Here is a 55,596-nt window from a genome sequence, read left to right on the forward strand (position 1 = left end):
ACCTTCTCCCCAGCCCCTCCCATTTATCGCTCCACCCTGGAGGCTCCCTGCCTTCATTCTTGACGACGGGCTTTTGCCCGAAACGTCGATTTTCCTGCTCCATAGATGCTGCCTGACCTGCTGTGCTTTTCCAGCACCACTCTGATCTAGACTCTGATTTCCAGCATCTGCAGTCCTCACTTTTGCCTACAGGTCTCAAGCCTGGCAGTGCAGAGAAAGTAGGCTCTATGTCGAAAGCCCATTGTACAGACAGACTGCAGGCTACAGAAGGACTAACATTTATCTTTATTTCTTTATCGTCCTAATTTATATACCATGAAGAGCTGTAATGAGGAACTTTTAGGTTTCCTCTATATTTCTCTATTTTTGTACTTAATCTACTTCAGTAGCTAGGTAGTTTGTACCCAAGATGGCACCTTGTGTGGTGAAATTGTAACAGTTCACCGTACTCCTGTACTTTGTATGAGCGTGCACGTGACAATAAATCTAATTCCAATGCTTTAGTGCATCCCTCAGTGTGTAGTCTTGAACCTTGGAATGTGCGTCTGCAGCACTTGGTTGAGGTCAACTCTTCGCATTAGAAGACCAAATTTTGGGCAGACCAAAGAGCGTCATTCACTGAGTTGATGGTCCTCCAGTTGATCCTTGGTGCGCACGCCAGGGAACAGCCCGTACAGTACTGAGTCTTGCTCCTAAATTCTCAATGCCTGCCTCTATTTGGCTGGTTAGGTCTCCTCTAACATCTGAAGTCTCTCTCCTCTCTTTTCAAGCAAAAAATTTGCATGAAGGTTTACAAGATTCTTACACAATGAGAACATTTAATCAGAAACTTTTAATTTTGAATTCAATTAATTTTACTTTTCAACAATCGGTTGGTGTCAGAAAAGAAACAGGTTATATAAACACTGTGTTCAAAGGAACATCCTCAGCCAATCTGAACAACGCACGTATTACAAGAGCATATCCCGTGAGTCTCAATTAGCAATACATTGGAGAATCATACACTCTGGTTAAAAGTGTGGGATTAAAAAATAAATCAGATATCCCGTGGTGGTTTCAGTCACAGAACTGTTCGACCTTTCTTTTGCGATAACCCCGGTAGGGAAATCAGAGATCCAGGGAGCAGTCTGCAGAACTGTTTTTCCTAGACTTGGACTAGCCTATGTATGCCATGAGTAATGACTCTATTTTGACGTTCAATAATAAATTATGCTCTTTTCCAGTCAGGCTTCCTGAGGTATTACATTGGCAACGAAAATAAAGTTTCAGACAGCCTTGCCTTTCAATGAACCTGGTAAGACCATGACAGCAGAATATTGGAAATCCAGTTGTTTGGGAAACTGGACCATTATGGTCAGGGTGTGGAGGATTAGCCCCAGTACATCAAAAGAATTAAATACCTTTTTCAGACAAAAACAAACGTCATTCTCCTGACCACTTGTGGAGGCCTGACTTTCAGTGTCAAAGTGTTTAGCCCACTCAGCAACCCTGCAGGCAAAATCCTTTGATGAACTAAAACAGAAAATACTGGAGAAACTCAGGTCAGACAGCATCTGTGGGAAGAAAACAGAGTTGACGTTTTGGGTCCGGTGAATGTAATCAGAACTCTCAGCAGGTGAAGCATTACAGGAGTTGAAAAGTCAACTCTGCTTATTCCCCACAGATGCTGCCAGACCTGTTGAGTTTCTCCAACAAAATACCATTTTTGTTTCAGACCTTCAGCATTGGCAGTTCTTTGCTTCCTTTGACGAGGTGATTGATATGGTTGTGGAATGCTACAACACCAAATCATCTGTTAAATTGCAAGGCTGCAGGTTTAACATGGTAAATAGATTGCCCCGGGAACCGTTTACTGAATTCTCAAAAAGACTGCCGAAAATGTTGGAACAGTGAGACGACAGATTAGCTCTTTGGGAAATGTTATGGTTTGTGGAATGAACAACATTGCTACCCAAAGGAAGCTACTGACCAAACCAGGTCAGGACTCCAAGAAAGGCATAGACTGGCCCTTTCCCATGAAAACGTGGGCTCAGGAGATTCAGGGGTCCATAGACTGTACCATTGTCAGCCTTGGACTACTGCCAGACCATTGAGTCAAGTCCCTAGTGGATAGTACTCATGGCTCCCATTGGTTGCCAAGGAAGAGTGATTGGAGTCAGAGGCCCACAAGGTTCCAGAAGTGGGCGGGAAGTTTCACAGAATACAATGAACAGTAAAAGCTATACTTCACTTGCAATCATAGGGTACCATAGCACGCATTACACATACCGCTCCGGGCTGAAGCATGTTGTCACCTCTAGACAGGGCCTTGCAAATTGAATTAGCTGGTGGAAGAGGAATTGATACTGCTAAATTATATTGCTGCTCACAAACCGGCCCCAAGAAAGATAAAATTCCAGGTAAATGGCCATCCCTAGCCATGGAGGTAGGCACAGGTACCACTGTACCTATTTTTGGGGAGCAAATCATTAGGAAACTGGTGGGGCATCTTGCCTTAAGTTTGCGAAACACATGGCTACATTGGCCACATGGTTGTCCATTTGGATATATTTAAGAGGCATCGATGAAATGCTTTTGCTGCAAAACCATCACGTTTACAATCTTGATAGCAAGCTACCACAGCTGCAGAAATCTCAAACAAAGGCACAAAATGCTGGAAATACTCACGTCAGGTATTATCTATGGAAGGGGGACTGGCACAAACTCGACAAAACAACTGATAAGTCTGGTGCTGTACAACAAGTTGTCCAGGTATTTTTGTTTTAATTGAGTAAAATTTGAAAAAAAATCACGTATGGCACATTCTGAAAATATCTTTGGACTGCTTGCAGTTTTTAGGCAGCCACTTTTGAGATTGTATACCCATATTTCTCTATTCATAGATACTATCAGTCCTGCATTTACAGTCATATAGCACTGGCCCAAATAGTCCGTGCTGAACATAATCCCAAACTAAACTAGATCCATCTCCCTCCAAATACTTATCCAAATGTCTTTTAAACATTGTAACTGTACCCGCATCCACCACTTCCTCTGGAAGTTCATTCCACTGATGAACTATCCTGTGTGTAAAAACATTTGCCTCCAAGTCTTAAAAACGTGCCCCCCTCGTCTTGATTCCCCCATCCTAGGGATAGGACAACTATCAGAAACTCTATTTCTCAATATTTTCTGCCTTTGCATTAAAACTGCACACGGTCTTTTTATTTATTCATGGATGTGGGCAGCGCTGGTTAGGGCAGAGTTTATTTGCCATCCCCATTTGTCAAGGAGGCAGTTACAATTTAACTGCATTGCCACAGGGTGGAGTCTCACACAGGCCAGACAGAGTGAGGACATCAGAGTTTTCTCCCCAAAGGACAAGAGTTTTCACAACAGTCGACAGTGATGACATCACTGCCATTAGACTAGCTTCTCGTTCCAGATTTTTATGAAATTAAAATTTTAACCATTGCCACGGTGGAATTAGAATCCACATCCTATCAGTTTGAACCCATGTCAACCATCAAAATTGGATGAATTATTGCAGAGGCCTAAGTCAGACAATGCTGGATATTCCCCATTCACCATCCTTGACAAAATTAAAAAAATCGCACAACACTAGGTTATAGTCCAACAGGTTTGACCATCCTCGACGTTATAGCTAGCCAACAGGGAAAGGCAAATATTAAGTCAAAACAGAGCAGTTAAATCTTAGCTAGCGGAGGTGATTATGAAGCTAAGGCTGAAAAATAGAGCTAGGATGTAAATCAGAATAACGTGACCAAATGATGGAATAGGCATACCAGGCTGAATGGAATCCTCCTGTCACAGGCAGACAGGAGTATTCCATTTGACTGGGTTCCATTCTGGAGTCTGTTTGCAAGTTGATTTGTTGTCAAGTTGGAACATAATGCAGGACAACAGAAAGAAGCCATTTGTAAGTTAGGAAAATGTTCATATGAAGGGTGTTTAGCGAAGTGTAACAATCTGCAGAACGTGCTCTTGTTGAACACAGCTCAGGCAACATCCGAGGAGCAGGAATCCTGATGCAGGACTTATGCCTGAAACGTTGAACTTTCCTGCTCCTCAGATGCTGCCTGACCTGCTGTGCTTTTCCAGCACCACACTCTTGACTTCAGCATCTGCAGACCTTGTTGTTGAAGAAGGTCCAGTTTATGTTCCAGGTGGAGAAGAGTTCCGGACGAGAGCAAGAGAAAGAGAAACACAAAAACAAAAACAGATGTGGTATAATTTAAGAAATTTTTTTTATTTTTAATTATTAACCAAGATTCTGAATAGACCCAAAGATGCTGTAAAACTCACATAATTGCACTGGGTTCATTTCAGAGCCTGGGGAGACTCAGTGGAAATATGCCCACTTACCCAGAATCAACAGATTAATCAAGTATTTTGTACAAGTGCAGGTACTTGAGGAGGCATCAACATACATTGATCATGGGCAGAGATGCATGCTCCATCATCCCTGGATACAACAGTGAAAGAAAAGCAACACCGACTCTGGGGGCACCTCATCTCATCTTTAAAAAATAGCTTATATTATTAGCAACAAAAGGGATTGGACATTTTGGCGACGTACTAGGTGCCAGGAATTAATTACAATGAAAAGGAGTCTTCCCTGCATAACAGCAAACTCAATACAAAGTAGAGATCAGCTTTGCAGCATTAAGCAGTCAGTCAGCAGAAAAACTTAGTAAGGGGCAGTTTGAATTCCTGTTGGTCTTAATAGCCAGGGAATTTAACAATAATGACAGCAAACAATCTGCTGCTTTGGTCTTACCTGTAGGAAAAATGGTTAGGGCAATTTACGTTGACATTAAATTGGAGAAGTCGGTGAGTTTTAGCAAGACACAGTGAGTAAAGATGCAGTATCAAAGAAAATTAGAAAGGGAGCTAGAGAGACAGGGACAGACAAATAAGTAAGAGAGCATTGGGGAGGTAGAGTGAGACAGAGAGACATAAAGGAATGGGGTTGGAGGGATAGACGGGGAGGGATACAGAGAGAAAGCGAGACTGTAGGTAGAAAGAGATCGATGGGGAAAGGAGAGGGAGACAAAGCAAGAGGGAGAATTTGGGGGATGGGTGTGGGGGGGGTTGGTTGGAGAGGACAGAAGAAAGAGAAAAAAACAGCAGCAGGAAAAACATTTTAACCTGGCTTCTTAAGCAGGTTTAACACTAACATCAGGTGCTGTCACCACCTATGCCTTTACTTCTGGAGCTGGGGTAAAAAAGGGAATTATTGGATCAGGATCAATTGGAATTCTAAGGAGTTATCAGTCCCCTTCTTCCATTACTAAAATTATCACCACTAGTGCAGAATTTATGTATTTTTCTTTTAATCTGCACCTGTTTGCAGACAGGGAGATTGCTGTTTACAGGTCACACCACAGTTCTGCATCTTATCTTAATGTTTTGATGAACCTCTACCCCCATTCATTCAGCAGAAATAGATCCTGTTAAAAAAAAATCACTGGTGGAGCAAAAAGGCCATTTAAATTGGAATTACTTACTGGTGAATTAGGAGAGAACAGAGACAAATTGTTTTCTAATGCCAGGAATGAGAGGATGGAGCCGGTGTTGCCTTTTGCCTGGAGTAAATACTGGGCCAGGTTGCTCACCAGGAAGGGGGGGGGGGGGGGGGCGGGGAACACATAACTCTACTCAGAATCTGCTGGGCACAGTGTCATACCTGATGCACTCCCCACACTGGGAGGGCCAACCTCACTGCTCATTAATTCTTACATGGTATAACAGTCATTTTAAAAGCAGTATTATCAGAAATCATCAATTGCCACACTGAGGACAATCAATCCCTCCCCCAAACACCTTCCTCCCCAATCCCGGCAACAATCATCATTGTTCTAGTACAAAATCTTTGTTCTTCTCCCCGAATCCTATTCAGTCATTCACAATTATCGTGATTTCTGATCATACAACCACTGCGTGATATAGAAATCTCAATATATTAGTGTCCCATGTCACCATCACATCCCCTCCTATTCATTTCAGTGGTGCGGACTGGACGTATTCACCATGCTTACAGCTTAACATGTCCCTCTTTCTCACCTACAGGAACAAGTGTCTGGTGTCACTCAAGCCCAAACATTCAAGATAAATAAATCATTAACAGCTGGTAAACAACAGACGGTTTCTCCTTTCCTCGCTCTGTTGGCCAATGCTGGTGACCCTTATTCATATGCATGATCAATGCCACGTTACATCATTTCTGGCTGAGTATTACAGTACTCAGAGAAATACGCATTCCTGTTTTCACTCAGTGTGCGCTTCTGTGCACTGACTGCTGAGACAGAATCAGGTACAATGTCTGACAGTTCTGCGCCCTAGCGCTGGCACACTGAAGTCGTTTTGAAGACCTTCTGCCATTCTAGCCCAGACTGGGAATCGGACCTTCCTAACCAAATACAGCTCAGCTGCGAACAATGCAGTTCCTTGACCTGTCTAAGGCTTCGAAACAAGCTTTTAATATGTTACTGATGTTAATTTATACATAAGACCCAAACCTAACAGTGGATTCACCAAATAAATGAGTGTCTCTTCCAAAAGATAAACTTCCTCACTTAAAACTAATGGCAGCGTTGTTCACTTAAAGGGGCAAGGTCAGTTTTCCCCAAATGGTGTCATGTCGTAAAACTCTACATTAGTGTCATTTCCAGATCAGATCTTGAAAGACATCAACCTTCTAGAATTTACAAGAGATTACGAATTGCATTACCCAACTACAGATAGTGTAAATAAATAGGGACCTTGTAATAAGGAGACCGCTCGAGTGTACTCCGTTTACACAGTATGTCTGGATCTGCTGCACAATTTCTAATTGTGTTGACTGACATTTCGGAAACCAGATTCTCATTTCTGTTCCTGTGAAATAGGGACATGTTTCCGCAGAAGTGGCAGTGTTTACCATCACAATTACAGACTCATTCTCATCAGATGCAGCACCTACCTCTGATTTTGAATCATCATTCTATTTCAGGCATGAGTCCCTGAGGGGGTCAGCTTTGAGAACTGGCTGGAATAGTAATTAATTCTGGTTTTACATGAGTATGCTCCTGCTGGAACTTGAACAATGGGACCTTGGACACCTGAAACCAGTATGAATCGCTTCACTTGTCTGTGTGGGGGGGGGGGGGGGAAAGAGAGTGAGTGATCAAACGAGAGTGCGCAAGTGAGAGCGAGAGCGTGACTGAGTGAGAAACAGCGCATGAGTGAGAGAGTGCGAATGAGAGCAAGTGAGTGCAACAGCGAGCAAGTGCGAGAGAGAGAACACGAGTGCGCGAGTGAGTGAGAATTCAGCACTCTAGACAATTCCTGTGACATTTCCCTTAAAACAAAAACAAAAACCCACTGAAATGAAAAGGTATCAACATCTGGACTCCAACTACTCAATGACATGTTGCCAGGACATGAACACGACAAAGTATCGAAACCTTTCCCCTCCCCCAACAACCCACAACTATTAAATCCGGCCTATTTAGGCATGGGATAGCTTCAATAGACATCTCTAAGACAGCCAAAGTGTACAAGAGTTGCCACAACAAACAGACACTGCAAAATAAAAACAATTATTATTACAACAAACTCCTGACTGGAGAAAACATCAGGAAACAAAAAAAATGAAGAAGCCCAGCAACACCATTTCACGCTCATTTCTAAACATAGTGTTACACTAGAAATCAGATCCTCAGCATTTGGAAGTTACAGAATCAATTTATACATATCCTGCTGTAACTTGCATGCAGTTAAGTCTTGATGCACTGCCCTGAAACATTTATTGCACTTCTTAAAAGATCATCTGGAATCTGACATACAGCCCTTCAGACTGATGCCATCGTCCCGTTTAATTTGGATTAATCGTGGAGAGACACCCTCACCCACTCTTCCAACCTTCTTTCCCACAAAACAGGTTTATTTTACATATATAATCTTTTATGAAATGAGGAGGTGTTTGCACATTTTAAGCTCTCCCCTTCTCTCCCATCCTTTCTCAGTCCTTTACCACTGTGATCTTTCAAGCACTGGTTACAGTTAGGGATGTGGGGTAGACATAAATCTTTGCATACCTTTGGCTTGCACATTACAATCGCAGTCAGTCTTTGAGGCAGTTTGTACATTACTTTCTCTCCTTCAATTTCACAAAAGACTGATCCGCACCCTCCAGTGCTCAGAACTGAAAATGAGGCCAATGTTTATCCAAGTGTGATAACCCAGTGGATAGCGATAAGTTGCGTTGCTGCTTCTTAGGTTTCTTACTTTTGTCTCAAAAGCAGAATGACCAGATCTGGGATCACCTCGGTCGGCAGGCTGTTAACTACTGCCTCAGAATGCTTCACTGGCTTTTGCTAGACAGTCAGAGGAAACGACCAGCACAGGAAACTGCAGTAAATATCAAACTTCAGGAGGCAGATGACCCAGTTTTCAAATGTTCGTCCCATTCCCAGGATAAGGCGTCAGAAAAGGATGGTCCTTTCCCCCCACATAACCTCAGTTGTGGCTCAGCTGGGTAAAATGTACATACGCAACAAATACTTACAGAATATGCTGTCATTACTTTCTCAAAGCTGAAAACTCAAAAAACTTACATTTCTGAATAATGGGTAGCAGAAACACACACAAACAAATACTCTATCAAGTTCAGGTCATAACATAAATCACAAGAGAAAAAAAGCCCGATTTACTTAATGCTGATTGGAATCCAGATGACATGTTCTTTATATACAATGTAGCGTTTTAAAAAAAGCGTTCCAGCAAAGTTCACATCATTTTTTTTCCTGTCACTTTTACAGATACAAAACCTTGCCCTATGTAAGGGAGGGTTTGTAACACAGTGAGCCAAAACAGCGAGGTAGAATTGGGAATAACTATCCCACTGCCCCACAGTACCTAACAGAATCTGTCTGCATGCCTTTCCATAATATTTCCATTGCTGACAGGGCAACAAAGTACATTTTGACCGCTGTATCATTTAAACTTAAGAACTTCTGCTTTTCTGTGAGTTACTGACTCAAAGAAAATTTCTGAAAAGTGTTGGAATTGCAATTAGTTCTAAATGTACCCCCTCCCCTTGCAAAATCAATTCTGAGGTAATACAATGGAGTATCCCTTACATAGGGAGCGCTGGATAAGATCGCCTAACTTTATTATCAAGAAACCTCAAATGATCTTCTTACATCCCCCATTCATCCTGTGCAATAGGGGGAGCAACCAAGACCATGTATTGCTTCAGTTCAGTTACCCTGTCTTAGTGAGACAATCTTCCCAGGCTTCACAGTGAAAATTTTGTGTTGGAGGGAGATGGGTGAAGTGTGATTTTACAAAGTATGATTTCATGTCCTAGGGACAACCTCAAACAACATTAAAGGAAGTAGTCCCTTCTTATTTTCTCCCTCAGATCTATCCAAGAAGAGAAAATGTCTTTTCTTTTCTGGTTAGTGATCATGTTCATGGCATTTAGTTAGGTAGTGTGTAAGTAGGTTGGTGGTGGTGGGGAGACAGAGAGAGAGAGCGACAGAGAAAGAGAGAGAGAGAGCGAGAGAGAGAGAGAGAGAGAGAGCGAGAGATAGAGCGACAGAGAGAGAGCGCGAATCAGATAGTGTGTGTGCGTGCGAGAGTGTGTGTGAGTATGATAGTGTGTGCGCATGTGAGTGAGAGAGTGAGTGAGAGAGAGAGAGAGAGAGAACATGCATGAGTGAGTGATTGAGAGAGACAAAGCCAGACACAGAAAATAAAATTAAGTTTTGTGGGAATTTAACACAAATTGCTGAATACAGGTTCAAAATTCTGCACAGATCCTGACCAGTGGAAATTGCCACTGTTTGACTACTATCCTCCGGAAACAAGAAACTGTGGTAGGATAATGCAGAAGTACAACATTGTTCTAGTTTCCCGGCCGACTGCTTTATCCTCCATTTTGAAGAATTTGCACATAGCAAAACAGAAAGCTCTGACATTGGAAATTTGAAATAAAAACATGCTGGAAATGAAACAGCTGGTCTGTCAGCATCTGTAATGGTTGGTGATGTGATTGAAATGAAAATTCATAACCTGCTTGTTCTATTTAGGAATATGGTCTGGCATACAGGAATTCTTTCCCCAGCATTTTCTGTTTTATTTAACACCATGTCAAGTTAATTGATTCCGAATCAATTACCCACATAATCAGGTAGAAGGAAAAGGGTAGGTTCACCTCCACCCTGTTCCAATAGCAGTATGCAGGAAGGAAGGAGGCTATTATAGTGCTGGGTTCTGAACAGTCACCAGTTCAGAAGTGACAGGCTTTGAACCTTTGATTAAAGAAGGGTATGTCTGGAAATTGGTATATAGCAAAGTGCATAAACAGCCATGAAGAGCAAAGTAACCCATTTATTGGCAGCAACTTTCAGTCTCAAGTGCTGCCAACTCTGTGGGTTATTTCTGTTGAAAAGGACGGAGATTTTGATTTGTCTGCTGCACCGCAGATCAAACTGTGAAAAGCAGAAATGTTTTGGCCACTGGAAAAGATTTTGCAAATTGCTAAACATCACTGTGCAGGTCTGGCAGTTTAATGGGAATAATTATTAAAGATGCATCCAAAGCTTTTAATCATCCCCCCCCCCCCCACCAAAGATTCATAAGTGCAATACAGAAACCGCTAGGTGATCAATCTACTTTTACCAAATGGTTGGGGACAATGACTTATGTCAATGACCAGATTAACTAACATTCAGCAAGTTCAATTAGTGTTAACGTCTAGTTGTCGATGTCAGTAATCACGACATGTGATTAAGTAGTTCTCGAGTGACTTCCGACGCTTTTCCCAATCGGCATAACCGTCCTGCTAACTCAAAAGTTGCATTAAAATTGGAGCATTCAAACTGCAACTCCTCAGGCAAATTCCACACTGCCAATTTTAAAAACATTAACCAGACATCAATAAACATCAACGCTAAAAATAAATAGCATCTAATCCAAAATAAGAAAAATCTCACTGGTAAACTAGAACACAAACAGTACCAGAGCTGAAAATGATCTTTTGAGTCCTTCTGATTTTCTCCTCAGTGCAAATCCTTTCACTATCAGGAGAAACGAAGGATCACAAGGAGGACCAACAATCAGGATTAAGCAGACAGGGGCTGGTTTCTTGAATAATGGACCTGCCCCTTGCTAGCAAAAAACATGAAGGGAGTGAAGGGAAATCCTACTTGTAGTTTACAGTAAATGAGAACTAGCGTTAATCCTAGCCCTGGCATGATGCACGCACTGCCAAGGCAAACGTCCATTGCCTGAGTCACACTGTTAACAGTTTCTTCCAGACTCGATGGTCCCGGACACATCTCGTGTTCCGATGGTCTCCATTTCCATAAGCGAGACACCACTCACCCGCATCAGGCAGGGTCCGGCAGCAATCTAACTTCCTGGGTGGTGCTTTCTTTGGTTTGTATCCCAACCAAACTGGGTCAGAGAAACCCCTTCGCTGGAGGCAAGGTGGAATGGCATGAAGAGCAAGGTGAATTGACAATGGATAGTCCAATGGCCACTGCTCGGAGGAACAGAGAGCGAGAGCAATGAGGAGAAGGCAAGAGAGAAAATACATCTTTTGTTGGTGTTGAAGAGGGTGGGGAATCTTCAAGGACAGTCTCAACACATTCAGCAAGACCTGAAACTCACTGTGGAATAATACAAGTGAATATTTGAGTTAATACTAAGACATCAATAGGTGAGGGTCAAAAGACAGCAAGTGACAAGTAACCACAAGCAAAATATTTGGAAGTGAAGTACGGCCTTACTTGCTCACTTTCACGATGTTTCACGACATGTCTCTTGACTCGCCTCCAGCAATAACTCCTCCAGCTCCTTTTCAGTTTTGGGGGATGTAAACTCTTAAAAACAAACAAAAACCATTCATAGATAGGGTAAGGATCAGAACAGTACAAGGTAGAAAAAGAAAATTTTAAAAACACTGGGAATCTTAAGGATCTTACAGATTTACTTTTTTAAATAAGGAAAATCGTGTTCTTTGCCAAAAGTGCTGTTTCATCCTGTGAAATGTCTGACTTCACCAGGAAACCTTTTTAATGCTGAACCAGACTGCCTATATTTCATAATTGTAGGTGGATGTCAGATGCTATCTTGGGAAAGTGTGGGTGTAGGATGGTCAGAATCAGCAGAGCCAAGACACAGTCAGGCCTTTTACAGTATCTCCATGAGGTATTTGGCAGAGATCATTAACTTAGCCAAGACCTTCAGGCCTTGTAGGACAATATTGCTCAGTACAGGTGGTTGCTGATATCGCTAAGGGAGCATGGGAGAAATAGAAGCAAAGACTTTGCAACTTCAGTCAATTGTACATGATGAACTGTTGCTAGGCAAATTAGGGCTCTGTCCAATTAACTGCACGTGAAGCCATCAACTATTAATTGCATCTGCCTAAACTTAAATTATAAAGTTATATTATTTATAAATTATAAAAAAGGATATTTAAAAATTATTGGAAAGGCGGACCGGTTATCCAATAGTTATTGCTGTTTTTAATTGAGTAGTGCAGTTATTACAAGGATGTTGCCAGGGTAGGAGGATTTGAGCTATAGGTAGAGGCTGAATAGACTGGGGCTGGTTTCGCAGGAGCATTGGGAGGTTGAGGGGTTATAAAATCATGAAGGTCACAGATTGGGGAACAGACCTGACTATTCACCCAGAGTAGGGGGCATAAGTTTAAAGAAAGAGGGGAAAGATTTAGAAGGAACCTAAGGGACAACATTTTCATGCAGAGGGCGGTGCGTGTGTGGAATGAACTGTTAGAGAAAGTGGTGGATGCCAGTACAAATACAACATTCAAAAAGGTTTCTGAATGGGTACATGAATACGAAGGGTTTAAAGAGACATGGGCCAAATGCTGGCAAATGGGACTAGATTAACTTAGGTTATTTGGTTGGCATGGATGAAGGGTCTATTTCTGTGCTGTACATCTCTATGACTTTATTTGAAGGGTGAAAGAGAGATAACAATAAGGACGGAACAGTGGCTCTGTGGTTAGAACTGTTGCCTCACAGCACCAGGGTCCCAGGTTCGATTCTAGCCTCGGGTGACTGTCTGTGTGGAGTTTGCACATTCTCCCTGTGTCTGCGTGGGTTTCTTCCAGATGCTCCTCCCACAGTCCAAAGATGTGCAGGTCAGGTGAATTGGCCATGCTAAATTGCCCATGGTGCTAGGTCTCATTCGTCAGAGGGAAATGGTGAGTTGCTCTTCCGAAGGTCGGTGTGGACTGGTTGGGCTAAAGGGCCTGTTTCCACACTGTAGGGAATCTAATCATAACTTTTAAGGTCCGCGAAAATTGAGTTAGAGATTAGAATACTATGCAAAGACTTCTGTTGGTTTCAGTATCGCAATGGGGTGGATTTGCGTAAAAGGGGATTTATTTGCAGCTTCGGAGAGCGAGGTGGAGCATAATTTATTGAAGCATTGCTACAATGGAGGATCATTAGCACTGATTTATCAGGAGTCAGATTTCACCTATCAGGACACACACTCACCATGCTCAATGCTGCAGCTCATTGCTTTACCATCCTTGCCTGTGGTCAGCACTGTCGTCTCAGGCAACCTTTGTACAAGCTCTGCTTTCAGTCCATTTGGTAAGGCAGCCCCATGTATCATGTGATCGCAGTCTTTGGCACAAACTTTCTCAAAGTCGTGCCCAGGGTTATCTGCCCCTCTGTCCAGGCCTGACAGGCTCTCAGTCTGGGAACTACCATCCAGGGCAGGATCTAGGACAGTCGAAGTTGACAGTGGGTCTGATGCTGAACAAGGTAAAGGCTTTGATGGGGATTCTGCCTCTTTAGTGGAGATAGCATACGCTCTGCTTTGCAGCGGTTCATTCTGCCATTGCATGTCTTGGTTGTTGTGGTTTTCTGGTGGGCTCTCCACCCTGGTTACAAAAAAGACTTTGCGTCCCCTGCCTGGACTGGACACCAAGCGCTCGTTGTTTCTTGGTGTGATGTCGATTGGTGACCTGATGAATACTGGACTCTCAGGCCCTGGAGATTTTAATTCAGTGGCAATCAGCGTTGGCTGATCACCAACAGCGGCCAGGCTGCTTCTGTCACCCACATCACCTTCTGTGACTGACTCCTTTCCACAACGTGTTTCCAAAGGATCCTGCTTCTGAAGCTGCTGCTTCTCCGAGCTGGACATTCCAGCCACGCTCAATTGTTCCTGGCTCTGTTCCGATTCAACCTGCACTGCAGGCTGCAGGTTGCGTCCTGCTCTGTGGAGTGCAACCTGCACTGCAGGCTGCAGGTTACACTCCACAGAGCAGGACGCAACAATCGACTCATTGGTGCCAACCAGCTCTTCAGCATTCCTGGTTACTGTCTCTTGGACAACTTCATTTTCCGAACCCTCTGGCATTTCCTGGGTCTTCAGGCAGACCTGGCTCTTTTGGGGCTCCTTATTGTCGCACACTGTCACAGTAATCTCCGGCATCGACGCAGACTGCTGCATCTTCTGCTCTTTCTCCTCCTTCTCCTTTGCCAGGATGAAATTCCTCTTGCAGCCATTTTGAATCTCTGAGAGGAGAGCCTTCTGAGTTTCAATGAAGCTCTTTACCTGAGGAGAAAGTAGGGTGGCGGGTTATATAGGATCAACTTTCATTTATATAGCAATGCTAACACAATAAAGTGCCTTAAGTTGCTTCAGACAAGAGTCAACAAAACTTGACACTGAACTACGAGGAGATATTAGGCAAGGCAGAGACAGCGAGAGTGAGGGAGAGAGGGAGGGAGACAGCGAGAGTGAGGGAGAGAGGGAGGGAGGGAGACAGCGAGAGTGAGGGAGAGAGGGAGGGAGGGAGACAGCGAGAGTGAGGGAGGGAGACAGCGAGAGACAGCGAGAGTGAGGGAGGGAGGGAGGGAGAGAGACAGCGAGAGACAGCGAGAGTGAGGGAGGGAGGGAGAGAGACAGCGAGAGTGAGGGAGAGAGCGAGCGGGAGGGAGAGAGCGAGCGAGAGGGAGGGAGAGAGCGAGCGAGCGAGAGGGAGGGAGAGAGCGAGCGAGCGAGAGGGAGGGAGAGAGCGAGCGAGCGAGCGAGAGGGAGAGAGCGAGCGAGCGAGCGAGAGGGAGAGAGCGAGCGAGAGGGAGGGAGAGAGCGAGCGGGAGCGGGAGCGGGAGCGGGAGCGGGAGCGGGAGCGGGAGCGGGAGCGGGAGGGGGAGGGGGAGGGGGAGGGGGAGGGGGAGGGGGAGGGGGAGGGGGAGGGGGAGGGGGAGGGGGAGAGGGAGAGAGGGAGAGAGGGAGAGAGGGAGAGAGGGAGAGAGGGAGAGAGGGAGAGAGGGAGAGAGGGAGAGAGGGAGAGAGGGAGAGAGGGAGAGAGGGAGAGAGGGAGAGAGGGAGAGAGGGAGAGAGGGAGAGAGGGAGAGAGGGAGAGAGGGAGAGAGGGAGAGAGGGAGAGAGGGAGAGAGGGAGAGAGGGAGGGAGAGAGGGAGAGAGGGAGAGAGGGAGAGAGGGAGAGAGGGAGAGAGAGAGGGAGAGAGGGAGAGAGGGAGAGAGGGAGAGAGGGAGAGAGGGAGAGAGGGAGAGAGGGAGAGAGGGAGAGAGGGAGAGAGGGAGAGAGGGAGAGAGGGAGAGAGAGAGAGGGAGAGAGGGAGGGAGGGAGGGAGGGAGGGAGGGAGGGAGGGAGGGAGGGAGGGAGGGAGGGAGAGAGGGAGGGGGAGGGGGAGGGGGAGGGGGAGGGTGAGGGGGAGGGTGAGGGGGAAGGTGAGGGGGAAGGTGAGGGGGAAGGTGAGGGGGAGGGTGAGGGGGAGGGTGAGGGTGAGGGTGAGGGTGAGGGTGAGGGGGAGGGTGAGGGGGAGGGCGAGGGGGAGGGCGAGGGGGAGGGCGAGGGCGAGGGCGAGGGCGAGGGCGAGGGCGAGGGCGAGGGCGAGGGCGAGGGCGAGGGCGAGGGCGAGGGCGAGGGGGAGGGCGAGGGGGAGGGGGAGGGGGAGGGGGAGGGGGAGGGGGAGGGGGAGGGCGAGGGCGAGGGCGAGGGCGAGGGCGAGGGCGAGGGCGAGGGCGAGGGCGAGGGCGAGGGCGAGGGCGAGGGGGAGGGGGAGGGCGAGGGGGAGGGCGAGGGGGAGGGCGAGGGGGAGGGCGAGGGGGAGGGGGAGGGCGAGGGGGAGGGCGAGGGGGAGGGTGAGGGGGAGGGTGAGGGGGAGGGTGAGGGGGAGGGTGAGAGGGAGGGTGAGAGGGAGGGTGAGAGGGAGGGTGAGAGGGAGGGTGAGAGGGAGGGTGAGAGGGAGGGTGAGAGGGAGGGTGAGAGGGAGGGTGAGAGGGAGGGTGAGAGGGAGGGTGAGAGGGAGAGAGATGGTGTGTTTTCTAGGGAGAGATTGTCAGAGTTTAGGGCTCAGGCAGCTGGCCTCTCGTGGTGGAGCAACTGAAATCAGGGTGCACAAGAGGCCAGGATCAGAGGAATGCACAAATCGTTAAGGGTTGTAGGGCAGAGTGAGAATAGAAACAGGGAGGGACCATGGAATCATTTAAACACAAGAACGAGAATTTTAAAATCACAACACTGAAAAACTGGATTTGGTGAATTCTAATTCACAGGCACTTTAGGCAGACAGGATAGTGTGTCCCTCTCACAAGAGGCTGAGTCAACTGTTGGGGGTGATAACATTCCATCATATCAAGCTTCAAAACAGTAAAGAGCCAGAATTAGTTCTTGTGAAATAGCAATCACTTTTAGTAGAATTTAAAAAATCAGAAGTGTGAATAATTTTACTAAAACAGCATGGAAAGGCTTTAAATAAAATCACAGCTTAATTAAGAAGAATGGCTTGCATGTAAATACCCTTTCAGAGGGATAGAAAGGTTAGGCCTTAAACCAGAATTGTATATGTAATTTTACATTATATATGTAAACTTTAAAGAGCAGAAAGAGACAACCTTTACCATCAAGCCTGCTCCAATCCATGGTGGATTGGGCATTTCTATTAGATTTTACCTTTCTACTCACTGCATCCTGCACTGATCACTAGGCAGCTCAGATGAGGAGCAGCAAAGTGAAGATAACTTGTTTGTGTGTTTGTATTTAAGAATTCTTTAAAATGGAAAAGGAGAGAAGGGGAGTGGATACCCAGAAAATAAGTTAAGACTAAGATTTTCTATTTTTATATTTGTTCATGGATATGAGCATTGCTGTCTAAATGTGAACATTTACTGGCCATCCCTAAACATCCTTTAAGAAAATGGACTGCTGCAGTCTGTGTGGTGTAGATAGGAAGGAAGGTGCAGGATTTTGACTCAATGGCAGTGAAGAAATGGCAGCATAATTCCAAGTCAGGGATAATGTGTGGCTGGGAGAAGAATTTGTAGGTGGAGTGTTCTAGAAGATAAGGGTTGCAGGTTTGGAAGGTGCTGTCAAAACGCCTGAGTGCAACTTGTGGGTGGTAAACATCATTACCACTGCGTGAATGTGGTGAAGGGAGTGAATGTTGAAGGTGGATGAGATGTCAATCAAGCTGGCTGCTTTGTCTTGGATGGTGCTGAGCTTCTCAAATGTTGTTGGAGTTGCACTCATCCAGGCATCTGTAGAGTTTTCTATCTCATTCCTGACATATGCTTTGTAGATGGTGGGCAGGCACTAGGAGACAGGAAATAAATTACTTGCTGTGGAATTTCTAGCTTCTAACCTGCTCTTGTAGCTACTAATGCAAAGAGTATTCCATTTCAAAACAAGGAAGAAAGTGATTACTAACTGTTTCTTTCTTGGGTTCCCTGTCCAGGTCAAGCCTTAGGAGGGAATGGTTCACTTTAAGGGCTAGTGAGAGAGCCATAAGTCCACCAGTCTTGATCTCATTTTCACGCAGATCCAGGCGGAGCAGGCGGGGACTGTCAGCAATGAATTCTGCCACGGCCACGGCGCCTGGTGAGAACAAAAAAAAACACAACAATATAACTCCATTTACCATTCACCACAACTAACAGAGTTAAAAACAGTTCATGTTCACAACTGTAAATAATGTACCAGAAACCTGATGATTAAATCTTTGGTATGGAAAGTAGCCAAGCAACTAACTTGGGAAGGATAGTTATTGTTGTGCTATAAAGGTCCCGCTTACATGTTGGATAAATTCCAAGGTATATAGTGGGCCAGGGATTAAACAATTTAAACAAGCTTACAAAATTTTATGGAAAACATGCAATTTTATTCATCCCTTTCCTACTCTTGAAGGTACTAACAATTGCATAAATTAGTTCTGAGTGTATTGATCGACCTTATTTAAATGTGCACCTGGGACGGGATGTAATAGCGGTGTCGTCACTATAGTAGCAATCCAAAGGGTCTCTCAGATGCTCTGGAGATGTGGGCTCAAATCCTGCGACTGTGACTTGAATTCAATTAATAAAATTTGGAATCTAAAAGCTAGTCTCAGCAATAGTGATCATCTACGGTAATACTATTATCGATTGTCATGAAATCCATTTAGTGCACCGATGGAAATCTGCCATCCTTACCCAGTCTGCCGTATGCAAGAGTTCACAGACACTGCAATGCAGTTGACACTTAACTACTCTCGGAAATGGCTTAGCAAACTACTCAGTTCAATGACTTTTACAGATGGACAACACAGGCTGACAACTCCAGCATCACTCACATCCCACATCATAAAAAGTCAAGACATGTTCATGTAGCATACCTAGAGGGCACCTCACTTTAATTCTACCCTCATCTTGTATGGGTACAACTCGAGCAGAATTCACTGCAGAGAAAACAGAAATACTCTTTTCTGACTTTCCTCCCATCCTTCAAATGATCTGATGTCAGTATGCACCATCTCTTATACATGTACATGAATAACAAACACCAAACAACATGCTGGAAGGGACACAATACCCTGGAATTACTCATTCAAGAAAAATCACTGTTTTTCAGTGAAGCAGAAAGAACTGGCAAGATGATACATGATGATCATCACCTTCGGTGAATTACAAAACATTGACAACTCTTTCCTTTCTGCAAAGGAACAGTCTGCTCCTGAGGTTCTGAATCTGTAGTAGTTCTTGTGGACCGTGAGTGTCACTCAGCTATTTGACTGTGGAGCATATCACATTTGAGTCCAGTCCTATCTCTTGTGGGACATTTTCCAGCACTGGCTCTGGTTCAGAGGGAGCTTTAGGGTTGGGTCACAGGATAACAATCACATGTGGGCAAGCTGAGTCTCACCCCCACAACCACCCCACTGATAACACAGGCATCATGAGACAATGGTAGCCTACCCGGCTAACCTGTGATGGAGTTCAGCTAATGTAGCCAGGGTTGAAAAGAAAAATCCTCCTGTTTGAACAGTTCTTTTGGATATCAGTTAGTTTTGAGACAATTTATTAACAAGGGACTTCAGTTGAATAAATCTAAACACAGAAGCTCAGAAAACTAGTCTGAAAGCTACAGGATGCGGCAAGATGCACACTTGGATGTGAGTCATGTGTTTGGCTCTTACCTTCACAGGTGAGTTTTGTAGATGCCAATCCCAAGCGCAGAACCGATCGATTTGCAATCAATCCATCTTTGAGTTTGTGCACACCTTCATTGCCAATAGCATTATGGCCAAGATTTAACGTCTCCAGACTCAATGTGTAGGGCTAAAGGGGGGGGGGGGGGGGGGGGGGAGAAAAAGAGCAAGGATGGGTGAAAGAGAAGGGATATTTATCTTTCAATGTAATCTGCATCAGTCTGTTGATTTTGCACTGAAAACATTTGCAGCTGCTTCCCTTTGTACGAGCAGAGCAGCAGAAACCACTGGGTCTCAAACCACTACTTCAACAAAAAATTTAACATGGACAGGAGTCAAACTAAATTGGCACATATAGTTGAGGAAATTTCTTCAACTTCTGAGTGAATCAATTGGGAATTCTGCAGCTTATGGTGAGACTTACAGAATTATGCATTAACAATGGTTCAATTGTATAGGAGGGAGAAGAGAAGGTGATGATGTAGTAGGAATATCATTAATAATCCAGAGCTCCCAAGCCAATGTTCTGAGGGTCTATTTCAAATCCCACCTTTGCAGCTGGAAGAATTTAATTTCAATTAAAGCCTTTTAGAGAATGAAATCTGCTATCCTTATCCAGTCTGTCATGCATGGGACTCCATAACTGCAACTGCCTCTCAATTGCCCTCTGAAGTGGCCTAGCAACTCAGTCGACTAAAGAGCAATTAGAGATGGACCACCAAAGGTGACACCCACATCCCATGAAATAAATTTTTAAAAATTGAATTTTTCTTCTGTCAGTTTAATTGGCTTTATTCAATAACTTAACTCATCCACATGTGCCCAACTTGTGAGATTGATAACCCCTTCATATCTTATTGTGCCTACCTTGGTGTTTGAACCTTTGGGTGTATAGTTTGAAAAAAAATAGAAAGAAAGTATTTTTCTAGCACATTTCACAACAACTAGATAGCACGAGAGGTCTGCAGTTAATGAAGTCATTTTGAGGTGTAGTCGTAGGAAATGCAGCAGCTTGTTACTGCATAGCACTGTGGTAATGACCATATAGTCTGTTTTAGGAATGATTGAGGGATAAATGTTGGTCAGGACACGAGGAGAACTCCTTTGTTGATCTATGCCACGAGATTTTTTAACATCAACTGAGAGGCGCTTACACCCTACCCAACAGTTGGCAATTCTGAAAATGCTGCCCTCCCTCAGTATACAGTGCAACATAAAGATAGATTTGTGCACTTGTGTTTAGTTTGGGACTTGAACCCACAACTTTCTGGATTTGGAGGCAAGTGCTTGTTTCAAATTATTTTAAGTGATGTGGATTATAAAAAATGGCTTATGAACGTCAGAAATAAAATTGAGTTAAAATGAAGGCACAGAAAGAAACAGGTAGCAATCAAAATTTTAAAGTGCCTTGTAGCTCTGCTCATTATGGGTCAGAGTAAACATTGGGGCTACACAGTGTGACTGCAACCAATTAGTTCAGCATTATCTAGAACGTTTACACAGACAATTCCATTTTAACTGATTACATAGGAATCTTCAATGTTAAATATTGACACAAGACATCAGAACAAATCTTATGATAACAGGAAGTTATGTCTGTGGACAGGAAATGTCCAGATTATGTACAGTAAAGTTTAAAAAAATCACTAAAAGCACAACTCATAGCAAATGCATATCCAGTTCCCAAAACAGCATGATTCAAAAGGAAATCACGGTCACTCACTCACCAGTGCAGCTGCCATGTAGGTCATCCCATTGTGGGTCAGCTGATTGTTCCACAAGACCAGGGTCACTAAACCTTGTCTTTGTTCCTTCAATCCATCAGAGATGTATGCCAAGCCTGTGAATAAAGCAAATAACACCCTGGCAAACTTCTGAAAACCCATTCATGGTCAAATTTCTCCTTATATTTCTTGAAGGCACTAGCTATCATTGGGGCCTGGGCTGGATATCTCACTCTGGCACCTTGCTCATATGATCACGTTATTGGTGTGCACAGGCAATGGGCTTGTGGGAGAAGCCATCACATCACAGCTGGGCCTGCCTTCTCCCAGCATCTAGATATCAGAAGTAATTAAGCAGAAATCAGAATCTGTGGTCAAATCTTCTCCATTCCTCCTTCCAGGCTATGAACAACAAAGACCAAGCTGGCCTTCTTGTTGTTATCTTACCTGAGATCAACTGACTCAGAGATTGGGATTGGACGAATTCACTGGCTAGTCCGAATGGCTCAATGCTCTAACTGGGACTGCAAAGATCTTTCAGAGGCAAGTTTTATTCATGGCAGCAAAAATCTTCATCATGGGTAAGACTAGGAAACAGGTCCTGAATCCAGCATAGCCAGATCAGAGATTGAAGGTCACACAATTGGCACCAATATGGCCTGCTTTGGCTGTCCAGCCAATTGAGTTAACCAGCCCCTGAAAGGAGTCAAAATGCTGAGTCAGCAGACACTTTTACATGTATGCAGTAGTCTGGAGCTATGGACAGCAATGTGAGAGATTCCAATTTCTTTCCACAACAGGGTTGACCAGAAATGTCTCCCACTGTTAATGCCCATTATTAGTATGTGGTAGAAGGATTTGCGGGTTGATACTTAACCTGAGTGTCTGCATTATAATGACTCCTTCCTCGGTCATTAAGTCCTGAGCAGGACTTGAGCTAGAGCTCTGGCTGAGAGGCAATGACTATCACTGTGCCAAAAGTTCTCCTGAAGGACCTCTAACCACTGGTAATGAAGCATTGGATGAATGCAATCTTACTCAATTGTTAAAGAGTTGATTCATACACTATAAAGAGATAGTCAACAACTAAGTAGCCTACGGGTGCGGTCAGATTAACAGTAACTTAGAAACAAAGGGGGTTTTCTTCAAACCAAAGCTGTATTTACAGTCCAAACTCAGTCTGAAGCTGAAATCAGGATTTAACCAAATTACAGGATAGCTGGACTATTGCTAGTGCAAATCTAATACAAAAATCCAACTCAACGGATATAACACGATGTAGGAGCAAATTACTACAGATGCTGGAAACTGTACTGAAAACAAAAAATGCTGAAGATCACAGCGGGTCAGGCAGCATATAACACTGGCATCATTTTGTGAGGAGCCAACTGCCCTACACGGTTGGAGAATTAAAATAACTAGGATTATATTCCTTACAATTTAGAATAATGTAAGATGAGCTAACTGCAACAAAGATTTTAAATGGGCTTGACAAAGTAGACACTGAGAAAAGTGCTTTTCCCCTGGGTGGGTCTTCTACAACATGGGGTCAGAGGTGCAGTACAGTGGGTCAGCCCATTTAACACTGAGGAGAGGAGAGACTTCTTCACTCAGAATATTGTGAATGTTTGGAATGCACTACCCCAAAGAGCTCTCGACATTTAATTGTTGTATACGAGGCACAAAGATTGACAGACTTTTGGGTTTCAAAGGAATCATGGGACAAGAGGATTGTGCGATGAAGGCATTGAGATAAATGATCAGCTAAGATCGGACAGAATGGCAGAATAGGCTCAAAGAGCTATTGGGCCTATTCCTACTCCTATGTGAGGAAGCAGTGGTGTAGTGGTAATGTCACAGGACTACTAATCGAGAATCCCAAACTAATACTGTGGGGAGATGGGTTCAAATCCCTTTGGGGCAGATTGTGCAATTTTGAATTCAATAAAAATTTGCAATCGAAAGTTAGCCTAGTGCTGACAATGTAACCACTATCGACTGTAGTAAAATCTCATCTGGTACACCAACACCTTTTAGGGAAGGAAATAGTCTGCCCTTACCTGGTTTTAGGCTGACAATGATTCATACCCACAACAATGTGGTTAACTCTTAGCTGCCCTCTGAAATGGCCCGAGCAAGCTACTCAGAACAAGGGGCAATTAGGGCTGGGTAGTAAGTGCCCACATCCCATAGGTGAGTGAAACTTTTAAGTTTTCATGTTTGGCCAAGTCTTACTGGGGATATACAATAAATGTCAGGATGGGTGGCAACATTCAGCATCCTAAAATAAATCTGAACAATTTTATAAAAATATTCCCATTGAATCGAGTGATGTCCTGTCCATTCAATTCAATTAGCCAGAGGGAAAACAACAAACCATGGCAAAAAATTAAGTGCTCTGCACCAATGTGGTCAGCCCATATAACTCCAGTGCAGCTGCCCTACTTCCCAATCACCTACCTGCATTACAAAATTGTAACCTAATTATTTAGGTGTATGAGGACAGAGTAACAAGGAGATCCATAATATCACAAAGTCAGTCTTGGAGAGATGAGCTCAGGAGAGGGAAGCATAGTGTATACCTGAGTCTAGAATATGGTTGTTGCGCAAGTCCATTAGCTGGATGGTGCAGTTGAACTTTAGGAGGTTTCCCAGCTGTGCTGAATCCTGCAAACCATTCAATTTGTTATCAGCCAAAAACAGCTCTCGCAGCGTCATGTTCATCTTCAACGCAGTTGCTGCCAGGTAGAACAACAGGCATACAGTAAGGTTTGGAATGCAGGTACCACAATGGCCCACAAAGTTAGCATCACTCGATATTACAAACCAGCTACATAGCCGACTGTGTTAACAAACCCCCAAAAAAGGGTAAAGTTGCTTACCAGACCAAAAGACTTCTCTCTGAACAGAGAGGGACAACTGGTGAGAGTCATCATGCATCAGGCGAGAGGAGAGGTTGAGAAAGAGAATCTCCCACATTAGCTAAGGTTAGCACGAAGGACACTCCTTCTCAATCTCCCCCCTCAACCAAGGTACAGTGATTCACAGGTTAAACCACTTCCAGCCGCCCCTTTCTCTCTAATGAGAAAACAATCCTATGATCCAGTACCTTTACCACAATGGCACATTGTCTTATGAGAGACATATCTACCACAATTCAACATTTGCCTTTGATTTTTCAGAAATTTGAACTGTTATGTTATGAGAACATTAGCTTTGCTTCCCATGGAACAAAAGTGGCCTGATATTATCAAAGGTTATGAAGGGAAGTCATCATGCTGCTTGGAGGACTGTAGGAATAGTGTATTATGGAATGGAGGAGATAATTAAAAATTGGCAGTGAAAAGAGGACAAAGGAAAAATAAACACTGGAAGTTCCCAAATGTAATGACTACTGATTATTAGCAAAAGCCAATATGGCATGAAGGTCAAGTGATGATAGACTATGCTCAGCTATGATAAACCTCACAATGCAATAGCCTTTCATCGTATGTCCAGGCCTATGCACGTACTTCAGCAGCCAGACACGGATTTGAAGCCGAGCCTCTGCTGGATTGATGCCTACTGGGGCAGTGATCTCAATCATTTTCACTAAGGAGCAGAACAGTATATCGCAAGCTTGGCATCCTGCATCTGATCGCTATCCAGTGACCTTTGCTCCTTGGATAAACCAAAGGCAAGAGCATCATTGGAGTTAGATATGATGTTGCTTCTCCACCCTGTTTGAGCAGATCATCGACACACACTCTTACTGTTTCAAGTCACATGAAAATGATTACTGCAGAATAACTGGGCCCTTGGGACTCTAGCAACAGTCCAAATCTTCGGATGAAGTGAAAAAACCATCAAGTCACCAAAGTTTGTCACCGAGGCAAAATTATTTTGTTGCAACAAGGTGAAAGATCTAAGAACTAAGTAAGAAACAAAGACTAAGTGAATGATCATCAGACACTGGGCAAAAATCAAAATTGTACTCAGTCTTGGCTATGTTGCGGCTTTGCATTCAAAACTCATGTCGGAAACACAAGTCTCATCAAAAGTATTAAAGGTCTCTATTCTGTTCCTAACCATGGGGCACAGGGTTCACAGCTGCAGCCATATCCGTGTTGCCAAGACTTGAGCATATAATGTGGGTTGGGACTCCAATGCACTGTTGAGGGCATGCTGCACTGTTGGAGGTATTGTTCCTCGGTTGAGATGTTTGCTCAGTGGATGTTAAGGATCCATGTCCCTTCTTAAAGAACAAATAAGTTCTCCTGCAGTGCTGATAAATATTTATCTTCAAATTATTCATATCATCCTGTTCTACAAATAGATCCAACATTCACAGTAGAAACTAAATTTTTATTTAGTTGCCTAAGTATTTTGAGATGTTTTACTGGATAGCATCTAGACATTAATGTTTCCTTCATATAAAGGTTAGATAATGTAATAAAGACTAGGGGACACAGGTTTAAGGATAGGGGAAAGAATTGCAGGCTAGATACGCAAAAGAACTTGCTTACTAAGCAACTGCTAATGATCTGAAACACAGTGCCTATGATGAGGAAGTACGAACAATCAATGGTTTCAAAAGGAAATTGGATGGATACTTGAGCGAAGTAAACTTGCAGGTTAGAATAGAGGAATACACAAATTGCTCCGCAGATAGCTGGCATGTACCTGAAGGGCTGAATAACTGCATTCAGTGCTATGATGACTCCAAAACCCAGGAAATTAAGGCTCCCAAACCCACCTTATGCAAACTACAACTGAATTTTACTTCTCTTACCCAACAGCATGAGCGGTCGGCCAGATAAACTGGCATTTTCCAGATGCAGTACCACCAGGCTGCTGCTGATTCTTAAAGCACGAGCCACAAATGGTGCAGAGTGGTCGAGGAGAGGTGTGTTCCTTGCATCCAGGTACTGCAGGCAACTAGTCTGCAACAGAGAAGATCAACATTCACCAGCAGGATATCGACAAGCAGAGTTTCGAGCAGTATGGGATGCATAAGCCTCCTGATGTATTGCGAGAAGAGCATTGTAAACAGGGCACAATTACCATGTTTAAAAGATATTTGGATAAGTACATAATTAGGAAAGGTTTGGAGGGATATGGGCCAGGAGCAGGCAGGTGGGACTAGTTTAGTTTGGGATTATGCTCAGCATTGACTGGTTGGACTGTAGGGTCAGTTTCTGTGCTGTATGACTCAATGCCTTCTCAGAGTCAAGAGGAGTAAAACCATTTCACTCTCAGGGTAAACCGTCCACCTTGTAATCAATATAGCTCAGTACCACAACAAGCAATAAACTTATCAACTAATCCATCGGGATTCATTCAAGCATTTAGTTTAATTGTGTCCATTTAGAGTCATAGAGATGTACAGCACAGAAACAGACTCTTTGGTCCAACTCATCCATGCCAACCAGATACCGAAAATTAATCTACTCCTATTTGCAAGCATTTGGCCCATATTTCTCTAATCCCTTCTTATTCATGCACCCATGCAGATACCTTTTAAATGTTATAATTGTACTAGCCTCCAACACTTTCTCTGGCAGCTCATTCTGTACATGCACCACTTTCTGCATGAAAAAGTTTCCCCTATAGTCCCATTTAAATCTTTCCCCTCTCACCCTAAACCTATGCACTCTAGTTTTGGACTTTCTCACCCCAAGGAAAAGACATTGGCTATTCACCCTATCATGATTTTATAATGAGGGGCATGGATAGGCTGTGTAGAGTTCTCTACAATCTTCATTAGGCACTTCTTTTATTTTTGACTTTGAACAGCAGAATAACTGACTGTCTTTGGCACTGAGAAATGGTAAGATGCCTCAGTGAGTAGCTTCAAGAAACTGTGATGACAGAAGATGGCAGTATGGAAATTGAAATTAAGCAGATTAGCTCTGGTTGGAGTAACTAGAAGCGATGCAATGAAGGCTTTTCACTGAAACTGAAAGGAAGAATCCATAGGAAAGTCATGGATCTAGCCTTTTTTATGGTGCAGAAACCTGAGCATTATCAAGTGGAGACGAAAATAACCGAGAAGAGACTAAAATGGTCTGGATGTTTGCTGTGGAAAGGAAAGAGAGATAATGTGGTGCTGCAAGTGATGGAGATGAGATTGCCAGGAGGAAACAGAATAGGAAGGTCCACGACCAGATGGAATTATGCAGTGGCAGGAAGGTTTTTTTTAAAAGCAGGATTGGAAAAGAAATGGGTGACTGACAGGAGGAGATAGAGAAGGGTCATCAACCAGCATGGCAGCAACCCCAAGTAAAACAGGAGAATCTGAACAAAATGTGATTGCTTAATGCGTCTATGTACAAACTATGTCAGTCATACAAGTCAGCAAGTTCCAATTGCCACACATTGATGAATTAGCTGGGCTAAGTTGCACTAGGATTGTTTTCAGCATCTCAGGTTTGGGAGAATACAGCAGCATAGTGAAAATGTTATTGGGCTAGTAATCCAGAGGCTTGGATAGTCCAGAGGCACAAGTTCAAATACCAGTATAAAGTCCAAGGGAATTTAAATTCATTGGTGAACAAAATACCAGTCTCATTAATAATGCTGGTGAAATTACTGGATTGTCATAAAAACTCATCTGACTGACTAATGTCCTTTAGAGAATGAAATCTGCTGTCTTTCTCTGGTTTGGCCCATTTGCAATTGCAGACGCACAGCAATAAGTTTGACTCTTAACTCTCTGAAACGGCCTAGTTAGCCACTCAATTGTATCAAACAACGGGAAAGAAAAAGTGTGGGTTTATCTACTCTAAATGGAACGCAATGATTCAAGAACAGGATTCACAACTATATTCCCGTTGGAATGGGTAATAAATTCCAGCCTAGCCAGTAGTGCTCAACAACCTGAGAACAACACAAGTAGTAGATTCAGGAATGTCTGGCTCTGCGCTACACCAAGCGGAAGCATTATCCTTATCACAAATGCAATGATGTAATAAGATTGATGCATACCTTCCTCATCATGTGCGCTGCAGCCTGCCATCCTCGCGTCCCAATATGTTTGTTAAATGAGATGTTGAGCTGTGTGGCTGATTCATAATATTCTATCATATCAAACAATGCTGATGCACCCTGTAGAAATAAAATTGAACATTGCTTTGACAGCCTGTACAAATTTGATAAAACGCCTTCTGTCATGAGGTTTTCAAGGTATGTATATTCATCAGCAGGGACTTGCCCTTGGTAGGCAAAAGGAACACAGCCAGACATGTCTTTTAATTAAACAAAAGTAGAGGCAATATTTCCTTGCACGTGTCATGGCAATGACATGGCTAATCAAAGTAGTGCTCTCTTTGAAATTTGCATTCTTGCATTTGTCCTGATGAGTGCAAGTTCAAAAGTTTCAATATCTTGTTCTTTCACTAATACTCAGGTACAGAAGTGTAAATATTGAGGTAGTCACTATACATTATTTGAACATTATTTTGAATACCGTTACTGTACATGACTATTAGAGAATAAACAAGAAAACACAATCACTATTAGAGTTAAAATGGTTCTGATGGTCCAGAAACGGGAAATCTTCCCTTTCATAAGCTGCTTATTCCAGGTTAGTCGAAGCCCTCGGACCTTGCACACTGGCAATCTGGGAGTTGAATACATCAGTACTAATTAGTTGATAGCTGGACAATGAGTTTTTTGTGGACTATATCTGGCACACAGGACAACATTGCCAAGAACCAGGTATTGTGCATTTTGTTGATATCCAGCTGGAATCTCTCAATACAAGTGACTCATAGTATTTATAAGCACAAAGGGGGAGGTTTATCGATGTGCCAGCTGACAAGGCTGGGATAAATCCAAACTGGCACTCTCACAAGCAACACTACCAAGATATGTTTTGTTTAAATTGGATCAAATTCAAATGTGGAATTTAGTTGAAACCTAACCTCAAATATGCAGTGTAACCATGGTATTGTTTTATAATACACATGGAAAGATAACATGAAATTAAAAATATTAAAAATCTCAAGTATACATCTGAAAATATTTAAGCAGCTCACATCTTCATCCAGGTTGGTTGCCTCCAAATCCACCAGCTTAAACTGGACACGTTTGAAAACCTCTTCCAAGGCTTCAGAAGCTTTGTAGTCCAGTTTCTCACCTGTAAAGAGAATAAAAATCTTTTCAATAAACTCAGAGCTACCTCTATTCACTCCTCCACCTGGTTAATCTCATCTTTAACAAGCGAACTTCTTAAAACCTTCAAGAAACATACATGCATAGCCATTCCATCTATAGACTCTCTCTTTAAAATGTAACTTTACCTCTTCCATTACGGATTTCTGCTGAGTTATGGTTTGGCAGGCCCAAATTGTCCCCTGCAATGTCTTCATGAGAACATAAACGTAATTTGAATAGGAGACATCACACTCAAGTCCAATTCCCTCACTTGTACACCAATGCAAGAGTTTTGTTAATTTTCAATCTGAGATCGATAAGAATTTTGTCAACCAAATGTATTAACAAGAGATTTAGGATAGGTATATAAAGTTAGGTCACATATCAGCCACAAAAATGGAACAGGCTTAATGTTTAAATGGCCTTTCTAAATAAAAATTAATTCTTGAGTTGTGGACATCAGTGGCAAGGCCAACATTTACTACCCATTCCCATTGTGTTTGAGAAGATGGTGATTATCTGCCTCACTGAACTGCTGCAGGTAAACACCCAGTGCCATTTGGGGGCAAGTTCCAAGACTTTGGTCCAACAACAACAAAGGAACAATGATATAGTTCTGAGCGCTGAATGGGTATTGTGCAATTTGATGGGAACTTGCAAGAGACAGTGTCCCCAGCTGCCTGTTTCCCTTGACAATCTAGGTGGTGCATTACTCAGGTTTGAATTGTGTTGTTGAAGGAGCATTGGCGAGTTGCCATTCCTATGATTCCTGCAGGTGTCACTCTATAGAAAACCTTCGGAGGAAATCCTGGCTGAATTGTCTTCACCAATCCTGAGGCACTGGAACAGCAACATGAACTTCCCAGCTTCTATCCCCTCAAACTTCTAATTCCTCAAGCCAACAATGCTCTAATATGGATTTTGGCATTATTAGACATTTCCTTAGTTCCGGCACATCGTACATCAGACTATCAATGTATTATACTGGTGTGTTAACGAACCTCATTGGGAGAAGAATTGCAACTCTCTCCAGAAAAGCACATTGTCTTAGAGGAAGAAACTCAGGCCAGCTTTGATCACAATGCAAATCCTCCCCCTGGTTTCTGCAATCCTTTTGGTAAAGGTGCTTTCAAAAAAAAAAAGGTGCTTTGGAGGCATCATCAGAAACAACACTAACAGTTCCTTCAAGTGTCTCAGCAAGCACCAGTTTGGCAATAAGCCAAGGCAAACCAGAGGTCCCAAGATGAATTCTTGTCTGTGTTGAGTTTAGATTGCAGCTAAGGTATGCTGTTTAGAGTGAGCTGAGTTGGGGAAAGTGGGAAAATATCAAAGATCTTGCTGCGATTACTAATTGATTAGTCCTGCTGGAAAGCACTATGAGAATGTCTGCAAATGAGTTTAGGATTAAACTCAGCTCTGATGCTTCGCACAGTTGAATAGCTGACTGATGCTCGACATCTGGGTTCACCTGCATGGAAATGAAATGTGAAATTGAAGGCAAGCATGTCCTCATGAGGTGAGAGACAAGCTGCCTCTCACCTCATGAGGACTGGAACATGACTCCCAGTACAGGGGTAAGTGAAACAGAGAAAAGAACTTAGTCGATAAGGAGATAAATACACTGGAAAATTCTTGTCCAAACCCCTCAGGCTATTACAATCAATCCAGGAGATTGTAAAGACTGACCGTTACTATGAAAACCTTATTTACACAATCTCTTCTATAGTTATGAACCAGTCAACAGGGTTCACTTCCATCGTGATGGACAAGGTGAATAGCAAAGGTCTTTTCCCAGGGCAGGGGAATCAAAAACTGGAGGGCATACGTTTAAGAGGAGAGGGAAAAAATTTAAAAGGGTTGCAAGGGGTAATGTTTTCATACAGAGGCTGGTGTGTGTACAGAATGAACTGCCAGAGGTGTTGGAAGAGGCTGGCACAATTACAACATTTAAAAGGCATCTGGATGGGTACATGAAAAGGAAGGATTTTGAGGGGTATGGGTCAAAGGCTGACAAATGGGACTAGATTTAGTTTATCTGGTCAGCATGGATGAAGTGGACTGAAGGGGCTGTTTTCACGCTGTACACCTCTACGACTCACCACATCAGCTAGATACCTCAATCCAGACGTTCACTGTTCATTGGGAATAGACAAATCACACAAATTACTGGTCCATTTTGACACGTGCTGAATTTAAATCAGTGCTTTGATTTATCCCCCCCAAAAAAAGGTGAAATGCTTAACATTATCAATAGGGGCATAAGTCAATGCAACAATGAAAATAATTATATATTATTCAAGACAAACAAGCTGAGCTTCTAGGAGTATGCTGTTTCAAATGAATGTTCCCTGTCGCCTCCCCAACCTAGGAATTTTAGGTCCATGTAATTTTTATCAAAGAGAAGACTCTTTACTATCATCCCAGAGATTGCAATAAACATTCTGCAATCAGCCTTACCTTTCAGATCCAGGCAGTCCAGCCTCTGTGAAAGTTCTTTAAACTCCTACAAAACAGGAAATATGACCAATCATTACCTGCAAAACCAACAACAATGTGCATTTATTTCAGGCCTTTAATTCAGCAAGGTGCTACACAGCATCAACAAAATTTGACAAGGGGTCACAAAAGGAGATACTAGGACAGATGACCAAAAGCGTGGTCAACAAAGCAAGGTTTAAGGACATTGCAAAGGATGGAAGTGAAATATAAAAACAGACGACTGCAAGGAAAGAATTCCAAAGATAAGGATTATAGAAGGCACAGCTACCAAAATTACAGAAATTAAAATCAGGGACATTCAAGAGGTCAGAGTTGGATTTTGTAGAATGTTGGACTGGAGGCAGCTACGTAATAGGAGGGTACTGGTCAAAGAAGGAGAACTGGGTTCAGAACTTTAAGTCGAAGTGTTAATGGAATGGAAGCCAACATTGGTCAGCTAGTGACTGAGACAACTGCCAATATATAGGTAAGAGACCTTTGGATTAGCTCCTGTTTACGTAGGTTACAAGATAGAAATGTTAGAAAAGCATTGGAATATTCAAACCTAAAAGGTAACCGAGGCAAGGATGAGGGTTTTAGTAGCAGATGAGATGAGGCAGTGTAGAATTGAGTAATGTTACGGGGTGAAAGGAGGCAGACTGGTCAACATGTTTGCTTATAAGGATGTTATTTTTACTGTGCTGAGGTGCGACAGCAGTATCACAACATTCCTATGCTGAGGTGGGTATGCAGTAGGAGGCCCAAAATAGATATTATCATTTGACATGCAAATTTCAGTCTCAAACAAAAGCATGGAAGTATCATCATATGGGACTGGGTATTTTAATTGTTTCTCTGTCCACAGATATTGCTAAACTTGCTGAATTTCTCTAGTGCTTCCTGAATTTATTTCAAATTTCCAATCCCTGCTTGATAACTCCCCTTGTTGAACCTGACATGGCGAGAGACTCTGCTTAAGGATAGTGGAGGTGCAGATTTGCCTCACACTGCACTACAGCTTTCTGAAGTACTTGGTCATCTTAAAATTATGCTAATAATGCCAATATTATTTGGGATTGTCATTACCAGACACAGTACAGCACCTGGAATTTGGTTCCCCATGATTGGTTAAGTTATTGATCAAAGGCATTTGACAAAAGGCAATGGTAGAGTTTTCATTAAATAAACAAGGACATGAAAGAATGAAGGCATTTGTCTCTCAGTTCACAACCTCAAGTTGTTATAAATAACTTCACACCAATTATTTAGTTTTTAAAAGTGCAGTTATTTGAATGCAGAAAGGTCCCGCAAACTAGAAAATTTCCCATTTTAGTGATGCTGCTTGAAGGGTGAACATCTGCTGGAATACCTGCTGTTCTTCACAGAGTGAGACAGATTCCTTTAAGAGACAGCAGAGGTAGCTACAGTTTAACAAAAACGGAAATTGCTGGAAAAGCTCAGTCGGTCTGGCAACTCTGTTCTGAGGAAGGGCCACTTGACCTGAAACATTAACTCTGATTTCTCTCCACAGATGCTGCCAGACCGGCTGAGCTTTTCCAGCAATTTCTGTTTTTGTTTCTGATTTACAGCATCTGCAGTTCTTTCCGTTTTTATTTAGCTACAGTTTAATGTCTCCAACAAGACTGCAGTTTCAAACTTGATGGCATTCAAGCACTTGGAGTGGTACAAGTCTCAATCTGTCGAATCAAGAATGGGGAGTTAAAATCTGGTCACAAGTCTAAAAGGATCAATGTGAGATTTGCCTCTAAACAGACAACTTCTTGTAAACCATGAGCTCCACCTCTTGGAGTGAAGGCAAGTTATCAAAGATATGCTTACTCACTAAAATAAAAGGCATTTTTACATGCTCTGTTGTTACTACAGAAATATATTTCACCAACAGCATCCTGACCGTAACCATTGATCACAAACTGAACATATGAAATAGGAACTGAAGTAGATTATTCAGCTCTTTGGACCTGCTCTGCCATTCAATAAGATCATGGCCGATAATATGTGTTTCAAACTGCACACTCCAGTGTACTCCAGATAACTTTTGAATCCCTTGTGTAATAATCATCAATCTATCTGTGCCTTAAAAACATTTAATGAGCCTGCTTTCACCAATTTTTGAGGTAGAGTTCTAAAGTCATACAACTTTCAGAGAAAAAAAAAAGTAATCTTCATCCTAAATAAGATTCTCATTTTAAAAAAATAGTGCTACATAATTTTGGGGGGATCCACAATTGCTCAACTGTATAAATACTGTGACTAGGAGAAAGTGAGGACTGCAGATGCTGGTGATCAGAGCTGAAAATGTGTTGCTGGAAAAGCACAGCAGGTCAGGCAGCATCCAAGGAGCAGGAGAATCGACGTTTCGGCCATAAGCCCTTCTTCAGGAATGAGGCCTCATTCCTGAAGAAGGGCTTATGCCCGAAACGTCGATTCTCCTGCTCCTTGGATGCTGCCTGACCTGCTGCGCTTTTCCAGCAACACATTTTCAAATACTGTGACTACAAGAGTAGGTCAAAGAATTCTGTGGTGAGTAACTCAGCTTGACTCCCTAAAGCTGGCCCACCAGCATCAAAGTACAAGTTAGGATGTGATGCAAAAAAAATGTTTTACCTTTAGGCTGTATGCCTGACATGGAAAATACAGTGTAAATATTAAGAAAATTACAATTGCATTGAGCAACCAGAGTGTGGACGATTTCTGCATGGAGAAAAGTTGAATTTTATTACATTTTCTGTAATCTTCCCGTTGAAATGACTTGTAATCAACATTTACAAATTTTATGAATCAAGTATATTTTCAGGGAAAAAAATTCAGCCAGGAGTGTGCTGGAATTCTCTGTTTTCCTGGATGACTGCAGTTCCAACAACACTCAAGGAGTTCAACACCAGCAGGATAAAGCACTTCACTTGATCTGCACCCTATCCACTACTTTCAACATGTAATCCCTCCACCATTGATAAGGCTATAATCCCTTGTACATCAAACATCTGGAGTCAAAATCCTTGAACTCCCTCCCCAACAATGTTGTGGGTCTACCTATAGCACATGGACTGCAGCAGTTCTCACATCACCTTCTCAAGGGCAACATGCAGAGTTACAGTTTTAGGATGGGGGGGGGGGGGGGGCTGGGTCTGGGTGGAATGCTCTTCAGGGGGCTGGACTCAAAAAGGCTTGCTTCCACACACTAGGGATTCTATGCTTCAATCTGTTTGCATTAAATATATTCAAATGACCCGGATTCTCATATTCTCTGGGGAAGATAAGTACAAGGACTAATGACACTCGGAAGAAATTCCTCGTTTCTAACTTAAATGGCTGTGGCCCTTTGTTCTAAATTTGTCCATAAGAGGAAACATCCTCTCTACCCAATCCTTCAATACACTTCAGAGTCTTGCACACCTCAATAAGCTCGTTTCTCAGTCTTCTCAACAAGTATAGGCCCAAACTGCTCAAGCATTCCTCGTAAGTCAAATCCCTTCGTTCCAGGAATTGACCTGTTGAACCTTCTCTGAATGGCCTTTAATGGAAAATTTATCCCTCCTTAAATAAGGTTGCCAAAGCCAGACATGGCAGGTGAGATGTGGTCTCACCAATGCCCTGTGAAGAGCAATAAATCAGAGTTGTAAAAAAGGGTGAGTTCAAGGCCATACACTTGAAGTTAGTGAGAACTGCAGATGTTGGAAAGTCAATAAGATGGGGAACTGGAAAAAGCACAGCAGATCAAGCAGTATCAGAAGACCAGTCCTAATGAAGGGTCCTGTCCAAAACATCGACTCTTCTGATGCTGCTTGAGCTACTGTGCTTTTCCCAGCTCCACATTTTATCAAAGGCATACACTTGGCTGTGCTGTCTGCCTGCAATGCTGCAACTTGTGAAAGACATCACATGTAAAAGATGGCTTCTTGAGTGAGTCATCCAGGTCAGTTGGGACAAATGGGATAGGCACCAGCTGTAGATCTACAGTCCTGAAGTGTTAATATCATTGATACTTTGGGCGAAGGAATGAAAGAGTATGAAAATCACCAGTCAACAAAGGAGTGTTTGACACGAGCAATGGAAACTCAGGGTTTGGCTGTAGCATAAGCAGTCATGTCAGTGGACTGGAATTCGACAGTCTCTCATCATCAGGATGCTGGAGCAAGAGGCAGAATGTCACACCACACTGTCAAAGTGACTACAATAGCTGTGTCCCTTTACAAAGTGGCTCCTAAATTCCACAAGAAACTGATGACAGGAACAGACAAGATTTTGCTGGTCACGGGGAAGAAATGAGGAGAGAGGAAAAAAAATGCCTCAATATTTTATTGAGGAGCAAACATTAAAATTAATATGAAGTGGTGTGACTTACAGATGGTCATTCAGAACTTCAAAAATACTTTGCACACGTTTATTCCAGAAATTCAGCTCTTAATGGATGGAGGAGCTGACTCGAAGAGCTGGATAGCCTTCTCCAGCTCTTTTTATATTGGTTTGTGGGACATGAGCATCACTGACTAAGCCAACATTTATTGCCTGTCCCTAGTTGCCCTTGTGAAGGTGATGGTGAGCTGTCTTCTTGAACCATTACAGTCCGTGTGCTACAAGTTGACCCACAATGCCATTAGGGAGGGAGTTTGACGCAGCAACAGTGATGCACTTCCAAGTCAACATGGAGTGTGGCATGGTGGGAAACATCGAGGTTTTGATATTCCCACATAGCAGCTGCCCTTGTCGTTCTTGATAGAAGTGGTCATGAGTTTGGAAGGTGCTATCTAAGGATCAAAAACAGAAGTTGCTGGAAAAGCTCAGCAGGTCTGGCAGCATCTGTGAAGAGAAATCAAAGTTAACGTTTCAGGTCCAGTGACCCTTCCTCAGAAAGGTCTAAGTATCGGTCGGAGGATCTTTGGTGAATTTCTGCAATGCATCACGGAAAACATTTAAAGAGGAGATCAATAAACTTTTGAAATAATCGGGGAATTGGCAGCAACGCTGACTTAGAATGAAAGTGGAGTTGGACCTGCAGATCAGCCATAATCTTGATGAATAACAGAGCAGGCTTGAGGGGCTGAATATCCTTCTCACGCACCTTTGTAAGTTCTTGTGTCTATTCAATCGTAGCAGCAAAGTCGAGCCTGACCCTGTCCTCCCAGTATATACACATTTAGACTTTCCATAGAGACAACTGAATAATCAATAGGAGTAGCCATCCAGATTCTTTCTTCCGCCCTGACCTCGAGAGTGGAAGCAGGTTGCAGGGCCTTCATACTTGTTGTCTTAGTTGAGCAACTTTATCCAGTCCAGTCAAGTAATCCCAAGCACAGTTGCTCCCTATGGTCATTGACAGCTACCAGGCTGTATTTACAAACTGAACTGCTGGGGTTCTATCATGACCGTGCTTGTGTTTTGCTAGTAAACTAATTCCCTGCCCCTGCTGTCTTCTCAAGTATCGGTAGCTGTCCATGCTACAAATATTTATCCAGCTGTCCTTTGAAGGATTTTTATCTTAGCCACTCCCTGTCAAACTCTATGCTTCGATAACTATTTGCATTAAAGACATTTCTTCTAACTACTTCCTTAGTGAGTGAACGTGGTGTTGTCATTGGTGGAGATAGAGCTGAGCCAAAGTTAGCAATTTCAAAAGAATGTGGAGCCGTCAAAATGATAAAAACTCACTGAAACAAGGTCAATTTGCACAAGTGGGCACAACCCTGAAACTTGTAGTTTGACCCTTTGGCTGCGGCAGGGAGCAATCAGCTACATTAAGTATAATCCTAACAAGCACACTGTTTGGTTAGAGCTGGGACAAACTGATATTTACAGTTGTTGTGCCAATAGAGTGCTTCAGAAACTTGTGACCACGTAAACAACATTCTAGGCAGTTAGTGATAACATGTGAGTAGCAATCAAACACTTGCTCTGTTAAGAACTGATAAGGAAGAAAACTACAAATCTGCATTGCTTCAAAAGGGTTTGGAGGAAGAAATAGGGCTATACTCAACTTGCCAGTGCATTCTGGCATGGTTCTTAACCAAATCATGCCAAAAAAAAAATTCTAATTAGCTTACTGGCCATACTCAAAGCCTGAGCATAGTGACAAGACAGACCTCTGTAAAGCTTTGGATTTCACAGCTTTGCAAAGAACCATAGATATTGAAGGTTGCCTCTGTATTAATCAACCAACATGATGCCACAGCTGAGTAGGATGAGTGACAAACACACTCTTTTGCCTGTGTCTTACATAACAGATTATAAATTCACAAACTTTTCGTTCTATGCAGCGAGTATTCACTGCTCTGGGTCACTTTAGGATTGACCATTCAATCAATGGGTAAGTTCTCAGTTACCAGTTTTGTCCCTGGTCTCCTCCTTTCCTGGGGGTTACAATTCCACTGACTTTCACAACCCTTCACGAGTGAAGTGAAGGTTTGTGGGATATTTAACTATGGGGCATCACAGCTGGATTCAATGCGGTCCTCCCTCAACCTGTTTCCCTCACTGAAAACAGATTTGGTACAAACCTGAGGGCTTAGCAGTTCACACAACTGTTCGTAGTCAATTTGTTCACTGAACTATTATGGGATCAACTTGTCAAAATGTGGAAGACCTGGTCAAGTTAGATCAGTAAATTATGCAAGTGAAACCAATCCAAAGAGAAAAGATGCCAAGTGATTCATTTAGAATGAAGCATAATAAGTGACAGATAAAATACAATAGGCCCATTCCCTACAACAGAATGTGCATAATTTTTCACTAATTATGCTTCCACTTTAGTAAGGGCAGGACTCCTATCACAGGTGAGTTTACTCTGAAAGTCCAGCCTTACTTGGATCTGTTTGAGCAGCTTGTTAATCGGCTTGCAGTTCAGCTTCTGGCAGGCCATCTTGTAGGCAGCAATGATCTCCTCCACTGTCACATTCTGGGCTGAAAGACAGCAAACATTTCTGAATCACAACAAAACTCAGCATCCAGTTCAAGAGATAAAGTAAATCATCCTTCTCCACCCACATCCTGAGAGTATGCATGCAAGCGTGGAGCAGGAATCACTTAAGTCCACAACCTAACTACAACAAAGTCTTACATACCAATGCCTGGCATTAACTGAAGGCACACTTACTTCTGGTTTTCACCAATTTTCTCTGCTCGGATTAATCCTTCATGGAATCACAGGGCAAAAGAACAGTATTCAGTCGATGAAGTCTGTGTCAATCTCTTTCACAGATCATTCCAGTTAGTTCTACTCCCCTACTCCTTCCCCACATTCCCACAAATTATTTCTCCAATTCTCTTTTGCAGGTTACTACTGAATCTATACCCACTATCCTAATCAGGCTCTGCATCCCAAAATACAACTCCTCAGCGGTTTTAAAAGAAAAAAGGTTTTTGCCTGTGTGTCACTTCAGTTTTTCCCCCAATCTGAACACTGTGGCACACCGCAACCACTCCCCTCTCTTTATAGAGACTGTTTTAAGAAAGTTTTGGGATTGTAGCCCCCTTCTTCTGATCAACACTGGAGTTTGTTATCCACACATGAACCTTGACCGCAAGTGCTAGCAAAGTATTTAATCACTGTGCAATAACATAACCAATCCAATCGTGTTCTTATTCTATTCCTGCCTTCCAGAAGTCAACAGCCAGTGCTCCTCTTCCCAATTCACAGAAACTGCAGCAATTTATGACACTGACCCTGTCTGAAAGCAGTTTGTTGGTCACGGGTACCCACAGTTATCAAACATGGGTCTATGAAGCTAAAGACCTTGGAGCTCTTATGAGTGTATTTAACCTAAGGCTTAAGGCAGTGCTTGCATGGACAACTAGTTCTGTAACTAGCTCTGAAATGGTTGTTGAAGCAGATTGTAGATGCTTGGTGGCTTAGAATTTGAACATTGCTGAAAACAAGCCATTTCAGAACTTTTATCTTGCACTCGTTGAACAGTCATAGGAATTCCAAATCTCAAAGGGAAGGACAATTCATGCTGCAAAGAAAGCGAGTGCTGATTGGTTGTCAAGTGGGCTCTGACTGGAAGAGTTCTTGCCAATGAATCAGGACCCTCTCTTATGTGGTATAAATTGTTGTTCCCTTTGAGATTGGGCATTCTAATGAAAGTAGGAGAATGTGAGGACTGCAGATGCTGGAGATCAGAGCTGAAAAATGTGTTGCTGGAAAAGCACAGCAGGTCAGGCAGCATCCAAGGAGCAGGAGAATCGACGTTTCGGGCATAAGCCCTTCTTCAGGAATGAGGAAAGTATGCCCAGCAGGCTAAGATAAAAGGTAGGGAGGAGGGACTTGGGGGAGGGATGCTGGGAATGCGATAGGTGGAAGGAGGTTAAGGTGAGGATGATAGGCCGGAGAGGGGATGGGGGCGGAGAGGTCGGGAAGAAGATTGCAGGTCAAGAAGGCGGTGCTGAGTCTGAGGGTTGGGGCTGAGAAAAGGTGGGGGGAGGGGAAATGAGGAAGCTGGAGACATCTGCATTCATCTGGTTGGAGGGTTCCTAATCGGAAGATGAGGTGCTCTTCCTTCAGGTGTCGTGTTGCCATGGTCTGGCGATGGAGGAGGCCAAGGACCTGCATGTCCTTGGCGGAGTGGGAGGGGGAGTTAAAAGTGTTCAGCCACGAGGCGGTTGGGTTGGTTGGTGTGGGTGTCCCAGAGGTGTTCTCTGAAATGTTCCGCAAGTAGGCGGCCTGTCTCCCCAATGTAGAGGAGGCCACATCGGGTGCAGCGGATGCAGTAGATGATGTGTGCGGAGGTGCAGGTGAATTTCTGACGGATATGGAAGGATCCCTTGGAGGGAAGTGAGGGGGGAGGTGTGGGCGCAAGTTTTGCATTTCTTGCGGTTGCAGGGGAAGGTGCCGGGAGTGGAGGTTGGATTGATGGGGGGGGTGTGGACCTGATGAGGGAGTAGCGGAGGGAGTGGTCTTTCCGGAACGCTGACAGGAGAGGGGAGTGTTCTGATAAACATATGAAAAGCATATGGTTGGAAGTAAGGTTTACACAGTTCTACCAGAAGTCATTTTTTGTTCCTGTGAATATTAGGAGTGTGAACACTCAGACTCCCCAAGGGACAACCCACCACAACAAGCACAGTCTCAGCATACAGTAGCAACACGACAAGCTAGAAACAAAATAGTGCAGATGTTAGAAATCTTGGATGATCAGGTGGTGCTGGAAATGCTCTGCAGGTCAAACAGCTTCTGTGGAAAACAGAGTTAATATTTCAGGTTGTGAAGTTGCATCAGAATATGAACACGACAAACTAATGTGGTGGTATTAAATGTTCTCGTGAATGCAGCAAATTTTGATCACAGTCTGAATGTATGTAAAAGGACATGAATCATTAAATGTCCCAACTCCTCAGTCCAGCATATTCAAGGCACTTTAAACACAAAGTGTTACTCAGAGTTGCACTAACTGTCATGATATTGCACGTGCACAGATTTTTGATTGACAAGGGAGTTGAGGGTTAAAAGAAGTGGACAGGCAAGTAAAGTTTTGACTACAAACAGATCAGCCATGATCTTACAGAAAGCAGAGCTGGCTTGAATGGCCAAATACCCGGTGATTATTTCTTAGGATCTTATGATGGTTTACAGTTCAACAAGCAATTTTGCACACTAGATTCTTCAAATTAAAAATAATGCGATTTGGGTGTTAAAGGCAGAATGCAGGGAAAACTCAAGAGCACCTTTGAATGATACCATTGATATTTATCATCATCTTGCACCCCTGGAACAGATCAACAAGCCCTCAGTCACAAGTCTCATTTGGACAATGTTTGCAACAAGGCATGCATTTCTTTCATACTTGCTCACAGTCTGGAATGTACTCTGAATTCAGATCAAAAAGATTTCTAATAGGCGACTGATTTGCAATGTAATGAAAACAATAGAATCATAGAACCCCCTATAGCACAGAAGGAGGCTGTTCAGCCCATAGAGTCTGGAGAGCCCTGGAAGAGCATCCAACCCAGATCCAGCACTGCTACCATATCCCTTAACCTTATATCTATCATGGCTATTCTACCTAGCCTACATATCTCTGAACAGTACAATTTCTGCATAGCCAATCCATTTAGCTTGCACATCTTTGGACTGTGAAAGGAAACTGGAGCACTTAGAGGAAACCCACACAGATATAGGGTTTCCTGAGGTCCAATATCAAACAGTTACCTGAGGTGGAATCAAACCCAGGTCTCAGGCAACAGTGTTAACCACTGAGCCACTGTGCTGCTCTATAGCAGACACTAAACGTTTTCTTGGCTTTTTCAGATGCTGGTTCCAGAGAAAGTCACACAATGCACAGGAATATGTTCCAAGGATGTAGTTAAACCTTCAGAGTCAGGCAGCTTGGGAACATAAGAGGAGGCTGTTGAAACTTTATTGCTGGAACAGCACAGCGGTCAGGCGGCATCCAGGGAACAGTTTCAACTTTGATCTCCAGCATCTGCAGACCTCACTTTCTCCTCCAACATAAGAGGAGGCGGCCACTCAGCCCCAAACATAGCCCCTTATAGAATTCTGTGTCCTATAAAGGTATTGTGGTGCAATTTTTAACATTGTATTATAGATTTGAATGACCAGGCCTTTGTGTAACTGAAGCATGACTCCAATCCCTATATACAGTGCTCTGTTCCTCTAGATATAATCCAGGATGACAGTTCCTAACTGCAGTCAGCCTACTCCTGTTGAAACAGCACCTTCCTGCTCACTGATTGAGGATACGATCTGGTTCGATGACCATATCACCAAATTGTTTGGTTATGTCCAATATCAAGGATGTGGCTAAGGTATATGTGGGGTTGATAGGTGAGTGAATGAGTGAGTGGGGTGGTTGGGCATGTGTGTGTCGTGAGGATGTGGTGGTTCAAAGTGGATGGGAGAAAATAAAAACACTATCTCTGAAGAACACATTCTAAGAAAAATAATGGAACTAAAGGCCAATACATCCTCAACTGGGATTGCATCCTGGGATATTAAAGGAAATAGTTATAGAGAAAGCAGGTAATAAGCTTGTAAGGATTCACGAGTTCTGGTAAAGTCTCAGAGGATTGGAAAACTACTATGCAACAAGCCTTATTCAAAAATAAAGGGAAACAAAAATTCTAGAGGACAGATAGGTTAAACATCTGTCATTGGGAAAATGCTAGAGTCTACTATAAAGGATGCAACAGCAGAACATTTTAGAAATATATATGATCAAGCAGAGACAACATTGCTTCATGAAAGGAAATCATGCCTGGTAAATTTATTACAATTATTTATGAAATTTTGTTAGAATTATTTGATGTGGTAACAAGCAGGATAAAGAGTAATCAATAGATGTAATATATTTGGGTTTCCAAAAGACATTGGATAAGTGACGGCACATAATAAGAGCACATGACTGGATACAGGATTGGCTCACTTTTAGAATAGTGTTGGGATAAAGTGGGCACTTTTAGGATAGTAAAGTCGAGTGCAACAGAGATCAGTGCTGGGGCCACAATCATTTACAATACATGCTATATGATGATGGAAGTCAACATACTACTGCCAGGTTTGAAGATGACAGATACAGGGGAACGCAATTAATTAGTGAAGATGACACAAGGAATCCACAGAGTGAGACAGACAAATTAAGTGGGCAAAAACATAGCTAATGGTGTTATGTTCTTTTACTCCTGAGGTTCTTACACACTTGATACAACTGCAACACACTTCTGTGAACAAGCAACCAAATTTATGAAACACAGTACAGTATATGCTTTTTGGAGGAACCTTTAACACACACCTCGCAAAGCTTACGAGGTCGTGGCAAAAATTTCTCTCTGAACAAAGGAAACAGTTAAAGTTTATTAAAGCTTGTACAAGCAAGGTGACCCCCTCTAAAGTTGAAAAATGTGGTGCTGGAAAAACACAGGCCAGGCAGCATCGAGGAGCAGGAGAATCGACGTTTCGGGCAGAAGCCCTTCTTCAGACACCCTCTAAACACACCCAACCCCCCAACTCCTCAGGCATGCAAGGTTGATTCGAAGAGAGGCACTCAACAAAGCACCATCCTCATAACCTGTCCTATCTGCCAATCTTCCTTCCCACCTATCTGCTCCACCCTCCTCTCTGACCTATGACCTTCATCCCCACCCCCATTCACCTACTGTACTCGTTGCTACCTTCTCCCCAGCCCTACCCCACTCCCATTTATCTCTCCACCCCGGAGGCTCCCTGCCTTCATTCTTGATGAAGGGCTTTTGCCCGAAAGATCAATCTTCCTGCTCCTCGGACACTGCCTTAATGGCTGTGCTTTTCCAGCACCACTCTAATCTAGACTCTGATTTCCAGCATCTGCAGTCCTCACTTTGGGTACTCAACAAAGAAAGCACATCCCCTTTATACAGGTCAAGTTGGCCATGCTTACAGATGCTCTGGCCACTCCCCCACAGTCACATGCCACTCAAGACAACTCCCACTATTACCCACAGTCACATGCTACCCCAGGTGCAATGGCAGGATGGGATCATCCTCGGAGATAATGCAAATGCTAATACCTTAATCCTGGAGAATTGTTATGCAGACAATTTCCTAACTCAGTGATTTCCCCACAACAATGAAGGTGTGAGATACCTCTGGTCACAAAGCATTTCTGAATGGAAGAGATTGAATTGATGGTTTAATTTGACAATAGCAGAGGAGTAATGTCAAAATGAAGTGTAAATTACAATGGATAGTCATCCATATTCTTCCATGGATGTCATCCCCACCCAAAGGCAGTGCAGTTTAACCCTTTAATATTACATTAATGCCCAGAGAGATAGTACAATTTGATCTTTTAACATTACAATGGAATATAATGTGAGAAAATGAGAGGTTAATGATCTTTGGTAGGAAAAATAGAAGAGCTGAATGGAACTTAAATGGGGAAAGACGGCAGCAAGTTGAAGCATGGAAGAATTTGAGGGTTGCATCAACATCAAACGAAAAAAAAGGAAGTGGAACGTTGGCCTTTATTTCAATGACTGTGGAATTATAACAATAGGGAGGTCTTGTTAAAACTATAGAAGGCAGTAGCCAGACCACAGCTGGAATAGGTAAAAACAATGACTGCAGATGCTGGAAACCAGATTTTGGATTAATGGTGCTGGAAGAGCACAGCAGTTCAGGCAGCATCTGAGGAGCAGCAAAATCGATGTTTTGGGCAAAAGGCCTTCATCAGGAATAAAGGCAGAGAGCCTGAAGCGTGGAGAGATAAGCTAAAGGAGGGTGGGGGTGGGGAGAAAGTAGCATGAAATACAATAGGTGAGAGTTTGTTTCAGGACATGGTTGAAGAGCTTCAGGGCAGAGGAAATGACCTGGGAGTTGCAGTGGGAGGGGGACTCCCTGAGATTCTTGTAGAGAGAGGAGGAAAACTTCTTGAACAGTTTTACTCCCCTTATCCCAAAGGGGCAATCTGGAGAAGGTTCACGATTGATTCTGGATAATGAGGGATTTTCATATGATGAGTGGTTGAATAGGTTGGGTTTGTATTCATTGGAATTTAGAAGAAATGAAAGATGACCTTATTGAAATAGCTTATTCTTAGGGAGGCTTGAAAGAGTAGATGCAGAATACTTTGTAGAAAAGATCGTTTATGGCACAATTTCTTTCCTTATACAACTGCATGGTATTGCCTCATTCATGCATTCATCTGATCACATCACTGCATTCTTTTATTCCCCCCCCCCCACTAAAACTGCAGGTACAGTGAGTACAATCTGTCTGTCCCAATGTATGCTATGTACAATTGATTGATTAAGATTTTCCATGCGATCATTGTGTTTGCCTTATGCTATACTATCTCTCTGGAGCTATGTGGCTAAAAACAATTTCACTACCAGCTAGACACATAGGAAACTGCCTGAAGTACAAAAGGTTTGAGTGGGATTATGCAAGGGACCACATCTCTACACATCAAGTGTTTTGTCCCTCAGTATCATGCTGCACACAAGCAGAAGCTATTTGCTTTTATCTGAAGTACAAACAAAGGGCCTTCCTAACACCTCAATCTTGAAATCAAAACAACTTGTTCCTCATCCTGTGGAATCCCCGACTGTCCTCTGTCTCTGCTTCCTGCCACAGACCTCCACTTCCAAGTCAGAGTTGCCTTAGCATTAGTTCATTCTCCTTATATTATCTCACACCCATTTCAGAGTTACAAACCTCCAGTACCTGTACTGTGGGGCTCAAAGCAAGGCAACAAATGAACAAACCAATCAGCCAATTTTTAACAACATCCAGTTGGTTACAAAGTGACAGAATTCACTTCCATTCCACTGACCTCTAAGCATAGAGTCATGAAGGGATGGGGTCTAGGATTTTGAAATGCATGTGCAAGAAAATAGGTAACTATTTTAAGAAAAAAAAAAGAGGATTGGGAAGGATTACAATAATCCCATTGTATAAAACAAAAATTACACTGGTACCCAGTCACAATGTCCCAAGTCTCCTTTGAAAGCATCTCAAATATGTGTTAACCCTGCACCTAGAAAAGCAAGGGAAGCAGGCGCATGGAAACAACACCAGCTGCAAGTATCTCTCCAAGCTACATCCCATCCTGACTCTGAAATACATCACTGCTCCTTCAATGCCACTGGGTCAAAATCATGGAACTCCCTTTCTTACAGCACTATAGGTGCACCTGGATTCTAGCGGTTAAAGAAGGTTTGACAGAGACCGGAGGGGCAACTTTTTCACATACAGGGTGGTGTAACCATGGAATGAATCACCAGAGGAAGTGGTAGATGCAAGTACATTTAGAACATTTAAAAGACATTTGATACATGCATAGGAAAGATTTAGGGGGACATGGGCCAAACACAGGCAAGTGAAACTAGTTTAGCTTGGGAAATCTGGTCAGTATGGACGGGGTTGGACTGAAGGGTCTGTTTCCTTGCTGGATGACTATAACAGCTCATCACTACCTTCTTAAAAGCAATTAGGAATGGGCAATAAATGTTGGTAATGCCAATGACATCAACATTGTGTGAATGAATAATGGCAATGTGCAGAAAGATATCATGGTCGATCCCTTGTCCCTACTGTAGGTTGGAGGGCAAGCGTTTCTTGTTCTCTCCACTTGAGAAATACCATGCACTATAAAACATGGACAGACAATTACAAATAAATCTAAGGTCAGATTAACCTTGTATGTGGCATCCTGCACACTCAAAATAACCTCTCATCTACTAGACCCGCATGCTAAAAATGTCCAATTGCAGGAGAGTAATCATTGCCAGAGAAACAGTACTCCTGCAAGTCATGAGTCACACAGCATGGAAACAGTCCATGCCAACCTGGTTTCCCAAAGTAAACTAGTCTATTTGCCCTAACTTAGCCCCTATAAACCTTTCCTTTTTGTGTAACTGTCCAAATATCTTTTAAATATCGTAATTGTACCTCATCCACCACTTTGTCAGGCAGTTCATTCTACATAGGAACCACCCTCTGCATGAAACAGTTGCCCTCAGGACCCTTCTAAATCTTCCTCCTCTCACCTTAACGTTATGCCCTCTAGTTTTGAATTCCCCTACCCTCAGAAAAAGACATTTGCTATTCACTGTAACTGTGCTCATGATTTTATAAATCTCTATAAGATCACCCCTAAACAGCCTATGCTCCAGGGAAAAAACATCCAAGCCTATCTAGAAGTAGGAATTTATCTATATGCCTTGTTTCTTAATAAGAAACGGTAGAACTAACTGAAGGCTGGTTGTGCACCTACTTATAAATTCAATTCTTAGTCTCTCCTGATACACCAGATATTCTGGCCTGTGCTAAGATGACAAATCTACTAATGCACCTCTCAAACTAGAGCAAGTCTTTGCCTACAGCTGATATCTGGCTGCACAACTCCACCTGTCCAGCAGACAACTGTAACATGAAACTCATTTGTTGCGAACTAATGCTGGGTAATGCTAGTGAGCATTATACCTGTAATTGTCTGTAAATTGAGAATATGTTTAGCACTGAGGATAGGCAAAATGGTTAAGAATATTCTTGTATCGATGTAGTACAGTTAACTATTTGACGCAGGAATGTGAAATCTGCTTTAAGATGGCACCACAAAGAACAAAGTTCATCAGCACTTAAGTACCAACTTGTTTTAGCTCATTTGCTGCTGAAACTCTACATCTATGCCTTTGTTATTTCTAGATTTCACGGTCTGCTGGCCAGCCTCCCTTCCTGTAAACCTACGCTCAAGCAAAACTTAATCTGTTAGGAGCTTTCTTTTGTACATTTTCTAATCAACCTGTTCAGGAATGTTTTTATATGCCTATGGAACAGATGGGTTTTGAATCCAGGGCTTTCTGGTGGATACCACCACTAAACCACAAGAGCCACAGGCACATTTCTTTCCAGGAAGTCAGCAGACAACAATAGGTTCACGAAAATGAGGAGACAGTCAAAAGTGAAGCTCCATAATGTCTCAGATTTGAGATCTAGCCTACACCAGTTGCCTCACATCAGATGACACAGGGGTCCAGAGTAGACCGGACTCAGTGACCAAATTGACAAAAAGAGGAAGAGAGTCAACATGCTTGGTTTCCTGCTCCCAATCACTGGCTTGTATTCCTTCTCTTTTCCTGCTGATTGAATATTAGAGGATAACAAATCACATTAGGGCAGCCAATGGCGGAAAAACTCAATTCGGGAAGGCTTAGACCTTCAAACTGTAGTAGATTACGAGGATGGAAACTACACAAGATCCAAAAGTATCTATTATAAAACAGAATCAGTAATTATAAGTTAAGTGAAGCATAGTTGCTGAGCTACCACAAAGGGCAAAATGGCGTACTCTCAAATTCACCGTAAGACCTGACCTTTTATTTAAACTGTGTGATTAAATAAATTATATCTTTTAATGAAGATCTACTTATGTAACAGCTCCACAAAATGTGAACCTTTGAGAATCTAAATGAAAATTTGGAGGCTAGTACAATGGCAACATCTCAAAAGCATCTGGATAGGTTTATGAATAGGAAGGGTTTGGAGGGATATGGGCCAAGTGCTGGCAAATGGGACTAGATTAGGTTGGGATATCTGGTCAGCATGGACAAGTTGGACCAAAGGGTCTGTTTCCATGCTGTATGCCTCTACGACTCTATAAAAGAAGTTTCACCAACTATCAACTATTGTAATAAAAAAAATCTGTTTCATAAATTACTACTGAGGAAGAACATCTGTCATCCTACAAGGTCTGGCATACATTTTACTCCAGACATATAGCAATGTGGCTGATTCTTAATTTACCCTCTGAACTGGCCTAGCAAGCCACTTAGTTCAAGGACAATTAGAGATGGACAATAAAGTGATACTCACATCTCATGAAAAATAATTGACACACCTCTTCACAACACAGTGGTCTTGCAGGAAATAGTGCATTACAGATAGGAAAGATCTAGTAAGGACAAATGTTCCATTTGTCCATTTTCAACAAATGGAATTGATTGCAAAAGGAATGGAATATAAAAGTAGGAACATTTTGTTCCAGTTGCATAGGACATTGGTGAGACCACGTCTGGAGTACTGAGGAATCCGGTCTCCTTATTTGAGAATGAATATGCAGACAGTAGAATTGAGACCATATTCAGCACAAAAAGCCATTTGGCATGCTCCTACTCCCAAATTATGTTTATACAGAGGAACCTCAATTATCCAAATGACATGGGCAGGGAGAATTTTGTTTGGTTAATCGAATGTCAGATAACATAGTTAGCCAAGCATTGGGACCGTGTGATCTTGTTCAGATAACCTGAAATTCGATTAATCGAATGCTGGATAATTGAGGTTCCTCTGTATATGTATCACAATTGGACTAGATTATGAAAATGCCCTCTAACAGCATGTCAACACTCCCTCTCTATACTCAAATGTGCAACGGGGAGTCAGAAGGTTGTTGGCTTTCATAGAAATAATCGAGTTCCTGGGACAAAATTGGGTATGCATCTTTAAACAGATGTCAAATGTGACTTAGTTAGCAGCATTCCCACCTCTGAGTCCAAGTCCCACACCAGGATTTCAACACAAAAATCAAGACTGACACTCCAGTGCAGTGCTGAGGGAGTTCAGCAGTGCTGGAGGCGTTGCCACTCAGAAATTAAACTGGGTCCTCATCTGATGCTTGCGTGGATGTCAAAGATCCTACACATTATTTTGAAGATGAGCAGAAGAGTTCTCCTCGGTGTCGTGACGTTAAATTTACCCTTTGAACATCACAAAAACAAACAAACTTGGCATTAGTACATTGTTGTTTGTCAGAGTTTGCTGTATATAAATTAGCTAAGTTCCTACCTTACATCATGACTGCACTCCAAAAGTATTTTGCTCGATAAAAAGAAGTTTGGGACATCCAGGGATCTTAAAAGCCGCATATAAATCCAAGCTTTTCCTTTTCTTTTAACGTAACAGTGTTCCAAAGCGTTTTACAAGTATGTTACTGAACAGCTTGATGTGAATCATTTCAGGAGATATTATGGCAGGTGAGCAAAAGAGAAACTTAAAAGGAAGCCAGAGAGGTAGAACTAGACGGCATAAGTTGAGTTTGACAGGGGAAAGATATAAAAGGGACCTAAGGGGCAATCTTTTCATGCAGAGGGTGGTGTGTGAATGAAATGAACTTCCAGAGGAAGCGATGAAGCCTGGTACAATTACAACATTTAAAAGGCATCTGGGTGAGTTTATGAATAGGAAGGTTTATAGGGATATGGGCCAAGTGCTGACAAATGGGACTAGATTAGGTTAGGATATCTCGTCGGCATGGACGATTTGGACAAAAGGGTCTGATTCAGTGCTGTACATCTCTATAACTATCTCAGAGGATGGTGGCTGGGGAGGCTACAGAGAAAGAGCAGGGAGTTCAGGCCATAGAAAAGCTTGAATAAAAAAATGGAGAGTATTACTTAACCAGAGGCCAATGCAGATCAACGAGCTCAAGCTGATGGATGAAGGAACTTGATAGGGGTAACAAGGATTTAGATAACCTCTAGTTTTCTGAGTATGGAAAATGGAAGACGATAAGGACAGCATAATGGAACAGTCAACCAAAGGCATGGAGGAGGGTAACGACAGGAGATGAGCTGAGGTCCTGTGGAGACCGCAAAGTTATTGAGATGGAATCTCCATCCTAGCAATAGAGGATAAGTGTCAAAAGCTCCACTCAGGGCCACATTACACACTTGGTTGTGAAAAGTCAAGTTTAAGTTCAGACCAAAAGCATTCCTTCCCTTTTCAGACACTAATTTATTGTACGCATTTTCTGTTTTTATCCAGTAATCCATGCTGTAATATTTAACATTGGAATTTCCAAGGACGGATGTGTGTTCAAGTGTGATGCTCCACATCCATAGTAGGTAAATTCCAGTAACACAGACTGGCCCCATACATCAACAGCAAGCACCCCTCAGCCACCCAACATCAACCCTATCAGAACCTTGCAGTTTTCAAGAAAGTAGAAATTCTAAACCTGGAAATGCAGTTTGGATATTTCCACCTAGAAGAACAGGGGCAAGAGATGCATGGGAAAGCCTGCAAAGAGTGCCCTCCAAGACTGAAATTACATTACAATTCCTTCACTGTTGCCAGGTGAAAATCCTGAAATTTCCCAACAGGTTTGTAGATTCACTGTACCACAAGGACTGCAAGAGGGAAGCTTCTCAAAAGCAAGTAGGAATGGGGCAATAAATGTTAGGCAATGAATATTGCCACCTAGATCCTATGAATGAATTTTTAGGAACTATCTCAAAGTTTCCAAAACACCACACTGCACCTCCAACCAGGAACCCCAGAGATGCAGCCTAAACCTTTAGACATCCTGCCCTAACAGCAAGTGGGATCAGGGACATAGCAAAGATGGTGGGAGTGAATGGAATCAGGTTTCTGTTTTATGACATTCTATAGAGTCCACTTTCTCTCTCTCTCACACACACACACACACACCAGTTCCTCATTGTTTAAACAGTGAGCACTGACATCAAGGTGACTTGACTCAGCCCAACAAAACAAACAGAAAGTTAACATTAAAACCAGTTAGGACCAATTAAAACATCAATGACTCTGCCATGCACACCACTCTTGAAGTAAGGAAGATAAGATGGGGTCAACCAGTAATTTGACATGTCAGCAAAATCTTAGGTAAATTGCTATCCAACAAATGCAGACAGGAATTAAACGATAATTGAAAATTTAGACATTGGTCAGGGCATCCAACACCACACCCTTCCTCAACATACCACGACACTAATGAATGCAAATATATGCTCAAGTCAGCTCCTGGCATTTCAGCCAAGCGTTCACTTTCAATCCTCACAGAAAGTGAAAACACTGCTCAACCATGGCAAGCATCACTTCAATCCTGCCTTTATTTGGTTGCTGTGGGCATGAGAGATTGGGACCAACTGCTCATGGGGAAAATTAAACACAAACACTGTCTGCTTCTGGCCTATAACATCTATATACTTTCTAGCATGGATAGTGGTCGCTGGAGTGTGAATTCAGGCTCCCTCTCAGAGACCTCAGGCCTTGAAAGAAATTAAAGCAGACCCTGCTGCCACTCCATCTTAGAGCATGCAATTCAGCACAGTACAATTTACGTAAACCCATTCTGACACTTTTGTCTATTTAGCTCACGAGACATGTAAAAAGAGAATCAAGAGATAAACAAACATAAGAATAAAAAACATATCTCTAGGCTTTACCATGTCTCCAGGGGTCTTTCGGCTCCACAGCTCCAGAAACGATGGCCTCGTCAGAGGGAAAGGTTACTCGCTTCACGCTTTGTTTTGCCCGGCTGTCCACTGAGGGCAAGAGCAAAGTGGCATCTCCAGCCTGGTCCAGTGAGGAGGAGGTCAGTGCAAGAGGATGGGAGATGTCCCCCACTGGGGAGATTAAATCCAAACGGATCTGGGGCGAAGCAGAATATTTAGTGTAAGTGTCACATGCTGAAGTGTTCATCTGTAACCTGGCAGTGCCTGCTGCCAGGGGTAATGGCCCCTCACTGTCTGATTCAGTTTCCCTACACTCCTCCAACTGTTGGTCTGCACAGTTCTCTGCTTCCAAAATCAACGTGCAGTTTACCTTCTCCTGGTTTATACCTCGCTCCTTGCTGGCCTGTTGTATCAAGTTTGTATTCGCCTCCTGTATGGCAGTCAGTTCCAGATTTCGGCAGCTCCTCTCGCTGTCCATTTCTTTGCTGTTTTCACTGCTGCTGGTATTTGGCTCCCATTTCTGCAGTGCTTCAATTTTCACTTCCTGCAGTCTAGTCTCTGTTGATACACACTGTGTGAATTTATCTGTCGTTTGTACAGCAGACATGTTCTGTCTCCTCTCCTTTTCTTCCACTGTTCCTGTCTCAAGGCAGTTTTCCTCCACCATGTTTTCTTTCACCATACAATTGACCTCATGAATGCAGAGTACCTGGTCTATCCTCTCTTCTTTACCCCTTCGTGCAGACTTCCCTGACGACAGATCTTTGCCTCTGATATCATTGCTCACTCGTTCCTGGTATATTCGCCCCTTTGATTCTTCTTCGAGTTTCTGTGTGGATTCACTGTTTCCGGCTTCACACACCCCATCCTCTGACCCCAGTCCGTTTCTCCCGATCTCTGAACAGCTTCCCTTCTCAGCCTCCAAGACAAGTGCTCCCTCTTGCCTCCTCTCTTCTTTGGGATCCCTCTTAATCTCATTTTCTAACAGGCAGTCACCAGTAGCTCCTCTCACACCTTTCCCGTCATAAGCACAGACAATCTCTTCCTCAGTTGAGGAGGCTTTCGACCCACTGTTAACTATTATCTCAGTCTGGTTACCATTTATCTCGATTTCGCTCTGGCATTGATGGTCTCCACTTCCTGGGTCATAAGTATCACGTTCTCGGACATCATTACCTTGATTACTGCAGCTAACCTCGCCCAGATTAGCACTATTTTCCTGATGACAGCACGGCCTCCTGACAGAAGTATCATTAACATCCATGTCCCCTAGAATATTAGAATCCTGACCATAGCTGCAGTCCATGCTTTGATTAATATTAATCACTTGGCGGATTTCCAGTCTATCAGCCCGACTGTAGCAGTTGTCCACTCCCGGTTCAGTTTTATTTTCCAGTTGATGGGCTTGGTCTCCCCATGCAGGGGTACTAACCTCTCTCCTTCTCTGATTATCTCCCAGGGCATTACCACACTGACTGTGAAAGTAGCCCCCTCCGAGTTCGGTATTATTCTCATGCTGCTCTTCTGGATCAGTATTATTATTTTGACTATGGTCAAAACCCCCCTGAAGCTGGGAATCAGCCTGTGGCAGGGAGTTATTAGTCTTATTATCGCAATAATTATCTTGAAGGTCAGTATTATTCACTTGCTGCTCTAATGGGTCAATACTATTACACTTATTGTGGTTAAAACCTCCCTGAAGCAGGGAATCAGCCAAACCTGGAGTATTACCACTTTGACTGAGACAACAGTCTCCTCTTATATTATTCTCTAGCTGGTGGGTTTGGTCTTCCCTGTGAGGGGTATTACTAACCTCCATCTCTTCCAGGTTATTACGATCCTCAATATACCAGTAAATCAGGTCAGTATGGTACTCTCCCTGCTCTATTAGATCAATATTATAAGGCTGATAATTGTTTATCGCCTTTTTGGAACTGGTGATCAACCTGTTCCAGTGTATTACTACCCCTAATATGGCAACAGCCCTGTCAGAGGTCAGGATTATTTGCTCTCAATTGTGAAAGTTAAAGTTTCACTGGAGCTGGAAATCAGCCTGTTCCACAAAATTATGACCCTAATTGTTGCAGCAATTCTTTCCTGCAATATTATCTCTATGATTAAAGTACAGAGTTGGAAATTAGCCTGCTCAAGAGTAATGGTCCCCGAACTATAGCAATAATTCTCACAAGGTTACTTTTTTTTGCTGTTTTCCTAGGTCAGTACCATTATTGTAACTGCAGTTAAAGCTTCCTTGCAGCTGCTCTAGAGAATTATTACACAGATTAAGGCAGTAATTCTCTCCCAGGTCAGTATTATTCTCGAGCAACTTTGACGGTTCGGTATTATGACCCTGACTGTAGTTAAAGCTGGGGGCAGCAGCTCACTCGCAAAGACAGTATTGTTCTCCGACTGGCGAGTTTGGGCTCTCCCTCACCTACAGCCCTTCCTGGGGCTTGGGGGAGGGCTTAGAGACAGATTTTCCTCCCCACCCCCACCCCCCTCCCCCCAGTGTCTGGAAAGGGGGGTGGTGGTGATTAAAGCTCGTCTTTACTCCTTTCTCCCTCCTCTCAGCACCCTATGGGTCTCAGGAAGTGACTCCTTCCATCCACCCTGATGATTCTCTCTGCACCCCCCGGGGCTCCTCTCACTGACTGAGGTCCTGGTCGCACTTGGGGCCTATTTAAAGACCAATCGAACCCCCCCTCCCCAAATATTGGAGGGAGGGGGCAGGGGAAGAAGACTTCGAATTAGCGTCTCCCAGGCGGCGACGACTGCTGCTGCTTTCCACTGACTGACTCCATACCCCCGGCTTTTCTTATCCTCAAAACCACCCCCCCACGATCCCGACGCTGTCTCCGCCGCTTCTCTGACTAATCGAATCGATTGTTGTCTTGGGGGGAGGGAGGAGAAAACAAATCGCGCACCTCACCTCCCGTCCGCACATTCGCCACCGCCCGCGCAAACGTAAGGTGACGAGAGAAAATGTTAATCGTCTTCCAGATTCCGCCCCGGTTCCGAATAACTGCTTTAAATTCGCTTGTATTTTTAATCAAAGTAATGAAGAGGTCTGCCGCTGGTTT

General features: G+C 43.1%; 1 protein-coding gene across 2 annotated transcripts; it reads right to left on the reverse strand.

The window, feature by feature from the left end:
- Window positions 1-813: 813 nt before the first annotated feature.
- On the reverse strand, window positions 814-54,702 carry LOC122542788 (protein phosphatase 1 regulatory subunit 37-like). 2 transcript variants are annotated; one of them, XM_087984116.1, is made up of 14 exons: window positions 52,508-54,702; window positions 38,631-38,728; window positions 31,793-31,838; window positions 29,218-29,318; window positions 28,166-28,285; window positions 25,971-26,121; window positions 23,782-23,937; window positions 21,203-21,315; window positions 19,464-19,605; window positions 17,721-17,887; window positions 17,426-17,605; window positions 13,527-14,598; window positions 11,784-11,876; window positions 814-11,663 (listed from the first exon to the last, which is right to left on the reverse strand). In XM_087984116.1, the coding sequence occupies exons 1-13, from the start codon at window positions 54,333-54,335 to the stop codon at window positions 11,794-11,796; spliced, it is 4,257 nt and encodes a 1,418-aa protein (XP_087840242.1). In that variant the 5' UTR covers window positions 54,336-54,702; the 3' UTR covers window positions 814-11,663; window positions 11,784-11,793. The 2 variants fall into 2 exon arrangements, with proteins under 2 accessions (XP_087840242.1, XP_043536768.2); XM_043680833.2 differs by lacking the exon at window positions 17,426-17,605.
- Window positions 54,703-55,596: the final 894 nt, after the last annotated feature.

Source organism: Chiloscyllium plagiosum, unplaced genomic scaffold, assembly GCF_037043375.1.
Source record: "Chiloscyllium plagiosum isolate Xiang-an unplaced genomic scaffold, Cpla_swu_hap1 HiC_scaffold_47, whole genome shotgun sequence".
Taxonomy (NCBI): domain Eukaryota; kingdom Metazoa; phylum Chordata; class Chondrichthyes; order Orectolobiformes; family Hemiscylliidae; genus Chiloscyllium; species Chiloscyllium plagiosum.

Bases quoted from the DNA above. Each gene is read 5' to 3' on its own strand.
- LOC122542788 (XM_087984116.1), bottom strand. From the start codon at position 54,335: ATGGAGGTTAGTAATACCCCTCACAGGGAAGACCAAACCCACCAGCTA. The intron at 28,286-29,217 runs GTGAGCTGCTTA...TTATTTCTACAG, and splicing joins CAACCAACCTGGATGAAGAT to GGTGCATCAGCATTGTTTGA. The intron at 11,877-13,526 runs GTGAGTGTGTGT...TTTGTTTTTAAG, and splicing joins GAGCTGCAGCATTGAGCATG to AGTTTACATCCCCCAAAACT.